Raw genomic sequence first — 72,089 nt, forward strand, 5'->3', positions numbered from 1 at the left:
CAGGTCAAGTGATGAAGACTGTAGCATCTCTGATAGAAATGTTGCTTCTCCAAAAACGTTATGCAGTGGAACAAGGAACACAATGAATTGTAAATCTATCTGTGCAAGCAGACCTCGTGCCTCAACAGATCTGTCACCGTTGTGTTCTTGGACTATGTCTTTCAGGACTCGCTTAACGGCAGGCAATCTATCCATAATAGTATGTAGAGCCATATATCGACATGCCCAGCGAGTGTCACTTAGTCTCTGAAGCTCTCTAGGTGCACCTGGGTACATCTCTCTTTGTACGCTAAGCCATTTTTGATGTTCATATGACCCAGATGTGAAGACATACAGTCTTTCTAGTAAGGAGAAGAACTGTATCCACTAAAACTAAGTTTAGACAGTGTGCACTGCAGTGGACGTAAAAGGCTTTGCTTGTTCTTTAATGCGTTGCCTGGACGCCTGAATGCTTGCCACTCATAACTGAAGCACCGTCATATGCTTGGCCTACTAGGTTGTTTTAGTATTGAAGACCATGACTTTCTAATATGTGTATGATTTAGTCAGTAAGCCCTGCTGCATCTAGTGGATCAGCCGATTCAAAGTGGAGACAGCTCTCATGGACAGCTCCACTGAAATAGTACCTGAGTACTGGAGATATCTGATCCTTTTTTGTTTTTACATCTTTTGTTTTCCGTCTGCCATTATGCTGAAGACCTCACTGTCTTTCACTTCTTCTATCATCTCTGTTGGAACCATGTCTGCCAAACAACTCAGAACCTCATTCTGAATCCCTTTGCTTGTGTATTTTGCATTATGAATGGAAGTCAACCTTTTTTCCACAGTTGTGTCATGCTTAGCTATTGTTTCTAGGATTGCCATGAAGTTCCCTTTATTATCAGACTCTGCAGACTCATCGTGTCCTCTTTGTGCAATGTTTTGTGTGGCTGTAAGTAGTAGTACTTCTCCTATTGTTTTAATATAGTCCCCATTTTCTTGAACCTGTTTGTTTTGTTCCTTGTTTAGGGCATTTACCAGTGTTGCATTACTTTTTACAGCTTTCTGATAGACTCTCCACGTAATCATTGCTTGTTTGTGCCGCTCAGCACTTACATGAATTGCAAATCCCCCCGTCTTTGTAAGTTGCCTTCTTCCAGTTGTTAAAACCCAATTTTGAATCCAATCCAGTCTCTGAGACAGGCGTAACAAACCACAGAGTCTGATTTGTTTGAATATTGAAGCCAGGGGTGGATGTGGTACCAGGCCGCCTTGAAGCTCCTCCTCCTGTCCCCCATCAGAGTTCTTGGGTCCATGTTCATCACTGGCTGCACCGGTGGCTCCTCCCGGGATTGGCTGACATCACTCTCAGTCTCTCCAATGGTCTTCCTGCTGTCTCTCTCTCTGCTCTCTCTTGCTCTCTCCACACCTGAACCCTCTGGCTCTGTCTGACTTTCTGCCTTGTCTTTTCTTTGGAAGAAATATGAAGTCCTTTTTTCTCTTCATGTTGGTGACAACTATAGAGCAAAAGCAATGGGGACCAAGCTTATTCATTCATTTACTGAAAATAACTGACTCGCTAGGTAGCTAGCTTTCATGTCTAACCTTTTAACGTTACAATGCGTTTACTGAGTGTGGTTTAAGTAAAAGCACTCAGCAACATGCGTTTTTGATCAAATATTATACCCTTTTTCATATTGCCATACATTTTCGATGCCTGACTGTTAGAATTAGCTACAAAACTATACCAAAAACAATGCAAACGAATACATAGCCCAGGATTCAAGCCAATTCCTTCATTAATTCACAAAGAAAGTAACAAACGGACAGGTTAACATTAGCTGATCTAACGTTCCACTTCTGTAATGCATTTAATAGTTAACGATGTTACAAATACAACATATTCAACATGTTGCTCACCTCTCTTTATTTCCTTCTTCTTGCTTGAACGACATTATTATTATTATATTATTAATGCATTTAGAGGGGCCACAAGGGAGTCCAAGCTTGTTGTCACAGGGGCACTGCCCCCCCCCCCCCCCCCCAGAATGATCTTCATTCACTTCACTCACTGACGTTTTCTCCTAATTTCGCTCATTTAGCAGTTTTAAATAAAAGGTTTGTCTTCAGAGTTGAATAAATGTGCTTTCCTTTAATCACTGTATATTCCTCCCTTTTAATCATTTTGTTTTCCCGCTCCGACGGCCGTCTCCAGTCCTTTTCTGCCGTCCATGACGATGTTAACTCTCTTTCTTAGCTAGCTAGACTATGCACCTGCCTCTGCTATCAATACACTGTGCTAACATTAGCCTTTTCTGGACCACAGAAAATAACAGTTTTAAACAGTTGTAAAACCCCACTACTTCCAGACAGAATAGTTCCTGTAGATTCAGATTTACTCATCACCAATCTTTTGTTATGTCTCGTGGGTTTCATAACCACGTCTGTATAACAATTCAATAATGATGAGACAGGAGACAGGAATCAGTTCAACCATTTATCTGGAACGTGATCATCTCAACACTTACAAACCCCCATGATGCTCTGCGGCACAACCCCAATATACAACAAATACATAGATAAGTAAATGGACATGAAACAAAACTCAGAGGAATTAAAATGTTCAGTTGTAGAATATAGGGCCATGGGATAGGGTCAGAAAGGTCAGTATGTTTGATAACTGGTTACAGAGGTGACATAACAAGCATAAGGTCCATTATAACACAGTGAAGTAGAGGTGGGAGCTAAAAGCAGACATGGACAGTGAGACGGTGTGAGGAGGTCAGGGGTGAAACACTAGATCAGGACAGGTAGAAATGGCAGGGCTGGAAATAGACACAGAGACACATTCTGATCATGGCTCAGACCTGACCTGAGAAACCCAATGTGTGTGTATGTCAGGTGTGTGTGTGTGTGTGTGTCAGGTGTGTCCAGTGTGTATGTGTGTGTGTCGTGTGTGTGTGTGTGTCCAGTGTGTATGTGTGTGCGTCCAGTGTGAGTGTGTGTGTCTCCAGCGTATGTGTGTGTGTCCAGTGTGTGCGTCCAGTGTGTGTGTGTGTCCAGTGTGTGTTTGTGTGTGTGTGTGTGTGTGTGTGTTCAATGTGTGTGTGTCCAGTATGTGTGTATGTTCAGTGTCAGTGTGTGTGTGTGTGTTCAGTGTGTGAGTGTGTGTGTTTCCAGTGTGTGAGTGTGTGTGTTTCCAGTGTGTGTGTGTCTAGTGTGTGTCTGTCCAGTGTGTGTGTGTGTGTGTGTGTGTGTGTGAGTCCTGTGTGTGTTTGTCCAGTGTGTGTGTGTGTCCAGTGTGTGTGTGTGTCCAGTGTGTGTGTGTCCAATGTGTATGGATGTGTGTGTCCAGTGTGTGTGTGTGTGTGTGTGTGAATCCAGTGTGTGTATGTGTGTGTGTGTCCAGTGTGTGTGTGTGGATGCGTGTCCAGTGTGTGTGTGTGTGTCCAGTGTCTGTGTGTCCAGTGTGTGTGTGTTTCCAGTGTGTGTGTGTCCAGTGTGTGTGTGTGTGTTCAGTGTGTGTGTGTGTGTGTTCAGCGTGTGTGTGTTCAGTGTGTGTGTGTGTATCCAGCGTGTATGTTTAGTGTGTGTGTGTGTGTTCAGCGTGTGTGTGTTCAGTGTGTGTGTGTGATCAGTGTGTGTGTGTTCATTGTGTTTGTGTATCCAGTGTGTGTGTCCAGTGTGTGTGTGTGTGTGTGTGTTCAGTGTGTGTGTGTGTGTTTCCAGTGTGTGTGTGTCCAGTGTGTGTGTGTCCAGTGTGTGTGTGTCCAGTGTGTGTGTCCAGTGTGTGTGTGTGTGTCCAGTGTGTGTGTCCAGTGTGTATGTGTGTGTGTGTCCAGTGTGTGTGAGTGTGTGTGTCCAGTGTGTGTGTGTGTGTCCAGTTTGTGTGAGTGTGGGTGTGTGTGTGTGTTTGTGTATGTCCTGTGTGTGTGTGTGTGTCAGGTGTGTGTGTGTCAGGTGTGTGTGTGTTTGTGTGTCCTGTGTGTGTGTGTGTTTGTTTGTGTCCAGTGTGTGTGTGTCCAGTGTGTATGTGTGTGTTTGTGTGTGTCCAGTGTGTGTGTGTGTGTGTGTGTGTGTGTGTGTGTGTCCAGTGTGTTTGTGTGTGTCCAGTGTGTGTGTGTGTGTGTGTGTGTGTGTGTGTGTGTGTGTCCAGTGTGTTTGTGTGTTCAGTGTGTGTGTGTCCAGTGTGTGTGTGTGTGTCCAGTGTGTGTGCGTGTTCAGCGTGTGTTCAGTGTGTGTGTGTATCCAGCGTGTATGTTTAGTGTGTGTGTGTGTGTGTGTGTTCAGCGTGTGTGTGTTCAGTGTGTGTGTGTGATCAGTGTGTGTGTGTCCATTGTGTTTGTGTATCCAGTGTGTGTGTCCAGTGTGTGTGTGTGTGTGTGTTCAGTGTGTGTGTGTGTGTGTGTCCAGTGTGTGTGTGTCCAGTGTGTGTGTGTGTGTGTGTCCAGTGTGTGTTTGTGTGTGTCCTGTGTGTGTGTGTGTCAGGTGTGTGTTCAGTGTGTATGTGTGTGTGTGTCCAGTGTGTGTTTGTGTGTCCAGTGTGTGTGTGTGTAACCTGTGTGTGTGTGTGTGTCCTGTGTGAGTGTGTGTGTCCAGTGTGTGCGTCCACTGTGTGTTTGTGTTTGTGTGTGTCCAGTGTGTGTGTGTCCAGTGTGTGTGTGTGTGTCCAGTGTGTGTGTGTGTGTGTGTGTGTCAGTGTTACCATGGTTATTATTTACAGGGACACTGAGGAGTCAACATCATAAACCCTAAACCCTGGATAGAGGGGCTCAGTGAATGTGGAGTGGAATGTGTTCAGGTGGGTCAGTGTGTCAGAGGAGACTCTGTAGAAGGACAGAGTGCCGGCTGGCCAGTCCAGATACACTCCTACTCTGTGGGAGCTGGAGGGGGGGACGTCTATGGGAGTGGACTTATTATTGTGCCAGGCAGAGTAACTGTTGTCAGAGCAGAGCAGACTCCAGGACTTGTCATTCCATCCAATCCCACAGTCATCACCCCCTCCTTTCCTGCTGATTCCTTTATATGCCACTCCTATACCAGCCCCTCCCCCACTCCACTCTACCTCCCAGTAACAGCGCCCAGTCAGACCCTCTCTACACAGCACCTGTCTCCAGTCCTCAAATCTCTCTGGGTGATCAGGATACGGCTGCTCCTCTCTCCTACATATCACCTTTCTGTTCTCCTCAGACAGAGAGAGGAATCTGTTTACTGTGTTTGGGTCCAGTGTGAGATCACAGACATCTGATGGATGAAACCAGACACAATATTAGAAATCATCATAATTCACATTAGAATGTTAACTCACTTTTCACTAATTAATTTAATGTAGATGTTTCTAAGTATCAAAAGGAGAAGTTAAGGTAACTTGAGACTTGTTGAATGATCATATGTTATACTGTATGGTAATATAAAACACACTTATTCCCATTAATTACACACACACACACACACACACACACACACACACACACACACACACACACACACACACACACACACACACACACACACACACACACACACACACACACACACACACACACACACACACACACACACACATACTGAACACACACACACATCCTGAACACACACAAACACACTGAACACACACACACATCCTGAACACACACACACACACTGGACACACACACACATCCTGAACACACACACACACACACACACACACACACACACACACACACACACACACACACACACACACACACACTGAACACACACACAACCTGAACAAACACACAAACACACACACATCCTGAACACACACACACACACACACACACATTTCTAACGTAACACGAACACGTCACACACAGACACACACATTGTCAAAGCAACTCTTTGTAAACTTTGGTGTCCCTGATTTGTGCTTCTGTAGAACTACAGCTGATATTTAATATGACCAAGTAAGTAATGATGGTGGTCTTTGACTTTGACTTCACTTGAATTAAGACTTATTCTTAGTCATATTCTTCACAGCAGTCAACACTCACATTTTCTAAGTCCAGGTTTCATTGTGTTCTCTCCACCATGTTCCACACTGTAGCGGTAAGCAGAAGAACAGACAGTCATTGAGGGATACACCTGAACTCTCTCACACACACACACACACACACACACACACACACACACACACACACACACACACACACACACACACACACACACACACACACACACACACACACACACACACACACACACACACACAGTCAGCATATAACTTTGTCCAAGTGTGTGTGTACAGTGTGAGTGTGTGTGTGTGGGGCCAGTGTGTGTGGTAGCTTAGTGCTACCACACGGGGGCGGCAGGTAGCTTAGTGGGTAAGAGCGTTGTGCCAGTAACCGAAAGGTCGCTGGTTCTAATCCCCGAGCCGACTAGGTGAAAAATCTGTCGATGTGCCCTTAAGCAAGGCACTTAACCCTAATTGCTCCTGTAAGTCGCTCTGGATAAGAGCGTCTGCTAAATGACGTAAATGTAAATGTAAATGTAATGTAAATGTGTGTGTCCAGTGTGTTTGTGTCCAGTGTGTGTGTGATCGTGTGTCCAGAGTGCGTGTGTGTCCAGTGTGTGTCCTTTTTGTGTATGTGTCCAGTGTGTGTGTGTGTGTACAGTGTGACTGTTTCCAGTGTGTGTGTGTGTGTGTGTGTGTGTGTCCAGAGTGCGTGTGTGTCAAGTGTGTGTATGTGTCCAGTGTGTGTGTGTGTGTGTGTGTGTCCAGTGTGTGTGTGCGTGTGTCCAGTGTATGTGTGTGTGTGTCCAGTGTGTGTGTGTGTGTGTGTCCAGTGTGTGTGTGTGTGTGTGTGTGTCCAGTGTATGTGTGTGTGTGTCCAGTGTGTGTGTGTGTGTGTCCAGTGTGAGTGTGTGTGTGTGTCCAGTGTGTGTGTGTCCAGTGTATGTGTGTGTGTGTCCAGTGTGTGTGTGCGTGTGTCCAGTGTATGTGTGTGTGTGTGTGTGTGTGTGTCCAGCGTGTGTGTGTTTGTCCAGTATGTGTGTGTGTGTGTCTAGTGTGTGTATGTATGGATCCAGTGTGTGTGTGTGTGTGTGTGTGTGTGTCCTGTGTGAGTGTGTTTGTTTCCTTTTTGTGTGTGTGTGTGTCCAGTCTGTGTCTGTGTGTGTCCAGTGTGTGTGTGTTTGTCCAGTGTGTTTGTTTGTGTGTGTATGTGTGTCTAGTGTGTGTATGTATGGATCCAGTGGGTGAGTGTATGTGAGTGTGTGTGTGTGTCCAGTGTGTTTGTGTGTGTGTGTCCAGTGCGTGTGTGTGTGTGTCCAGTATGTTTGTGTGTGTCCAGTGTGTGTGTGTGTGTGTGTGTGTGTCCAGTGTGTGTCAAGGATGTGTGTGTGTATGTATGGATCCAGTGTGTGTGTGTGTGTGTGTGTGTGTGTCCTGTGTGAGTGTGTTTGTTTCCTTTTTGTGTGTGTGTGTGTCCAGTCTGTGTCTGTGTGTGTCCAGTGTGTGTGTGTTTGTCCAGTGTGTTTGTTTGTGTGTGTATGTGTGTCTAGTGTGTGTATGTATGGATCCAGTGGGTGAGTGTATGTGAGTGTGTGTGTGTGTCCAGTGTGTTTGTGTGTGTGTGTCCAGTGCGTGTGTGTGTGTGTCCAGTATGTTTGTGTGTGTCCAGTGTGTGTGTGTGTGTGTGTGTGTCCAGTGTGTGTCAAGGATGTGTGTGTGTGTGTGTGTCCAGTGTGTGTGTGTGTGTCAAATGTGTGTGTATGTGTGTGTGTCCAGTTTGAGTGTGTGTGTGTGTGTCCAGTGTGAGTGTGTGTGTGTGTGTGTGTCCATTGTGTGTGTATGTGTGTGTGTCCAGTTTGAGTGTGTGTGTGTGTCCAGTGTTAGTGTGTGTGTGTGTTTGTCCAGTGTGTGTGTGTCTGTGTCCTTTGTTTGTATGTGTCCAGTGTGTGTGTGTCCAGTTTGTGTCCAGTGTGTGTGTTCAGTGTGTGTGTCCAGTGTGTGTGTGTGTGTGTGTGTGCCCAGTGTGTGTGTCCAGTGTGTGTGTTTCCAGTATGTGTGTGTGTGTGTCCAGTGTGAGTGTGTTTGTGTGTCTCCAGTGTGAGTGTGTGTGTGTTTGTCCAGTGTGTGTGTGTGTGTGTCCAGTGTTTGTGTGTGTGTGTGTGTGTCCAGTTTGTGTGTGTGGGTCCAGCGTGTGTGTGTGTGTCTAGTGTGTTTTATCCAATGTGTGTGTGTGTGTGTGTGTGTGTGTGTCCAGTGTGTTTTTTTCCCCAATTTTGTGTGTGTCCAGTGTGAATGAGTGAGTGTGTGTGTGGGTGGATCCAGTGTGTTAGTGTGTGTTGGTTCAGTTTGTGTGTGTGTGTGTGTGTCCAGTGTGTGTGTGTGTCTCCAGTGTGAGTGTGTGTGTGTGTGTGTGATCCAGTGTGTGTGTGTGTGTTTTTGTCCAGTGTGTGTGTTTCCAGTGTGTGTGTGTCCAGTGTGTGTGTGTGTGTGTGTCCAGTGTGTGTTTGTGCGTGTGTGTGTGTGTGTGCGCGCGTGTGTGTGCCCAGTGTGTTTGTGTGTCAAGGATGTGTGCGTGTGTGACCAGTGTGTGTGTGTGTGTGTGTGTGTGTCCATTGTGTGTGAGTGTGTGTGTGTCCAGTGTGTGTGTGTGGGTCCAGTGTGTGTGTGTGTGTGTGTGTGTGTGTGTGTGTGTGTATTTGTGTGTGTGTGTTTCCTTTTTGTGTGTCTGGGACCAGTGTGTGTGTGTGTGTGTGTGTTTGTCCAGTTTGTGTGTGTATGTGTGTCAAGTGTGTGTGTGTCCAGTGTGTGTGTGTGTGTGTGTGTGTCCAGTGTGTGTGTGTGAGTCCAGTGTGTGTCCAGTGTGTTTGTGTGTGTGTCCAGTGTGTGTGTGTCCTGTGTGTTTGTGTAGGTGTGTGTGTGTTTGATCAGTGTGCGTGTGTGTCCAGTGTGTGTGTGTGTGTGTGTGTGAGTGTGTCTGTGTATCCATTGTGTGTGAGTGTGTGTGTGTGTGTCCATTGTGTGTGAGTGTGTGTGTGTGTGTCCAGTGTGTGTGTGTCCAGTGTGTGTGTGTGTGTGTGTGTGTCTGTGTGTGTGTGTGGGTCCAGTGTGTGAGTGTGTGTGTGTGTCCAGTGTGTGTGTGTGTGTGTGTGTCCACTGTCTGTGTGTGTGTGTATTTGTGTGTGTGTGTGTCCAGTTTGTGTGTGTGTGTCCAGTGTGTGTGTGTGTGTGTGTGTGTGTGTCCTTTGTGTGTATGTGTCCAGTGTGTGTGTGCGTGTCCAGTTTGTGTGTGTGTGTCCAGTGTGTGTGTGAGTCCAGTGTGTGTCCAGTGTGTTTGTGTGTGTGTCCTGTGTGTGTGTGTTCGTCCAGTGTGCGTGTGTGTCCAGTGTGTGTATGTGTGTGTCCTGTGTGTGTGTGTCCATTGTGTGTGTGTGTGTGTCCACTCTGTGTGTGTGTCCAGTGTGTGTGTGTGTGTGTATGTCCACTCTGTGTGTGTGTGTCCAGTGTGTGTGTGCGTGTGTGTGTGTGCCCAGTGTGTGTGTGTGTCCAGTGTGTGTATGTGTGTGTCCTGTGTGTGTGTGTCCACTCTGTGTGTGTGTGTCCAGTGTGTGTGTGCGTGTGTGTGTGTGCCCAGTGTGTGTGTGTGTCCAGTGTGTGTATGTGTGTGTCCTGTGTGTGTGTGTCCATTGTGTGTGTGTGTGTGTCCACTCTGTGTGTGTGTCCAGTGTGTGTGTGTGTGTGTGTGTCCACTCTGTGTGTGTGTGTCCAGTGTGTGAATGTGTGTGTGTCCAGTGTGTGTCCAGTGTGTTTGTGTGTCCATTTTGTGTGTGTGTGTGTGTGTGTGTGTGTGTCCAGTTTGTGTGTTTGTCCAGTGTGGGTGTGTGTGTGTGAGTGTGTGTGTCCAGTGTGTTTGTGTGTGTGTGTGTGTCCGGTGTCTGTCCAGTGTGTGTGTGTATGTCAAGTGTGTGTGTTTGTTTGTCCAGTATGTGTGTGTGTGTGTGTGTATGTGTGTGTCCAGTGCGTGAGTGTGTGTGTGTATTTGTGGGTCCAGTGTGTGTGTGTGTTCAGTGTGTTTGTCCAGTGTGTGTGTGTGTATCAGGACACACACTGGACACACACACACACACACACACTGGACCCACAAATACACACACACACTCACGCACTGGACACACACATACACACACACACACACACACACTCACACTAACACTAACACACACACACACTGGACACACACACACGCACTGGACACACACACACACACGCACACACACACAGTCTTTATATAACTTAGTCCAAGTGGTGGTCAGAATGTTTGTCTTAACTAGCCTGATAACTCCAACATGTCTGATATGAACATTGACATAAACCCTCTACATACTTGAGTTTCTCCAGTCTGCAGTGTGGATCCTCCAGTCCAGCAGAGAGCAGTCTGACTCCTGAGTCTCCTGGGTGATTGTAGCTCAGGTCCAGCTCTCTCAGGTGTGAGGGGTTTGACTTCAGAGCTGAGACCAGAGAAGCACAGCCTTCCTCTGTGACTAGACAGCCTGACAGCCTGCAAAGAGTCAAATCATATTAAAACCACACTGCTATTCTTTGGTGGTGAAAATAGTGGCAGTATATTTTTTTCACCGTTTAGAAATGAAAGCACTTTATGTATCTATTCCCCCTATTTGAAAAAGTCATAAGTATTCTGACCATTTGACTTATAGTGTATTAAAGTTGTCAAAAGTTGAGTATTTGGTTGTGAACTCATTGGTTGCATTTGCAGTTTGTTTTGGTTGTGTTTTGGGTTATGTTTTGCCCAATAGTAACTGAATGGTGGATGATGACTGGAGTAATTTTCTGTCTAAGTGAGTAGATAATATGTTTCTAAACACTACTAAATGAATCCTGATGATGACATGATTAAGAAAAATCATGAATGAATCATTAATTATAATGAGTGACAAAGTTACAGAGGCTACAACAAAACATGCTAACCTCTCACCATTACCAATAACAGAGGGGGTATGATCCTTGTTCCTCTGTAACTTTCTCATTCATCATCATTCATGATTCATTCATGATTATTCATAATCATGGTAGCATCCACATGAATGTAGAAGTGTTCAGAAACATCTTCTATTCTTACTGACAATACAAGTGAAGTGACTCCAAAATGACAGGACATTATTCACCATTCAGTTTCTATTGGGAAAAACATAATCCAAAACACAACCAAGACAAACTGCAAATGTATTCAACAAGTTTGTAGAATCACAAGCTTGATGTAATCACTGCAGGTAAGGAATATGGGACCAAATACTAAACGTATGACTACTTCAATACAATATAAGTGAATATGTCCAAATTATTAAGACCTTTTCAAATGGGAGAACTAGATACATAAAGTGCTTTCATTTCTAAACAGTAACACATATATGTATGAAAAACCTCAAATAAAAGGTGCCATTATATACTGTCACCTAATATCAAACATTCTATCTCAAATCCAAAATGCTGGAGCATAGCACCAAATTTAAAACTGTAAGCTTCACTGTCCAAACACATATGGTGTGGACTATGTGTGCCTGGTAAACACATGTGGATCTGGTGAACAGTTATCACTTGTTGACCAACTACAGGAATACTGACCTCAGAGTCTCCAGTTTACAGTGGGGATTCCCCAGGACAGCAGAGAGCAGCTTCACTCCTGAATCCTTCAGGTCATTGTTACTCAGATCCAGCTCTCTCAGGTGTGAGGGGTTTGACTTCAGAGCTGAGACCAGAGAAGCACAGCCTTTCTTTGTGACTAGACAGCCTGACAGCCTGCAAATATTCAAATCATATTAAAACCACACTGCTATTCTTTGGTGGTTAAAATAGTGGCAGTATATTTTTTTCAACATATTCAGATATATCAGTGTCCTGAAACCTGCCATATCTATTCATAAATGAATGTTTCATTATTAGAAATGACAAATTATCAAAGTATTGCTTGTAGATAGAAAAATGCATATGACAAATATTTGAGTAGACTGACCAGAGCAGTTTAAAAAGCAGTATCAGTCAAAAGACAGACAGTGAGGTATCAGATTTAGATTGTATTGAGTATACAGTCCACAGTATATCTATTTTGACAGTGAAACTGACATTTTAAATGTGACTCTATACTCCACCATTTTGGATTTGAGATCAAATGTTTCATATGAGGTGACAGTATATAATGTCACCTTTTATTTGAGGGTATTTTAATACATACAGTGGGGAAAAAAAGTATTTAGTCAGCCACCAATTGTACAAGTTCTCCCACTTAAAAAGATGAGAGAAGCCTGTAATTTTCATCATATTTTTTATTTTTATTTTTAGTCATTTAGCAGACGCTCTTATCCAGAGCGACTTACAGGAGCAATTAGGGTTAAGTGCCTTGCTCAATCATAGGTACACGTCAACTATGACAGACAAAATGAGAATATTTTCTCCAGAAAATCACATTGTAGGATTTTTTATGAATTTATTTGCAAAATATGGTGGAAAAAAAGTATTTGGTCAATAACAAAAGTTTCTCAATACTTTGTTATATACCCTTTGTTGGCAATGACACAGGTCAAACGTTTTCTGTAAGTCTTCACAAGGTTTTCACACATTGTTGCTGGTATTTTGGCCCATTCCTCCATGCAGATCTCCTCTAGAGCAGTGATGTTTTGGGGCTGTCGCTGGGCAACACAGACTTTCAACTCCCTCCAAAGATTTTCTATGGGGTTGAGATCTGGAGACTGGCTAGGCCACTCCAGGACCTTGAAATGCTTCTTACGAAGCCACTCCTTCGTTGCCCGGGCGGTGTGTTTGGGATCATTGTCATGCTGATAGACCCAGCCACGTTTCATCTTCAATGCCCTTGCTGATGGAAGGAGGTTTTCACTCAAAATCTCATGATACATGACCCCATTCATTCTTTCCTTTACACGGATCAGTCGTCCTGGTCCCTTTGCAGAAAAACAGCCCCAAAGCATGATGTTTCCACCCCCATGCTTCACAGTAGGTATGGTGTTCTTTGGATGCAACTCAGCATTCTTTGTCCTCCAAACACGACGAGTTTAGTTTTTACTAAAAAGTTATATTTTGGTTTCATCTGACCATATGACATTCTCCCAATCCTCTTCTGGATCATCCAAATGCACTCTAGCAAACTTCAGACGGGCCTGGAAATGTACTGGCTTAAGCAGGGGGACACGTCTGGCACTGCAGGATTTGAGTCCCTGGCGGCGTAGTGTGTTACTGATGGTAGGCTTTGTTACTTTGGTCCCAGCTCTCTGCAGGTCATTCACTAGGTCCCCCCGTGTGGTTCTGGGATTTTTGCTCACCGTTCTTGTGATCATTTTGACCCCACGGGTGAGATCTTGCGTGGAGCCCCAGATCGAGGGAGATTATCAGTGGTCTTGTAGGTCTTCCATTTCCTAATAATTGCTCCCACAGTTGATTTCTTCAAACCAAGCTGCTTACCTATTGCAGATTCAGTCTTCCCAGCCTGGTGCAGGTCTACAATTTTGTTTCTGGTCTCCTTTGACAGCTCTTTGGTCTTGGCCATAGTGGAGTTTGGAGTGTGACTGTTTGAGGTTGTGGACAGGTGTCTTTTATACTGATAACAAGTTCAAACAGGTGCCATTAATACAGGTAACGAGTGGAGGACAGAGGAGCCTCTTAAAGAAGAAGTTACAGGTCTGTGAGAGCTAGAATTCTTGCTTCTTTGAAGGTGACCAAATACTTATTTTCCACCATAATTTGCAAATAAATTCATTAAAAATCCTACAATGTGATTTTCTGGAAAAAAAATTCTCAATTTGTCTGTCATAGTTAACGTGTACCTATGATGAAAATTACAGGCCTCTCTCATCTTTTTAAGTGGGAGAACTTGCACAATTGGTGGCTGACTAAATACTTTTTTCCCCCACTGTATCTGTTTCACCATTTAGAAATGAAAGCACTTTATGTATCTAGTCCCCCCATTTGACGAAGTCAAACGTATTCTGACCATTTTACTTATAGTGTATTAAAGTAGTCAAAAGTTGAGTATTTGGTTGTGAACTCATTGGTTGTATTTGCAGTTTGTTTTGGATGTGTTTTGGGTTATGTTTTGTCCAATAGTAACTGAATGGTGGATGATGACTGGAGTAATCTTCTGTCTAAGTGAGTAGATAACATGTTTCTAAACACTACTAAATTAATCCTGATGATGCCATGATTAAGAAAAAGTATGAATGAATCATGAATAATAATGAGTGAGAAAGTTACAGAGGCTACAACAAAACATGCTAACCTCTCACCATTACCAATAACAGAGGGGGTATGATCCTTGTTCCTCTGTAATTTTCTCATTCATCATCATTCACGATTCATTCATGATTATTCATAATCATGGTAGCATCCACATGAATGTAGAAGTGTTCAGAAACATCTTCTATTCTTACTGACAATACAAGTGAAGTGACTCCAAAATGACAGGACATTATTCACCATTCAGTTTCTATTGGGAAAAACACAACCAAGACAAACTGCAAATGCATTCAAAAGTTTGTAGATTCACAAGCTTGATGTAATCACTGCAGGCAAATAATATTCAAAGACCAAACACTAAAACACTAAACATTGGACTAAATTAATTTGTCCAAATACTTATGACTTTTTCAAATGGGAGAACTAGAGAACTACATACATAAAGTACTTTCATTTATAAACAGTAAAACAGGTATGTATGAATACCTTCAAATAAAAAGTGACATTCTGTACTGTTGCCTAATATGAAACAATTTCAAAATCCAAAATGATGGAGCATAGCGCCAAATTTAAAACTGTAAACTTCACTGTCCAAACACATATGGTGTGGACTATGTGTGCCTGGTAAACACATGTGGATCTGGTGAACAGTTATCACTTGTTGACCAACTACAGGAATACTGACCTCAGAGTCTCCAGTTTACATTGGGGATTCCCCAGGACAGCAGAGAGCAGCTTCACTCCTGAATCCTTCAGGTCATTGTTACTCAGATCCAGCTCTCTCAGGTGTGAGGGGTTTGACTTCAGAGCTGAGATCAGAGAAGCACAGCCTTCCTCTGTGACTAGACAGCCTGACAGCCTGCAAAGAGTCAAATCATATTAAAATGACACTGCTATTCTTTGGTGGTCAAAATAGTGGCAGTATATTTTTTTCAACATATTCAGATATATCAGTGTCCTGAAACCTGCCATATCTATTCATAAATGAATGTTTCATTATTAGAAATGACAAATTATCAAAGTATTGCATGTAGATAGAAAAATGTATAGTACAAATATTTGAGTAGACTGACCAGAGCAGTTTAAAAAGCAGTATCAGTCAAAAGACAGACAGTGAGGTATCAGATTTAGATTGACTTTATGTATCTAGTCCCCCATTTGAAGAAGTCAAAAGTATTCTGACCAATTCAGTTATAGTGTATTAAAGTAGTCAAAAGTTGAGTATTTGGTTGTAAACTCGTTGGTTGCATTTGCAGTTTGTTTTGGTTGTGTTTTGAGTTATGTTTTGCCCAATAGTAACTGAATGGTGGATGATGACTGGAGTAATTTTCTGTCTAAGTGAGTAGATAACATGTTTCTAAACACTACTAAATTAATCCTGATGATGCCATGTTTAAGAAAAATCATGAATGAATCATGAATAATAATGAGTGAGAGAGTTACAGAGGCTACAACAAAACATGCTAACCTCTCACCATTACCAATAACAGAGGGGGTATGATCCTTGTTCCTCTGTAACTTTCTCATTCATCATCATTCACGATTCATTCATGATTATTCATAATCATAGTAGCATCCACATGAATGTAGAAGTGTTCAGAAACATCTTCTATTCTTACTGACAATACAAGTGAAGTGACTCCAAAATGACAGGACATTATTCACCATTCAGTTTCTATTAGGAAAAACATCATCCAAAACACAACCAAGAGAAACTGCAAATGCATTCAACAAGTTTGTAGAATCACAAGCTTGATGTAATCACTGCAGGTAAGGAATATGGGACCAAATACTAAACTTTGGACTAAATTAATTTGTCCAAATACTTATTACTTTTTCAAATGGGAGAACTACATACATAAAGTGCTTTCATTTCTAAACAGTAAAACAGGTATGTATGAATACCCTCAAATAAAAGGTGACATTCTGTACTGTCGCCTAATATGAAACATTATATCTCAAATCCAAAATGCTGGAGCATAGCACCAAATGTAAAACTGTAAGCTTCACTGTCCAAACACATATGGTGTGGACTATGTGTTCCTGGTAAACACATGTGGATCTGGTGAACAGTTATCACTTGTTGACCAACTACAGGAATACTGACCTCAGAGTCTCCAGTTTACAGTGGGGATTCCCCAGTCCAGCAGAGAGCAGCTTCACTCCTGAATCCTTCAGGTCATTGTTACTCAGATCCAGCTCTCTCAGGTGTGAGGGGTTTGACTTCAGAGCTGAGTCCAGAGAAGCACAGCCTTCCTCTGTGACTAGACAGCCTGACAGCCTGCAAAGAGTCAAATCATATTAAAACCACACTGCTATTCTTTGGTGGTCAAAATAGTGGCAGTATATTTTTTACAACACTTCACAGGATGTGTCTGTGAGTTTACAGCCAGTGAGTCTGTCAACAGAGTAAATACCATGAGGGACAGGTTGTATTAAAATGTTACATTTAGCTTTTCCTGCTTACAGTTACCCCTGCACTAATAATGTGAACACTGTGTATAGATGTCTCAATGCTACAACTTTTCTGATCCGTTTGTATTACAGTTTGTTTAAGACTTTTCAGCTGATAGAAAGTTTAGTCAGCCAATGAAAATATTGTTGTTCTTACATACAGTAAAATTTGGTCTGAGGGATAGTCACATGAGTACTTACAGAGCCAGTCAGCCAATAAAAATGCTGCTGTAACTACAATGTATTTTGGTGTGGGATATTTCCATGAATACTTACAGAGCTTTCCTGCAGCCTCTCACAGCTGGGAGCAGTCTCCTACGACCCTCCTCTGATGTCTTGTATACCTTCAGGTCAAACACATCCAGAACCTCCTCTGATATCTGTAGCATGTAGGCCAGTGCTGAACACTGAGAAAGTGTGAGGTTTTTGGATCTCTTCTCTGACCTCAAGTACGCTTGGATTTCCTCCTGTACTGAATGGTCTTTCATCTCTATCAGACAGTGGAAGAGATTGATGCACCTCTCAGGGGAAATGTTCTTCCTCTGCATCACCTTAAGGGATCGGATTGTTTTCTGGACGCTGTCTGGACTGCTTTCTGTCTGTGTCACCAGACCTCGTAGGAGTTTCTGATTGGACTCCAGTGACATGCCATGAAGGAAGCGGACAAAGAGGTCCAGGTGTCCGTTCTTGCTCTCCAAGGCTTTATCCACGGTACTCTTCAGCAGCTCATGTAAGGTTAGCTCTTCAGATGCAGCTCTAGACTTTCTCTTGAGGAAGGGCTTCAGTGCATCCATGTTCTTGGTTGTGTAACAATGGTACATGTAGACAGCTGAGAGAAACTCCTGAATGCTCAGATGAACAAAGCAGTACACCACTCTCTGAAATAACACAGACTCTTCTTTAAAGATTTGTGTGCACACTCCTGAGTACACTGAGGCTTCTTTGACATCAATGCCACACTCTTTCAGGTCTTCTTCATAGAACATGAGATTACCCTTCTCCAGATTTTCAAACGCCAGCTTCCCCAGCTTCAGAAGAATGTCCTTATCTGACTCCATGAGCTCCTCTTGATCCATCTCATCTCTTCCATGATATTTCTGGTTCTTCAGGCTGGTCTGAATGAGCAGGAAGTGTATTGCCATCTCAGTCAGAGTCGTGGGCATCTCTCTCCTCTTGTCTGTACTCAACATGTGCTCAAGGACTATTGCAGAAATCCAACAGAACACTGGCATGTGGCACATGATGTGGAGGCTCCTTGATGTCTTTATGTGTGAGATGATTCTGCTGGCCAGGTCCTCATCACTGAATCTCTTCCTGAAGTACTCCTCCTTCTGTGGGTCATTGAACCCTCGTACCTCTGTCACCTGGTCAACACACTTAGGGGGGATCTGATTGGTTGCTGCTGGTCGGGAGGTTATCCATAGGAGAGCAGAGGGAAGCAGATTCCCTTTGATGAGGTTTGTCAGCAGAACATCGACAGACGATGTCTGGGTGACATCAGACACCTTTTCATTGTGCTGGAAATCCAATGGAAGTCTGCTTTCATCCAAACCATCAAAGATGAACATAGCTTTACAGGCAGTGAGTTTCTTTGCATTGCCTATGTCTAGTTCTGTGTGGAAGCCATTTAAAAGTCTGAGAAGACTGTACTGGAGATCTTTAATCAAGTTCAGCTCCCGGAAAGGAAGCACAAATATGATATCCACATCTTGGTTCGCCTTCTCTTCAGCCCAGTCTAGGATGAACTTCTGCACAGAGACTGTTTTTCCGATGCCAGCGATGCCCTTCGTCAGCACAGTTCTGATGCTTCTCTCTTGGCCTGGTAAGGGTTTAAAGATGTCATTGCAGTGGATTGCTGTGTCATGTGAGGTTGGTGTCCTGGATGCTGTCTCTAGCTGCCACACCTCATGTTCATTGTTAACCCCTTCACTCTCTCCTTCTGTGATGTAGAGCTCTGTGTAAATCCTGTTGAGGGGAGTTTGGTTACCTGCTTTTTCCATGCCTTCTATCACACATTCATACCTCCTTTTCAGACTGTCTTTATGGTTTACTATAGCTCTCTGCAGGCTGTCATCCACTACAAGGGAAGAGGAAAAATGATGTGTATCAGAAACATTCATTGACAGGATGAAAAGTGGGCCTTCCACAACTACAGTAACTTCTATTATCTCATAATATTGTAGTTAACTACTGTAAATCATATTAAGGTATTGACTTGGCCCACGTGTGCAAGTGGTCTTCCTGTTTTCAGAGCCTCTTGTTTTATTGGGTTGACTCAGCTGCTGTAGTACAGGCCATGTTCTGGATCTCTTTCTACACTGAGGACAGTCATAGTCTCCTGAAGGAGCAGGTTTCTCCCAGTATCTGGTGATGCACTGTCTGCAGAACCTGTGTCCACAGGTGATAGAGACTGGATCCCTCAGCACCTGCTGACACACTGCACACCTGGACTGATCCTCTGGCAGAGTAGACCTTCCACTACAGAGATAAAGGAGAGAGAGATTGTAGATGTTAATACTGATCCTCTAACAGAGTAGACCTTCCACTACAGAGATAAAGGAGAGAGGGATTGTAGATGTTAATACTGATCATAGACAGACAGCTGGGAACAGAATACTCTGCTCTCTGAGTGTGGTAGTAGCCTCTGGAATGGATAACATGTCCACAGTGGTATTACTAAACTATACGAACTCAGAAGGTTGTAGAAACATGTCCACAGTGGTATTACTAAACTATATGAACTCAGAAGGTTGTAGAAACATGTCCACAGTGGTATTACTAAACAATATGAACTCAGAAGGTTGTAGAAACATGTCCACAGTGGTATTACTAAACTATATGAACTCAGAAGGTTGTAGAAACATGTCCACAGTGGTATTACTAAACAATATGAACTCAGAAGGATGTAGAAACATGTCCACAGTGGTATTACTAAACTATATGAACTCAGAAGGTTGTAGAAACATGTCCACAGTGGTATTATTAAACTATATGAACTCAGAAGGTTGTAGAAACATGTCCACAGTGGTATTACTAAACTATATGAACTCAGAAGGTTGTAGAAACATGTCCACAGTGGTATTACTAAACTATATGAACTCAGAAGGTTGTAGAAACATGTCCACAGTGGTATTACTAAACTATATGAACTCAGGTTGTAGAAACATATCCACAGTGATATTACTAAACTATATGAACTCAGAAGGTTGTAGAAACATGTCCACAGTGGTATTACTAAACTATATGAACTCAGAAGGTTGTAGAAACATGTCCACAGTGGTATTACTAAACTATATGATCTCAGGTTGTAGAAACATGTCCACAGTGGTATTACTAAACTATATGAACTCAGAAGGATGTAGAAACATGTCCACAGTGGTATTACTAAACTATATGAACTCAGAAGGTTGTAGAAACATGTCCACAGTGGTATTACTAAACTATATGAACTCAGAAGGTTGTAGAAACATGTCCACAGTGGTATTACTAAACTATATGAACTCAGAAGGTTGTAGAAACATGTCCACAGTGGTATTACTAAACTATATGAACTCAGGTTGTAGAAACATGTCCACAGTGGTATTACTAAACTATATGAACTCAGAAGGTTGTAGAAACATGTCCACAGTGGTATTACTAAACTATATGAACTCAGGTTGTAGAAACATGTCCACAGTGGTATTACTAAACTATATGAACTCAGAAGGTTGTAGAAACATGTCCACAGTGGTATTACTAAACTATATGAACTCAGGTTGTAGAAACATGTCCACAGTGGTATTACTAAACTATATGAACTCAGAAGGTTGTAGAAACATGTCCACAGTGGTATTACTAAACTATATGAACTCTGAAGGTTGTAGAAACATGTCCACAGTGGTATTACTAAACTATATGAACTCAGGTTGTAGAAACATGTCCACAGTGGTATTACTAAACTATATGAACTCAGATGGTTGTAGAAACATGTCCACAGTGGTATTACTAAACTATATGAACTCAGGTTGTAGAAACATGTCCACAGTGGTATTACTAAACTATATGAACTCAGAAGGTTGTAGAAACATGTCCACAGTGGTATTACTAAACTATATGAACTCAGGTTGTAGAAACATGTCCACAGTGGTATTACTAAACTATATGAACTCAGAAGGTTGTAGAAACATGTCCACAGTGGTATTACTAAACTATATCAACTCAGAAGTTGATGATACGCCTGTTGCGTAGCAGCCACTGAACTGCTCTCGGACTTACTTATTGCTGTTCACTGGACCTTATGATCACACAGCTGATGCCTGCTGGACTGTTCCTTTACACAGTGCCCCATCCTGTTGATCTGTTTAGCCTCAGCCCAAACTTTCATCGCCATTACCAGCTGTTGTCTTAGCTCTCTCGAATAACACCTGTGATTGCGTTATGCCTCTCTCCTATGTCAATATGCCTTGCTTATTGCTGTTTCGGTTATTTCTTATTTTACTATTTCACTGTAGATCCCCCAGTCCAGCTCAACCTGCCTTAGATAGCTCCTTTGTCCCACCCCCCATACATATAGACCGGCTCAATCGGTGCCTCCAGGATGCTATCTCTTTCATTGTTACCCAACGCTTAGGTTTACCTCCACTGTACTCATATCCTTCCATATCCTTGTCTGTACATAATGCCCTGAATCTATTCTACAACGCCCAGAAATCTGCCCCTTTTCTCTGTACTCAACGTACTAGAAGACCAGTTCTTAAAGCCTTTAGCCGTATCCTTATTCTATTCCTCCTCTGTTCCTCTGGTGATGTAGAGGCTAACCCAGGCCCTGCAGCCCTCAGTATCACTCCTACTCCCCGGGCACTATCATTTGTTGACTTCTGTAACCGTAAAAGCCTTGGTTTCTTGCATGTTAACATAAGAAGCCTCCTCCCTAAGTTTGAGTTATTCACTGCGTTAGCACACTCCGCCAACCCTGATGTTCTAGCAGTGTCTGAATCCTGGCTTAGGAAGGCCACCAAAGATTCAGAAATGTCCATTCCCAACTACAACATTTTCCGTCTAGATAGAACTGCCAAAGGGGGCGGAGTTGCAATCTACTGTAGAGATAGCCTGCAGAGCTCTATCATACTATCCAGGTCTGTGCCCAAACAGTTTGAGCTTCTACTTCTAAAAATCCACCTTTCCAGAAATAAGTCTCTCACTGTTGCCGCTTGCTACAGACCCCCCTCAGCCCCCTGCTGTGCCCTGGACACCATATGTGAATTGATTGCCCCCCATTTATCCTCAGAGTTTGTATTGCTTGGCAGCGATCACTGCCTCATTGCCTGTGTCCGTAATGGGTCCGCGGTCAAACGACCACCCCACATCACTGTCAAACGCTCCCTAAAACACTTCAGCGAGCAGGCCTTTCTAATTGACCTGGCCTGGGTATCTTGGATGGATATTGACCTCGTTCTGTCAGTAGAGGATGCCTGGTTGTTCTTTAAAAGTGCTTTCCTCTCCATCTTAAATAAGCATGCCCCATTCAAAAAAATTCAGAACTAAGAACAGATATAGCCCCTGGTTCACCCCAGACTTGACTGCCCTTGACCAGCACAAAAACATCATGTGGTGTACTGCATTAGCATCGAACAGCCCCCGCGATATGCAACTTTTCAGGGAAGTCAGGAACCAATATACACAATCAGTTAGGAAAGCAAAGGCTAGCTTTTTCAAACAGAAATTTGCATCCTGTAGCACTAACTCCAAAAAGTTTTGGGACACTGTAAAGTCCATGGAGAATAAGAGCACCTCCTCCCAGCTGCCCACTGCACTGAGGCTAGGAAACACTGTCACTACCGCTAAATCTACGATAATCGAAACGTTCAACAAGCATTTTGCCATGGCTGGCCATGCTTTCCACCTGGCTACCCCTACCCCGGCCACCAGCTCTGCACCCTCCACTGCAACTTGCCCACTCCACTGCAACTTTCTTTCTAAAATTAGCCGCCGAAATTGTCGCAACCCCTATTACTAGCCTGTTCAAACTCTCTTTCGTATCGTCTGAGATCCCCAGAGATTGGAAACCTGCCGCGGTCATCCCCCTCTTCAAAGGGGGTGACACTCTAGATCCAAACTGTTACAGACCTATATCCATCCTGCCCTGCCTTTCGAAAGTATTCGAAAGCCAAGTTAACAAACAGATCACCGACCATTTCGAATCCCACCGTACCTTCTCCGCTATGCAATCTGGTTTCCGAGCTGGTCATGGGTGCACCTCAGCCACGCTCAAGGTCCTAAACGATATTATAACCGCGATCGATAAAAGACAGTACTGCGCAGCCGTCTTCATAGACCTGGCCAAGGCTTTCGACTTTGTCAACCACCGCATTCTTATTGGCAGACTAAATAGCCTTGGTTTCTCAAATGACTGCCTCGACTGGTTCACCAACTACTTCTCAGATAGAGTTCAATGTGTCAAATCGGAGGGCCTGTTGTCTGGACCTCTGGCAGTCTCTATGGGGGTTCCAAAGGGTTAAATTCTCGGTCCGACTCTATTCTCTGTGTATATCAATGATGTAGTCATAAGTTTAGTATTTGGTCCCATATTCCTTACCTGCAGTGATTACATCAAGCTTGTGATTCTACAAACTTGTTGAATACATTTGCAGTTTGTTTTGGTTGTGTTTTAGATGATGTTTTTCCCAATAGAAACTGAATGGTGAATAATGTCCTGTCATTTTGGAGTCACTTCACTTGTATTGTCAGTAAGAATAGAAGATGTTTCTGAACACTTCTACATTCATGTGGATGCTACCATGATTATGAATAATCATGAATGAATCGTGAATGATGATGAATGAGAAAGTTACAGAGGAACAAGGATCATACCCCCTCTGTTATTGGTAATGGTGAGAGGTTAGCATGTTTTGTTGTAGCCTCTGTAACTTTCTCACTCATTATTATTCATGATTCATTCATGATTCTTCTTAATCATTGCATCATTAGGATTAATTTAGTAGTGTTTAGAAACATGTTATCTACTCACTTAGACAGAAATGTACTCTAGTCATCATCCATCATTTTAATATTGGGCAAAACATAACCCAAAACACAACCAAAACAAACTGCAAATGCAACCGACGAGTTTGGGACCAAATACTAAACTTGGACTATTTTAAGTACATTTGTCAGAATACTTATGACTTCTTCAAATGGGGGACTAGATACATAAAGTGCTTTCATTTCTAAACGGTGAAACAGATATGTATTAAAATACCCTCAAATAAAATGTTACATTATATACTGTCACCTCATATGAAACATTTGATCTCAAATCCAAAATGCTGGAGTACAGAGACACATTTAAAATGTTAGCTTCACTGTCAAAATAGATATGGTGTGGACTGTATACTCAATACAATCTAAATCTGATACCTCACTGTCTGTCTTTTGACTGATACTGCCTTTTAAACTGGTCTGGTCAGTCAACTCAAATATTTGTAATATGTATTTTTCTATCTACAAGCAATAGTATGATAATTTCTAATAATTATACATTATTTTATGAATAGATATGGCAGGTTTCAGGACACTGATGTATCTGAATATGTTGAAAAAATATACTGCCACTATTTTCACCACCAAAGAATAGCAGTGTGGTTTTAATATGATTTGACTCTTTGCAGGCTGTCAGGCTGTCTAGTCACAGAGGAAGGCTGTGCGTCTCTGGTCTCAGCTCTGAAGTCAAACCCCTCACACCTGAGAGAGCTGGATCTGAGTAACAATGACCTGAAGGATTCAGGAGTGAAGCTGCTCTCTGCTGGACTGGGGAATCCCCACTGTAAACTGGAGACTCTGAGGTCAGTATTCCTGTAGTTGGTCAACAACTGATAACTTGTTCACCAGATCCACATGTGTTTGCCAGGCACACATAGTCCACACCATATGTGTTTGGACAGTGAAACTTACAGTTTTACATTTGGTGCTATGCTCCAGCATTTTGGATTTGAGATAGAATGTTTCATATTAGGCAACAGTACAGAATGTCACCTTTCACACTCACACTGTACACACACACACACACTGGACACATACACAAAAAGGACACATACTGGACACACACGCACTCTGGACACATGATCACACACACACTGGACACAAACACACTGGACACACACACACACTGGCCCCACACACACACTGGACAAATACACACACAAAAAGGACACATACACAAAAAGGGCACACACAGGACACAAACACTGGACACACACACACACACACACACACACTTGGACAAAGTTATATGCTGACTGTGTGTGTGTGTGTGTGTGTGTGTGTGTGTGTGTGTGTGTGTGTGTGTGTGTGTGTGTGTGTGTGTGTGTGTGTGTGTGTGTGTGTGTGTGTGTGTGTGTGTGTGTGTGTGTGTGTGTGTGTGTGTACTCGTTTTGGTGACATATGAAGACAATTTTATGACAATTCACCTTCAATGTCAGGACGCTCGGAAATATGAGGACATTTTTGGAGTCCTCATTTCTCCGAGCTCACTACAGTGTTCTAGACGACCATAGAATGCCCCTGAACCAAAAATCTGAAAAGTCTTTAAATGTCACAATCTCATGATTTGAAGTGTGTGTGTGTGTTTACGCTTTTTGCTCACCTGTGAATACGCCACCTAGTGGTCAGTTTTGGAACATTAACACACTTTAAACACACTTTAGTCACGTGACACACTTTAGTCATGTGACACACTTTAGTTACGTGACATATCCTGATTTAGTTTGAGCACACTTTACAACTATTCAAGATAGATTTACTTGAATACACATAATACATGTCATCATAGTCAACTATAACTAAGCTTTGGATAAAAGCGTTTGCTAAATGGCATATTATTTATTTATTATCATAAAATCCCCCTAAATCCCTCAAATAAAAACATAATTTAGCATCAATTAGCCAGATAAGCTAATGTTAGCAAATTAGCTGAAAGGAATGAAAAGGACTTTTGCCACATGGAAAATTCAGAACTGGAAGAAGTGCAAGAGAAATGAAGGTAATACATTTATTTTTCTTCATTTACAACTAAAGAGATAGTTATTATCTAAGCTGTTCTTACATTTAAGTGTTCTTGACCACAAATGTTACTTAGCACTATCATGTTTTTCCATTTAAAGCCAAAGTGATGATATTGGTTGTTCAGTTCAGATAATGTTATTTGTAGAGTTTACAGTACTATACTTTTATAACAGTATTTATCTTTGAAGGTGTTAAGATTGCTTACTGTGCTTACTGTGAAAAGATTGCTATTGTGATTGCAGTTGCATAAGGTTTGCACTGAATGGTTAGCCTAATAAGCTAACCAGATACTGCATTAGTAAGAACATGAGCACGATATGACTAAAGGCAGACTAATACCATTTGATATATCCTTATTCGATTCAAATCAAGTATTAGTCTTTTCTGTATTTGTCTCGCTGACTTTTTGTCATCTTCCAATGTAGATGTTTTCTAGTTGAGGAGCACATGGGCAATTGAAGAGCATATCAAAACGAAGAGCCAGACTTAGTCCTGAGGCTGAGGCTATTCATTTTATTATTTCTGGAAGTGACAAGCCTTGTATAAAGTGAAATGGATCAATGACTATAAAGGTATGTTATACACACACGCTACACTTATTGGGTCTTACCATATTGGGATGTCATTTGAAACACATTCAAGTCTTACACAAGTGAAAAAATCACTGCGTACCGCTGCATTAGACACATACGGCTTTAACATCCAATTTCAGAAGTTATGTTGTGATTCTTTTGCAAGCAGTTGGGGATGGGGAAAAATATTCAAGATTTATGAACTACACCTCCCAACTTCTATTAGAATGTGTGATATTGGTGGTAATTTCCTTGGCCAGTCGGCAGACCGTTCGTGCTATGTGTGAAAGCCGGTAATGTGATTTAAATTCAAAAAAAAAAAATAACATTTGATCATAACAACCCCATCAATAAACGGAATGTAGAAGCATTTAAATGATAAAAATGTACAATACATGTGAATGATGCGTATCAGCGCGTAGAACAAATACGGCACCATTCAAGTTAACAGCGAAAATGCACCGCCGAGTAGGCCTACCGACAGAGAATCATGTTCACAACACGAGTGGGTGCGTAATCCCTGCCTGTGTGATTTGGGACTTTTTTGTGTACGCTAATGTCCTTAAATACAAAGTCTGCAATAAAGCGGTCTAAAGCGGGGAGTCAAAGGCAGACTCAGCGGTGCAAGTCACTGCAGGTCTAGCGGTGATAACTGCTGGAACCTTACCTGGGATCACATCTCTTTTTGCTTTAACGCCATTGTTTCGGCTTTTCCGTTTTTAGCTGTAGATCTGTCATTAAATCCAACATAAAATACGTCTCCTCGTGATTTCATAGTTTTCAGACAAAATGTATTTTGAATGTTGACACCTTTTTGGGTCCTTACCAGTTTGCACCCCTGCAATGGATATTTCCCCTAAATATTAAATCATACACATTGATAAGCAGGCTAAATGGGTCTGATAAACTGCAATTCATTAACCTAATTTGAACTGTATTACTTGATACTAAGTTCTTAACTTTGTTACATCAGGACGTGGTGTATTTGCCTCAGCACCAATTGAAAAGGGATCATTTGTCCTCGAGTACCGTGGGGAGTTTATATCGCAATATGAACGGGACAAGAGGCAGGGGAAGTATACGGAAAAGCAAAATGCTTTCTTGTTTGATTTTGAATGGAACAATGGCTCATGGTGGTAAGTAAAACCCTATAAGACATCAGTTAATCTCTATATGTTTATATGTTTTGTGGAGAAAACGTAAATCTGTTTCCTTCTTCAATTTTAGCATAGATGCATCCTGCGAAGATGGTTCACTGGGGAGGCTGGTAAATGATGCCCACAGGTCCCCAAATTGCTAAATGAAAAAGATGATAGTCCAATGTAAACCTCATCTTTGCTTGTTTGCTATTGAAAACATCCAAGCACAGAGTGAAATAACCTATGATTATGGATAATCTCAGTGGCCATGACGTGCTCTGGTAAGTAAATCTGCTTTGATATATTATAATGTATAGGATCTGTCAAAGAATTATAAAATATATAAATACATGTCCCTTCTTGCATGTATGTTGTCACCGCTTTATATATATATATACAGTTGAAGTCGGAAGTTTACATACACCTTAGCCAAATACATTTAAACTCAGTTTTTCACAATTCCTGACATTTAATCCAAGTAAAAATTCCCTGTTTTAGGTCAGTTAGGATCACCACTTTATTTTAAGAATGTGAAATGTCAGAATAATAATAGAGAGAATTATTTATTTCAGCTTTTATTTATTTCATCACATTCCCAGTGGGTCAGAAGTTTACATACACTCAATTAGTATTTGGTAGCATTGCCTTTAAATTGTTTAACTTGGGTCAAACGTTTCGGGTAGCCTTCCACAAGCTTCCCACAATAAGTTGGGTGAATTTTGGCCGATTCCTCCTGACAGAGCTGGTGTAACTGAGTCAGGTTTGTAGGCCTCCTTGCTCGCACACGCTTTTTCAGTTCTGCCCACACATTTTCTATAGGATTGAGGTCAGGGCTTTTTGATGGCCACTCCAAAACCTTGACTTTGTTGTCCTTAAGCCATTTTGCCACAACTTTGGAAGTATGCTTGGGGTCATTGTCCATTTGGAAGACCCATTTTCAACCAAGCTTTAACTTCCTGACTGATGTCTTGAGATGTTGCTTCAATATATCCACATAATTTTCCTTCCTCATGATGCCATCTATTTTGTTAAGCGCACCAGTCCCTCCTGCAGCAAAACAACCCCACAGCATGATGCTGCCACCCCCGTGCTTCACGGTTGGGATGGTGTTCTTCGGCTTGCAAGCCTACCCCCTTTTTCCTCCAAACATATTGATGATCATTAAGGCCAAACAGTTCTATTTTTGTTTCATCAGACCAGAGGACATTTCTCCAAAAAGTACGATCTTTGTCCCCATGTGCAGTTGCAAACCACAGTCTGGCTTTTTTATGGCGGTTTTGAAGCAGTGGCTTCTTCCTTGCTGAGCGGCCTTTCAGGTTATGTCGATATAGGACTTGTTTTACTGTGGATATAGATACTTTTGTACCTGTTTCCTCCAGCATCATCACAAGGTCCTTTGCTGTTGTTCTGGGATTGATTTGCACCTTTCGCACCAAAGTACATTCATCTCTAGGAGACAGAACGCGTCTCCTTCCTGAGCGGTATGACGGCTTCGTGGTCCCATGGTGTTTATACTTGCGTACTATTGTTTGTAGAGATGAACGTGGTACCTTCAGGCGTTTGGAAATTGCTCCCAAGGATGAACCAGACCATAACAATGGTCATTAAGGCCAAACAGTTCTATTTTTGTTTCATCAGACCAGAGGACATTTCTCCAAAAAGTACGATCTTTGTCCCCATGTGCAGTTGCAAACCACAGTCTGGCTTTTTTTATGGCGGTTTTGAAGCAGTGGCTTCTTCCTTGCTGAGCGGCCTTTCAGGTTATGTCGATATAGGACTTGTTTTACTGTGGATATAGATACTTTTGTACCTGTTTCCTCCAGCATCATCACAAGGTCCTTTGCTGTTGTTCTGGGATTGATTTGCACCTTTCGCACCAAAGTACATTCATCTCTAGGAGACAGAACGCGTCTCCTTCCTGAGCGGTATGATGGCTTCGTGGTCCCATGGTGTTTATACTTGCGTACTATTGTTTGTAGAGATGAACGTGGTACATTCAGGCGTTTGGAAATTGCTCCCAAGGATGAACCAGACTTGTGGAGGTCTACACATTTTTTTCTGAGGTCTTGGCTGATTTCTTTTGATTTTCCCATGATGTCAAGCAAAGAGGCACTGAGTTTGAAGGTAGGCCTTGAAATAGATCCACAGGTACACCTCTCCAATTGACTCAAATGATGTCAATTAACCTATCAGAAGCTTCTAAAGCCATGACATCATTTTCTGGAATTTTCCAAGCTGTTTAAATGCACAGTCAACTTAGTGTATGTAAACTTCTGACCCACTGGAATTGTGATACAGTGAATTATAAGTGAAAAAATCTGTCTGTAAACAATTGTTGAAAAAATTACTTGTATCATGCACAAAGTAGATGTCCTAACCAACTTGGCAAAACTATAGTTTGTTAACAAGAAATTTGTGGAGTGGTTGAAAAACAAGTTATAATGACTCCAACCTAAGTGTATGTAAACTACCAACTTCAACTGTATACACTGATTAAATAGAGTATAATACAGAATATTTCTTGTTGTGTTTCGTTGCAGACACCAAGTGACAAGATCCCAGCTCAACCTTCAGCAGACCCAGAAGTGAGACAGAGATCCACTTCATCCTTCCAACAGGTTATTACACATTTATTGTAGATCTTTTCTATTTAAATTAAATTGTTGTCTCAGTTCATTCCAATATATGAATTACATGGCTTTTTACTGTATTACAACCAACCTTTTGTGTAAAATGTTCACAATATCAAAATTCCCATAACTTGTTTCGATATCATAGCGTAAACAAAATTAGCCCGACCATTTGACAGAACTAACCGCCCCTCAAAACATAAAATTAATCTTTATTCTCTCTAATGCCTACGTTTTTGTATTTTTGGGGCAATGCTTTTGTCCATTTAACATATTTCTTATCAATTTGCGTGATTTAATTGATATGGCAGTTGATCCATTTACGTTGCTTTTAAGGTGGTGAGCTTTCTTTTACAACAAAAGGATAACTCAAAGTCAGGAACCTTGATTCCAGATGTGTTCAGTCGTCAAGTCCTCGTTTGGTAATTAGGCTGTTCAAGACGTAAATGTGTTTCAGATTACGTCCCGATATGGTATGACCCAACCAGAGTAGAGTATGTGTGTTACACGGTCATCATATTGTTGGTTAGCAGATATTGTACAGTTTTAACCATTTTTATAGAGTCTTTCATAAAAAGCCCAGATTCATATATTAATTATCTTTCCTAACATCTTTGGTCAATGCAGCCCTTGACCTCAGCAATGAGTCTCACCCCAAAGGCGATTATGATAGACAGGTGGTAGGAATATATTGTGACTGAACTGAGTATGATCATTAGTTTACGAAATAGATATGATCTATATTATAAAACACAATATTTCTGACATGTTATTGTTGTATTTCGTTGCAGACACCAAGTGACAAGATCCCAGCTCAACCTTCAGCAGACCCAGAAGTAAGACAGAGATCCACTTTATCCTTCCAACAGGTTATTACACATTTATTGTAGATCTTTTCTATTTAAATTAAATTGTTGTGTCAGTTCATTCCAATATATAAATGACATGGCTTTTTACTGTATTACAACCAACCTTTTGTGTAAAATGTTCACAAAATCAACATTCCCATAACTTGTTTCGATATCATAGTGTAAACAAAATTAGCCCGACCATTTGACAGAACTAACCGCCCTCAAAATATACAATTAATCTTTATTCTCTCTAATGCCTATGTTTTGTATTTTTGGGGCAATGTTTTTGCCCATTTAACATATTTCTTATCAATTTGCGTGATTTAATTTATATGGCAGTTGATCCATTTACATTACTTTTAAGGTTGTGAGCTTTCGTTGACAACAACATGATAACTCAAAGTCAGGAACGTGGACTCTAGATGTGTTCAGTCGTCAAGTCCTCATTTGGTAATTAGGCTGTTCAAGACGTAATTGCCTTTCAGATTACGTCCCGATATGGTATGACCCAACCAGAGTAGAGTGTGTGTGTTACACGGTCCTCATATTGTTGGTTGGCAGATATTGTACAGTTTTAACAATTTTTATAGAGTTTTACATAAAAAGCCCAGATCCATATATGAATTATCTTTCCTAACATCTGTGGTCAATGCAGCCCTTGACCTCAGCAATGAGTCTCACCCCAAAGGCGATTATGATAGACAGGTGGTAGGAATATATTGTGACCGAACTGAGTATGATCATTAGTTTACGAAATAGATATGATCTATATTATAAAACACAATATTTCTGACATGTTATTGTTGTATTTCGTTGCAGATACCAAGTGACAAGATCCCAGCTCAACCTTCAGCAGACCCAGAAGTGAGACAGAGATCCACTTCATCCTTCCAACAGGTTATTACATATTTATTGTAGATCTTTTCTATTTAAATTAAATTGTTGTCTCAGTTCATTCCAAAATATGAATTAAATGGCTTTTTACTGTATTATAACCAACCTTTTGTGTAAAATGTTCACAAAATCAACATTCCCATAACTTGTTTCGATATCATAGTGTAAACAAAATTAGCCCGACCATTTGACAGAACTAATCGCCCCTCAAAATATAAAAATAATCTTTATTCTCTCTAATGCCTATGTTTTTGTATTTTTGGGGCAATGTTTTTGCCCATTTAACATATTTCTTATCAATTTGCGTGATTTAATTTATATGGCAGTTGATCCATTTACATTACTTTTAAGGTTGTGAGCTTTCTTTGACAACAAAAGGATAACTCAAAGTCAGGAACCTTGACTCTAGATGTGTTCAGTCGTCATGTCCTCATTTGGTACTAAGGCTGTTCAAGACGTAAATGTGTTTCAGATGACGTCCCGATATGGTATGACCCAACCAGAGTAGAGTGTGTGTGTTACACGGTCCTCATATTGTTGGTTGGCAGATATTGTACAGTTTTAACAATTTTTATAGAGTTTTACATAAAAAGCCCAGATCCACATATGAATTATCTTTCCTAACATCTGTGGTCAATGCAGCCCTTGACCTCAGCAATGAGTCTCACCCCAAAGGCGATTATGATAGACAGGTGGTAGGAATATATTGTGACTGAACTGAGTATGATCATTAGTTTACTAAATAGATATGATCTATATTATAAAACACAATATTTCTGACATGTTATTGTTGTATTTCGTTGCAGACACCAAGTGACAAGATCCCAGCTCAACCTTCAGCTGACCCAGAAGTGAGACAGAGATCCACTTCATCCTTCCAACAGGTTATTACATATTTATTGTAGATCTTTTCTATTTAAACTAAATTGTTGTGTCAGTTCATTCCAATATATAAATGACATGGCTTTTTACTGTATTACAACCAACCTTTTGTGTAAAATGTTCACAAAATCAACATTCCCATAACTTGTTTCGATATCATAGTGTAAACAAAATTAGCCCGACCATTTGACAGAACTAACCGCCCTCAAAATATACAATTAATCTTTATTCTCTCTAATGCCTATGTTTTGTATTTTTGGGGCAATGTTTTTGCCCATTTAACATATTTCTTATCAATTTGCGTGATTTAATTTATATGGCAGTTGATCCATTTACATTACTTTTAAGGTTGTGAGCTTTCGTTGACAACAACATGATAACTCAAAGTCAGGAACGTGGACTCTAGATGTGTTCAGTCGTCAAGTCCTCATTTGGTAATTAGGCTGTTCAAGACGTAATTGCCTTTCAGATTACGTCCCGATATGGTATGACCCAACCAGAGTAGAGTGTGTGTGTTACACGGTCCTCATATTGTTGGTTGGCAGATATTGTACAGTTTTAACAATTTTTATAGAGTTTTACATAAAAAGCCCAGATCCATATATGAATTATCTTTCCTAACATCTGTGGTCAATGCAGCCCTTGACCTCAGCAATGAGTCTCACCCCAAAGGCGATTATGATAGACAGGTGGTAGGAATATATTGTGACCGAACTGAGTATGATCATTAGTTTACGAAATAGATATGATCTATATTATAAAACACAATATTTCTGACATGTTATTGTTGTATTTCGTTGCAGACACCAAGTGACAAGATCCCAGCTCAACCTTCAGCAGACCCAGAAGTGAGACAGAGATCCACTTCATCCTTCCAACAGGTTATTACATATTTATTGTAGATCTTTTCTATTTAAATTAAATTGTTGTCTCAGTTCATTCCAAAATATGAATTAAATGGCTTTTTACTGTATTATAACCAACCTTTTGTGTAAAATGTTCACAAAATCAACATTCCCATAACTTGTTTCGATATCATAGTGTAAACAAAATTAGCCCGACCATTTGACAGAACTAACCGCCCCTCAAAATATAAAAATAATCTTTATTCTCTCTAATGCCTATGTTTTTGTATTTTTGGGGCAATGTTTTTGCCCATTTAACATATTTCTTATCAATTTGCGTGATTTAATTTATATGGCAGTTGATCCATTTACATTACTTTTAAGGTTGTGAGCTTTCTTTGACAACAAAAGGATAACTCAAAGTCAGGAACCTTGACTCTAGATGTGTTCAGTCGTCATGTCCTCATTTGGTACTAAGGCTGTTCAAGACGTAAATGTGTTTCAGATGACGTCCCGATATGGTATGACCCAACCAGAGTAGAGTGTGTGTGTTACACGGTCCTCATATTGTTGGTTGGCAGATATTGTACAGTTTTAACAATTTTTATAGAGTTTTACATAAAAAGCCCAGATCCACATATGAATTATCTTTCCTAACATCTGTGGTCAATGCAGCCCTTGACCTCAGCAATGAGTCTCACCCCAAAGGCGATTATGATAGACAGGTGGTAGGAATATATTGTGACTGAACTGAGTATGATCATTAGTTTACTAAATAGATATGATCTATATTATAAAACACAATATTTCTGACATGTTATTGTTGTATTTCATTGCAGACACCAAGTGACAAGATCCCAGCTCAACCTTCAGCTGACCCAGAAGTGAGACAGAGATCCACTTCATCCTTCCAACAGGTTATTACATATTTATTGTAGATCTTTTCTATTTAAATTAAATTGTTGTCTCAGTTCATTCCAAAATATGAATTAAATGGCTTTTTACTGTATTACAACCAACCTTTTGTGTAAAATGTTCACAAAATCAACATTCCCATAACTTATTTCGATATCATAGTGTAAACAAAATTAGCCCGACCATTTGACAGAACTAACCGCCCCTTAAAAAAACATAAAAATAATCTTTATTCTCTCTAATGCCTATGTTTTTGTATTTTTGGGGCAATGTTTTTGCACATTTAACATATTTCTTATCAATTTGCGTGATTTAATTGATATGGCAGTTGATCCATTTACATTACTTTTAAGGTTGTGAGCTTTCTTTGACAACAAAAGGATAACTCAAAGTCAGGAACCTTGACTCTAGATGTGTTCAGTCGTCAAGTCCTCATTTGGTACTAAGGCTGTTCAAGACGTAAATGTGTTTCAGATGACGTCCCGATATGGTATGACCAAACCAGAGTAGAGTGTGTGTTACACGGTCCTCATATTGTTGGTTGGCAGATATTGTACAGTTTTAACAATTTTTATAGAGTTTTACATAAAAAGCCCAGATCCATTTATGAATTATCTTTCCTAACATCTGTGGTCAATGAAGCCCTTGACTTCAACAATGAGTCTCACCCCAAAGGCGATTATGATAGACAGGTGGTAGGAATATATTGTGACTGAACTGAGTATGATCATTAGTTTACGAAATAGATATGATCTATATTATAAAACACAATATTTCTGACATGTTATTGTTGTATTTTGTTGCAGACACCAAGTGACAAGATCCCAGCTCAACCTTCAGCAGACCCAGAAATGAGACAGAGATCCACTTCATCCTTCCAACAGGTTATTACATATTTATTGTAGATCTTTTCTATTTAAATTAAATTGTTGTCTCAGTTCATTCCAAAATATGAATTAAATGGCTTTTCACTGTATTACAACCAACCTTTTGTGTAAAATGTTCACAAAATCAACATTCCCATAACTTGTTTCGATATCATAGTGTAAACAAAATTAGCCCGACCATTTGACAGAACTAACCGCCCCTTAAAAAAACATAAAAATGATCTTTATTCTCTCTAATGCCTATGTTTTTGTATTTTTGGGGCAATGTTTTTGCACATTTAACATATTTCTTATCAATTTGCGTGATTTAATTGATATGGCAGTTGATCCATTTACATTACTTTTAAGGTTGTGAGCTTTCTTTGACAACAAAAGGATAACTCAAAGTCAGGAACCTTGACTCTAGATGTGTTCAGTCGTCAAGTCCTCATTTGGTACTAAGGCTGTTCAAGACGTAAATGTGTTTCAGATGACGTCCCGATATGGTATGACCAAACCAGAGTAGAGTGTGTGTTACACGGTCCTCATATTGTTGGTTGGCAGATATTGTACAGTTTTAACAATTTTTATAGAGTTTTACATAAAAAGCCCAGATCCATTTATGAATTATCTTTCCTAACATCTGTGGTCAATGAAGCCCTTGACTTCAACAATGAGTCTCACCCCAAAGGCGATTATGATAGACAGGTGGTAGGAATATATTGTGACTGAACTGAGTATGATCATTAGTTTACGAAATAGATATGATCTATATTATAAAACACAATATTTCTGACATGTTATTGTTGTATTTTGTTGCAGACACCAAGTGACAAGATCCCAGCTCAACCTTCAGCAGACCCAGAAATGAGACAGAGATCCACTTCATCCTTCCAACAGGTTATTACATATTTATTGTAGATCTTTTCTATTTAAATTAAATTGTTGTCTCAGTTCATTCCAAAATATGAATTACATGGCTTTTCACTGTATTACAACCAACCTTTTGTGTAAAATGTTCACAAAATCAACATTCCCATAACTTGTTTCGATATCATAGTGTAAACAAAATTAGCCCGACCATTTGACAGAATTACTCGCCCCTCAAAACATAAAATTAATCTTTATTCTCTCTAATGCCAATGTTTTTGTATTTTTGGGGCAATGTTTTTGCCCATTTAACATATTTCTTATCAATTTGCGTGATTTAATTTATATGGCAGTTGATACATTAACATTACTTTTAAGGTGGTGAGCTTTCTTTGACAACAAAAGGATAACTCAAAGTCAGGAACATTGATTCCAGATGTGTTCAGTCGTCAAGTCCTCATTTGGTAATTAGGCTGTTCAAGACGTAAATGTGTTTCAGATTACGTCCCGATATGGTATGACCCAACCAGAGTAGAGTGTGTGTGTTACACGGTCCTCATATTGTTGGTTAGCAGATATTGTACAGCTTTAACCATTTTTATAGAGTCTTGGATAAAAAGCCCAGATCCATATATGAATTATCTTTCCTAACATCTGTGGTCAATGCAGCCCTTGACCTCAGCAATGATTCTCACCCCAAAGGCGATTATGATAGACAGGTGGTAGGAATATATTGTGACTGAACTGAGTATGATCATTAGTTTACGAAATAGATATGATCTATATTATAAAACACAATATTTCTGACATGTTATTGTTGTATTTCGTTGCAGACACCAAGTGACAAGATCCCAGCTCAACCTTCAGCAGACCCAGAAGTGAGACAGAGATCCACTTCATCCTTCCAACAGGTTATTACACATTTATTGTAGATCTTTTCTATTTAAATTAAATTGTTGTCTCAGTTCATTCCAAAATATGAATTAAATGGCTTTTTACTGTATTACAACCAACCTTTTGTGTAAAATGTTCACAATATCAAAATTCCCATAACTTCTTTCGATATCATAGCATAAACAAAATTAGCCCGACCATTTGACAGAACTAACCGTCCCTCAAAACATAAAATTAATCTTTATTCTCTCTAATGCCAATGTTTTTGTATTTTTGGGGCAATGTTTTTGCCCATTTAACATATTTCTTATCAATTTGCGTGATTTAATTTATATGGCAGTTGATACATTAACATTACTTTTAAGGTGGTGAGCTTTCTTTGACAACAAAAGGATAACTCAAAGTCAGGAACATTGATTCCAGATGTGTTCAGTCGTCAAGTCCTCATTTGGTAATTAGGCTGTTCAAGACGTAAATGTGTTTCAGATTACGTCCCGATATGGTATGACCCAACCAGAGTAGAGTGTGTGTGTTACACGGTCCTCATATTGTTGGTTAGCAGATATTGTACAGCTTTAACCATTTTTATAGAGTCTTGGATAAAAAGCCCAGATCCATATATGAATTATCTTTCCTAACATCTGTGGTCAATGCAGCCCTTGACCTCAGCAATGATTCTCACCCCAAAGGCGATTATGATAGACAGGTGGTAGGAATATATTGTGACTGAACTGAGTATGATCATTAGTTTACGAAATAGATATGATCTATATTATAAAACACAATATTTCTGACATGTTATTGTTGTATTTCGTTGCAGACACCAAGTGACAAGATCCCAGCTCAACCTTCAGCAGACCCAGAAGTGAGACAGAGATCCACTTCATCCTTCCAACAGGTTATTACACATTTATTGTAGATCTTTTCTATTTAAATTAAATTGTTGTCTCAGTTCATTCCAAAATATGAATTAAATGGCTTTTTACTGTATTACAACCAACCTTTTGTGTAAAATGTTCACAATATCAAAATTCCCATAACTTCTTTCGATATCATAGCATAAACAAAATTAGCCCGACCATTTGACAGAACTAACCGTCCCTCAAAACATAAAATTAATCTTTATTCTCTCTAATGCCTATGTTTTTGTATTTTTGGGGCAATGTTTTTGCCCATTTAACATATTTCTTATCAATTTGCGTGATTTAATTAATATGGCAGTTGATCCATTTACATTACTTTTAAGGTTGTGAGCTTTCTTTGACAACAAAAGGATAACTCAAAGTCAGGAACCTTCATTCCAGATGTGTTCAGTCGTCAAGTCCTCATTTGGTAATTAGGCTGTTCAAGACGTAAATGTGTTTCAGATTACGTCCCGATATGGTATGACCCAACCAGAGTAGAGTGTGTGTGTTACACGGTCCTCATATTGTTGGTTAGCAGATATTGTACAGTTTTAACCATTTTTATAGAGTCTTGCATAAAAAGCCCAGATCCATATATGAATTATCTTTCCTAACATCTGTGGTCAATGCAGCCCTTGACCTCAGCAATGAGTCTCACCCCAAAGGCGATTATGATAGACAGGTGGTAGGAATATATTGTGACTGAACTGAATATGATCATTAGTTTACTAAATAGATATGATCTATATTATAAAACACAATATTTCTGACATGTTATTGTTGTATTTCGTTGCAGACACCAAGTGACAAGATCCCAGCTCAACCTTCAGCAGAACCAGAAGTGAGACAGAGATCCACTTCATCCTTCCAACAGGTTATTACATATTTATTGTAGATCTTTTCTATTTAAATTAAATTGTTGTCTCAGTTCATTCCAAAATATGAATTAAATGGCTTTTTACTGTATTATAACCAACCTTTTGTGTAAAATGTTCACAAAATCAACATTCCCATAACTTGTTTCGATATCATAGTGTAAACAAAATTAGCCCGACCATTTGACAGAACTAATCGCCCCTCAAAATATAAAAATAATCTTTATTCTCTCTAATGCCTATGTTTTTGTATTTTTGGGGCAATGTTTTTGCCCATTTAACATATTTCTTATCAATTTGCGTGATTTAATTTATATGGCAGTTGATCCATTTACATTACTTTTAAGGTTGTGAGCTTTCTTTGACAACAAAAGGATAACTCAAAGTCAGGAACCTTGACTCTAGATGTGTTCAGTCGTCATGTCCTCATTTGGTACTAAGGCTGTTCAAGACGTAAATGTGTTTCAGATGACGTCCCGATATGGTATGACCCAACCAGAGTAGAGTGTGTGTGTTACACGGTCCTCATATTGTTGGTTGGCAGATATTGTACAGTTTTAACAATTTTTATAGAGTTTTACATAAAAAGCCCAGATCCACATATGAATTATCTTTCCTAACATCTGTGGTCAATGCAGCCCTTGACCTCAGCAATGAGTCTCACCCCAAAGGCGATTATGATAGACAGGTGGTAGGAATATATTGTGACTGAACTGAGTATGATCATTAGTTTACTAAATAGATATGATCTATATTATAAAACACAATATTTCTGACATGTTATTGTTGTATTTCGTTGCAGACACCAAGTGACAAGATCCCAGCTCAACCTTCAGCTGACCCAGAAGTGAGACAGAGATCCACTTCATCCTTCCAACAGGTTATTACATATTTATTGTAGATCTTTTCTATTTAAACTAAATTGTTGTGTCAGTTCATTCCAATATATAAATGACATGGCTTTTTACTGTATTACAACCAACCTTTTGTGTAAAATGTTCACAAAATCAACATTCCCATAACTTGTTTCGATATCATAGTGTAAACAAAATTAGCCCGACCATTTGACAGAACTAACCGCCCTCAAAATATACAATTAATCTTTATTCTCTCTAATGCCTATGTTTTGTATTTTTGGGGCAATGTTTTTGCCCATTTAACATATTTCTTATCAATTTGCGTGATTTAATTTATATGGCAGTTGATCCATTTACATTACTTTTAAGGTTGTGAGCTTTCGTTGACAACAACATGATAACTCAAAGTCAGGAACGTGGACTCTAGATGTGTTCAGTCGTCAAGTCCTCATTTGGTAATTAGGCTGTTCAAGACGTAATTGCCTTTCAGATTACGTCCCGATATGGTATGACCCAACCAGAGTAGAGTGTGTGTGTTACACGGTCCTCATATTGTTGGTTGGCAGATATTGTACAGTTTTAACAATTTTTATAGAGTTTTACATAAAAAGCCCAGATCCATATATGAATTATCTTTCCTAACATCTGTGGTCAATGCAGCCCTTGACCTCAGCAATGAGTCTCACCCCAAAGGCGATTATGATAGACAGGTGGTAGGAATATATTGTGACCGAACTGAGTATGATCATTAGTTTACGAAATAGATATGATCTATATTATAAAACACAATATTTCTGACATGTTATTGTTGTATTTCGTTGCAGACACCAAGTGACAAGATCCCAGCTCAACCTTCAGCAGACCCAGAAGTGAGACAGAGATCCACTTCATCCTTCCAACAGGTTATTACATATTTATTGTAGATCTTTTCTATTTAAATTAAATTGTTGTCTCAGTTCATTCCAAAATATGAATTAAATGGCTTTTTACTGTATTATAACCAACCTTTTGTGTAAAATGTTCACAAAATCAACATTCCCATAACTTGTTTCGATATCATAGTGTAAACAAAATTAGCCCGACCATTTGACAGAACTAACCGCCCCTCAAAATATAAAAATAATCTTTATTCTCTCTAATGCCTATGTTTTTGTATTTTTGGGGCAATGTTTTTGCCCATTTAACATATTTCTTATCAATTTGCGTGATTTAATTTATATGGCAGTTGATCCATTTACATTACTTTTAAGGTTGTGAGCTTTCTTTGACAACAAAAGGATAACTCAAAGTCAGGAACCTTGACTCTAGATGTGTTCAGTCGTCATGTCCTCATTTGGTACTAAGGCTGTTCAAGACGTAAATGTGTTTCAGATGACGTCCCGATATGGTATGACCCAACCAGAGTAGAGTGTGTGTGTTACACGGTCCTCATATTGTTGGTTGGCAGATATTGTACAGTTTTAACAATTTTTATAGAGTTTTACATAAAAAGCCCAGATCCACATATGAATTATCTTTCCTAACATCTGTGGTCAATGCAGCCCTTGACCTCAGCAATGAGTCTCACCCCAAAGGCGATTATGATAGACAGGTGGTAGGAATATATTGTGACTGAACTGAGTATGATCATTAGTTTACTAAATAGATATGATCTATATTATAAAACACAATATTTCTGACATGTTATTGTTGTATTTCATTGCAGACACCAAGTGACAAGATCCCAGCTCAACCTTCAGCTGACCCAGAAGTGAGACAGAGATCCACTTCATCCTTCCAACAGGTTATTACATATTTATTGTAGATCTTTTCTATTTAAATTAAATTGTTGTCTCAGTTCATTCCAAAATATGAATTAAATGGCTTTTTACTGTATTACAACCAACCTTTTGTGTAAAATGTTCACAAAATCAACATTCCCATAACTTATTTCGATATCATAGTGTAAACAAAATTAGCCCGACCATTTGACAGAACTAACCGCCCCTTAAAAAAACATAAAAATAATCTTTATTCTCTCTAATGCCTATGTTTTTGTATTTTTGGGGCAATGTTTTTGCACATTTAACATATTTCTTATCAATTTGCGTGATTTAATTGATATGGCAGTTGATCCATTTACATTACTTTTAAGGTTGTGAGCTTTCTTTGACAACAAAAGGATAACTCAAAGTCAGGAACCTTGACTCTAGATGTGTTCAGTCGTCAAGTCCTCATTTGGTACTAAGGCTGTTCAAGACGTAAATGTGTTTCAGATGACGTCCCGATATGGTATGACCAAACCAGAGTAGAGTGTGTGTTACACGGTCCTCATATTGTTGGTTGGCAGATATTGTACAGTTTTAACAATTTTTATAGAGTTTTACATAAAAAGCCCAGATCCATTTATGAATTATCTTTCCTAACATCTGTGGTCAATGAAGCCCTTGACTTCAACAATGAGTCTCACCCCAAAGGCGATTATGATAGACAGGTGGTAGGAATATATTGTGACTGAACTGAGTATGATCATTAGTTTACGAAATAGATATGATCTATATTATAAAACACAATATTTCTGACATGTTATTGTTGTATTTTGTTGCAGACACCAAGTGACAAGATCCCAGCTCAACCTTCAGCAGACCCAGAAATGAGACAGAGATCCACTTCATCCTTCCAACAGGTTATTACATATTTATTGTAGATCTTTTCTATTTAAATTAAATTGTTGTCTCAGTTCATTCCAAAATATGAATTAAATGGCTTTTCACTGTATTACAACCAACCTTTTGTGTAAAATGTTCACAAAATCAACATTCCCATAACTTGTTTCGATATCATAGTGTAAACAAAATTAGCCCGACCATTTGACAGAACTAACCGCCCCTTAAAAAAACATAAAAATGATCTTTATTCTCTCTAATGCCTATGTTTTTGTATTTTTGGGGCAATGTTTTTGCACATTTAACATATTTCTTATCAATTTGCGTGATTTAATTGATATGGCAGTTGATCCATTTACATTACTTTTAAGGTTGTGAGCTTTCTTTGACAACAAAAGGATAACTCAAAGTCAGGAACCTTGACTCTAGATGTGTTCAGTCGTCAAGTCCTCATTTGGTACTAAGGCTGTTCAAGACGTAAATGTGTTTCAGATGACGTCCCGATATGGTATGACCAAACCAGAGTAGAGTGTGTGTTACACGGTCCTCATATTGTTGGTTGGCAGATATTGTACAGTTTTAACAATTTTTATAGAGTTTTACATAAAAAGCCCAGATCCATTTATGAATTATCTTTCCTAACATCTGTGGTCAATGAAGCCCTTGACTTCAACAATGAGTCTCACCCCAAAGGCGATTATGATAGACAGGTGGTAGGAATATATTGTGACTGAACTGAGTATGATCATTAGTTTACGAAATAGATATGATCTATATTATAAAACACAATATTTCTGACATGTTATTGTTGTATTTTGTTGCAGACACCAAGTGACAAGATCCCAGCTCAACCTTCAGCAGACCCAGAAATGAGACAGAGATCCACTTCATCCTTCCAACAGGTTATTACATATTTATTGTAGATCTTTTCTATTTAAATTAAATTGTTGTCTCAGTTCATTCCAAAATATGAATTACATGGCTTTTCACTGTATTACAACCAACCTTTTGTGTAAAATGTTCACAAAATCAACATTCCCATAACTTGTTTCGATATCATAGTGTAAACAAAATTTGCCCGACCATTTGACAGAATTACTCGCCCCTCAAAACATAAAATTAATCTTTATTCTCTCTAATGCCAATGTTTTTGTATTTTTGGGGCAATGTTTTTGCCCATTTAACATATTTCTTATCAATTTGCGTGATTTAATTGATATGGCAGTTGATACATTAACATTACTTTTAAGGTGGTGAGCTTTCTTTGACAACAAAAGGATAACTCAAAGTCAGGAACATTGATTCCAGATGTGTTCAGTCGTCAAGTCCTCATTTGGTAATTAGGCTGTTCAAGACGTAAATGTGTTTCAGATTACGTCCCGATATGGTATGACCCAACCAGAGTAGAGTGTGTGTGTTACACGGTCCTCATATTGTTGGTTAGCAGATATTGTACAGCTTTAACCATTTTTATAGAGTCTTGGATAAAAAGCCCAGATCCATATATGAATTATCTTTCCTAACATCTGTGGTCAATGCAGCCCTTGACCTCAGCAATGATTCTCACCCCAAAGGCGATTATGATAGACAGGTGGTAGGAATATATTGTGACTGAACTGAGTATGATCATTAGTTTACGAAATAGATATGATCTATATTATAAAACACAATATTTCTGACATGTTATTGTTGTATTTCGTTGCAGACACCAAGTGACAAGATCCCAGCTCAACCTTCAGCAGACCCAGAAGTGAGACAGAGATCCACTTCATCCTTCCAACAGGTTATTACACATTTATTGTAGATCTTTTCTATTTAAATTAAATTGTTGTCTCAGTTCATTCCAAAATATGAATTAAATGGCTTTTTACTGTATTACAACCAACCTTTTGTGTAAAATGTTCACAATATCAAAATTCCCATAACTTCTTTCGATATCATAGCATAAACAAAATTAGCCCGACCATTTGACAGAACTAACCGCCCCTCAAAACATAAAATTAATCTTTATTCTCTCTAATGCCTATGTTTTTGTATTTTTGGGGCAATGTTTTTGCCCATTTAACATATTTCTTATCAATTTGCGTGATTTAATTAATATGGCAGTTGATCCATTTACATTACTTTTAAGGTTGTGAGCTTTCTTTGACAACAAAAGGATAACTCAAAGTCAGGAACCTTCATTCCAGATGTGTTCAGTCGTCAAGTCCTCATTTGGTAATTAGGCTGTTCAAGACGTAAATGTGTTTCAGATTACGTCCCGATATGGTATGACCCAACCAGAGTAGAGTGTGTGTGTTACACGGTCCTCATATTGTTGGTTAGCAGATATTGTACAGTTTTAACCATTTTTATAGAGTCTTGCATAAAAAGCCCAGATCCATATATGAATTATCTTTCCTAACATCTGTGGTCAATGCAGCCCTTGACCTCAGCAATGAGTCTCACCCCAAAGGCGATTATGATAGACAGGTGGTAGGAATATATTGTGACTGAACTGAATATGATCATTAGTTTACTAAATAGATATGATCTATATTATAAAACACAATATTTCTGACATGTTATTGTTGTATTTCGTTGCAGACACCAAGTGACAAGATCCCAGCTCAACCTTCAGCAGAACCAGAAGTGAGACAGAGATCCACTTCATCCTTCCAACAGGTTATTACACATTTATTGTAAATCTTTTCTATTTAAATTAAATTGATGTCTCAGTTCATTCCAAAATATGAATTAAATGGCTTTTTACTGTATTACAACCAACCTTTTGTGAAAAATGTTCACAAAATCAACATTCCCATAACTTGTTTCGATATCATAACGTAAACAAAATTAGCCTGACCATTTGACAGAACTAACCGCCCCTCAAAACATAAAATTAATCTTTATTCTCTCTAATGCCTATGTTTTTGTATTTTTGGGGCAATGTTTTTGCCCATTTAACATATTTCTTATCAATTTGCGTGATTTAATTTATATGGCAGTTGATCCATTTACATTACTTTTGAGGTTGTGAGCTTTCTTTGACAACAAAAGGATAACTCAAAGTCAGGAACCTTGACTCTAGATGTGTTCAGTCGTCAAGTCCTCATTTGGTACTAAGGCTGTTCAAGACGTAAATGTGTTTCAGATGACGTCCCGATATGGTATGTCCCAACCAGAGTAGAGTGTGTGTGTTACACGGTCCTCATATTGTTGGTTGGCAGATATTGTACAGTTTTAACAATTTTTATAGAGTTTTACATAAAAAGCCCAGATCCACATATGAATTATCTTTCCTAACATCTGTGGTCAATGCAGCCCTTGACCTCAGCAATGAGTCTCACCCCAAAGGCGATTATGATAGACAGGTGGTAGGAATATATTGTGACTGAACTGAGTATGATCATTAGTTTACTAAATAGATATGATCTATATTATAAAACACAATATTTCTGACATGTTAATGTTGTATTTCGTTGCAGACACCAAGTGACAAGATCCCAGCTCAACCTTCAGCAGACCCAGAAGTGAGAAAGAGATCCACGTCATCCTTCCAACAGGTTATTACACATTTATTGTAGATCTTTTCTATTTAAATTAAATTGTTGTCTCAGTTCATTCCAAAATATGAATTAAATGGCTTTTTACTGTATTACAACCAACCTTTTGTGTAAAATGTTCACAATATCAAAGTTCCCATAACTTATTTCGATATCATAGCATAAACAAAATTAGCCCGACCATTTGACAGAACTAACCGTCCCTCAAAACATAAAATTAATCTTTATTCTCTCTAATGCCTATGTTTTTGTATTTTTGGGGCAATGTTTTTGCCCATTTAACATATTTCTTATCAATTTGCGTGATTTAATTAATATGGCAGTTGATCCATTTACATTACTTTTAAGGTTGTGAGCTTTCTTTGACAACAAAAGGATAACTCAAAGTCAGGAACCTTGACTCTAGATGTGTTCAGTCGTCAAGTCCTCATTTGGTACTAAGGCTGTTCAAGACGTAAATGTGTTTCAGATGACGTCCCGATATGGTATGACCCAACCAGAGTAGAGTGTGTGTGTTACACGGTCCTCATATTGTTGGTTAGCAGATATTGTACAGTTTTAACCATTTCTATAGAGTCTTGCTTAAAAACCCCAGATCCACATATTCATTTTTTCATTTATATGTCATCTATAAAACGGTATTGTCAATTTCTTAACCCAAATTATTTTCACATACAGTATAATGTATAATATCCTAATTTACTGTTACGGTACTGTGTTCTTCATAATTTCATTCAAGGCAAGCAAGTCCAGTGGAATTGTACCCTTCCAGTGTCCTATTGCAAAGCAGGTAAGAAAGCTGCATTCTTGTCATTAGATAAAATAGTTCATGTCTTTGTTAACACATTGTGGTATTTTTGATGTGAGGAAACATTGTAGAAATTTGTACAGCTTAGAAAAAAACGCCATCTGCAAAATCTGAGGCGCCGTCATGATCGTTGTGAGGATCGTTATAAGAAGAGATAGCTGAGAGACAGAGGTCTTTCAATCAGTTTACTAGAATACATTTTTCTGTGAGTATGTAGGTGTTATGCACAATGTGATGGTACTGTAGGGAGTATGATACCCTAGGTATTAATACATGTATAAAGTTATTGACAGAATTAGATGCTTTTTTTTCTCCATTTTCCTTCAGACCTTGATGAATCTTCGGATGCTGCCGACTATCTTCCAGTCTCATGTGGCAATTCCTCGGATGCTTCTATTATAAGTACTACAAGAATATAAAACCACAGAAAAGAATCTCCACCACAAATTGTCAGAGAACACACCATTAGGGAATGTTACAGCACACAGTGGGGATAGTACCACCAGTTCAGAGAAGCCAAGAACATTAAGTTATTCAAAGATGCGCAGCAATCCTTGTACTTCAGTAATAAGCTGCAGTGCCAATTCATCAGAAAAAACATCACACCAGAAAAGCTCCATAAATGTCACACCTTTGTCAATAACAGCAAAAGGAAGCAAGTACAACAAGAAGCAATTTTGTCTTTATTGTAAAAAGGCCAATTATAAATTGGCAAGACACCTCGAATCCATCCACAGTGAAAAGCCTGATGTTGCAATGGCTTTCAGTTTTAATAAAGGATCCCGCAAAAGAAGAGAGTTGTTACGCTCTCTTAAGAAGAGATGAAACTTTGACCATAATACTGAAGTGGCAAGCTGTGGCACTGGAGAGATGGTTGCCTGTAAAAGACCTAGTAATGCAAAACCATCTGATGACTACCGTCACTGCAAATTTTGCGAAGGACTGTATGCAAGAAATTCGCTATGGAGACATGTGAGAAACTGCCCGAAAAAGTCTGTTGAGGGAGAGCCTCAAGTTGGGCGAAAACGGATTCAACTGCACTTACCAAGACCTGACTCAGTTAAGGAAACTGTTTGGAAGATTGCTTGTGAAATGAACCAGGATGACGTTTCCTCGGTTGTAAGGAGTGAAACTGAATTCCTTTGTATCGGCGAGTCACTGTTGAATTCCAGGAAACCATATGAGAGAAGGAATGACTACATACGGCAAAAAATTAGAGAGATGGCAAGACTATTGATAACGGCAAGGGCTATAACACCTTTGAAGAGCACCGAAGTCCTTGTTATGCCCTGTAACTTTCCCCATGTGATACAGGCAGTAAGATATGTTGCTGGTTATGATGTCGAAAGCAACTCGTATAAAATCCCATCATTGGCTTTGAAATTGGGACACAGTTTAGCCAAAGTTGCAGGCATTATTCAATGCAATGCCATCATTGCAAATCGCCCTGCTGTTGCAGAGTCTGCAAAGCAATTTGCCACTTTACATCAGAAAAAGTGGACAGAGTCCATTTCAGCTGCCGCATTGGGTACACTTCAACAAGCCAAATGGAATAAACCACAGGTTTTACCCTTTACAGAGGATGTGTCGGTGCTGCACACGTTTCTTGCTACTGAGCGTGCTAAGTGTATGAAGGACCTTGAGGAAGAACCCAACAGCAAAAGCTTTGGAAATCTTGCTAAAGTGACTTTGACGCAGGTAGTACTATTTAACAGAAGGAGGGAAGGGGAAGTTTCAAAAATGGAGCTTCAGTCTTTCACATCCAGGGATCTTACGGAGCTGAATCCAGACATTGTGAGGGGCCTTACTGACTTCGAGAGGAAGCTTGCAGAGCACTTTGAGAGAGTTGAGATTCGAGGTAAAAGGTCAAGAAAGGTTCCAGTGCTTCTAACCCCTGACATGATCACTGCTATGGACCTCCTCTTGATAAGCAGAAAAGAGTGTCAAGTCCACAAAGAAAATGTGTACATGTTTGCACGGCCATGTGTCCTTTCCCATTACAGAGGCTCCGACTGCTTTCGCAAGTATGCAAACAATGTGGTGCAAAGAACCCAGAGGCACTCACCTCAACAAGATTGCGGAAACAAGTCGCCACTTTGTCCACACTACTAAACCTCAAAGAAAATGAAATGGATCAACTTGCCACCTTTCTAGGACATGACATCCGTGTCCATAGAGAATTCTATCGGCTTCCAGAGAGTACCCTGCAGCTCGCAAAAGTCAGCAAACTGTTGATAGCAATCGAAAAAGGAAGACTGCCTTACCTGCAGGGGAAAGGGCTGGGTGACATTGAGGTCAATCCTGAAGGTAACATTTTGTTTGAAATATAGTTTTTAGCCACTTCAAATATAACTATTATAAGTGTTGTTAGTCCTTAATTTAAATAATTGGCCGTAAATGTTTTTTACCCAACCAGATGAAGTAGAAATGAGTGATGATGATTCCAGTGAAGAAACCATTGCTGACCTACATCAATGCAAAGGTATCCTGACTTGCATATATGTGGTAATATCTTTAAGTTATGTCACATAAATGCACATTTCTGTGGGGATTATCAAAATGATCCTCTATCTGTTTTTAAACAATCACATTGGTGGTGATAAATAATTCCACATTTATGGATTTGCAATCAGTTTATGTTTATATCTCAAATATCAGTTAATATCTAATGTAGAATTGCATATTGCCTGACATTGAGGTTGTTTACAGTGAATAATACAAGCAAGCAAACGTATTGTCATGAAGCTCATAGAACATAATTACATTCATTATTACTTTGCAAAGTCTCAACAACAGAGACTTCTAGGGACCAGACACTTCTGAGACAAACACCAGAGTCAACCACCCTGGACAACATGGAGGGCACTTCTGAGTCAACCACCCTGGACAACATGGAGGGCACTTCTGAGTCAACCACCCTGGACAACATGGAGGGCACTTCTGAGTCAACCACCCTGGACAACATGAAGGGCACTCCTGAGTCAACCACCTTGGATAACGTACACATGAGCAACACACAACCAAGACATGGTAAAATAGTCACATCCCAAGCATCCTCAAAGTGCTCCAAAGGAAAGCAAGGTTAGTAAGCATTTTGTATTCACATGTATTGATAACATCATATAACTACTAACTAGAATCCTTTGTATCATATCCTCCATTTGTCACTTTAGCAGAGCTCATTGTTAATCAGTTGTATTTTGTTTCCATTTATGAAAGCTGTGAAGGTGAGAAGCAAGTGGACAGGTGATGAAGTGAAAGCTGTTGAGTGGCATTTGCTTAATTTCATAACAAGCTGCAGAATACCAGGTGAAAAGGACTGTGACTCCTGCCTCCAAGCAGAGCCAGTAGCTCTGAAAGACAGAGACTGGGGTTGCTATCAAATACTACATCCACAACAGAAATGTAGCATTAAAAAGGAAGATGAATAGATAGAACTAGAGCATGCCAACTGTAGCTCAGGTACCATTCAATTCCAATTTCAATCAGCTTCTCCTCAGATAGTGTTAATATCTGTGGGTTTCATGTTCATATTATTTTATTTTCCTTAAATGATTTATATTGTTGGTTCTTGTACAAACATGCCACATAGGCTCGACTGTAGATCCCACATGTTTGTATGTTTATGTATAATTGAGGGCTATTAATGAGCATATGTTTGCCACTAATGGTCAAATTTTTTTGGGATAACAGTTGATGATATAGGTTAATACTCTGCTCTCATTGACAGGGAAAAGAGATAAACAGTACTTAAAGGGATTGTTATTGTTCCCAAGTTTTCAGAAGCACTTTGTTCTTAACCACAAGTTGTTGAATGTGGCAAGGTGTTTAAATTACTGTTAAACTATTACCATTTCAATGGGTGCTTGTAACAGGCCTTGTGTATGGTAACTTGCACTATGTAACTATGATGTAAATCCCTATGTTATTTAGACAGGTTAGCTGAATGTACACTGTCATGTTTCATAGAAGCTGGATGCTTTAATAGAGAGTTTCTCATTCATTTCAAACATGCCATTTCTACTGCCTTGTGCATAGCAGGGAAGGAGGCAAAGTGTAGGTGGTCTATTCTGGGTGTTCAATTGATTTGTTAATTTGTATATTTTCGCTGGCACTCAATAAAAATAAGGCATAAAGTGTTCCCTCTTTTTTTACATGAATATTGACTGCAAATGTATTGTTATAAATAACAATAATACGACATAAACAGTAGACTGAGAATATATTATATTTATGAGCTATGTGAACATGGATAGGTATTTCTGTTGAAGGTTACCTATCTGGTGAGCATGATTATTATAATAATTTTTTTAAAGCTTTAGTTAAGTATTGTACACCTATGATTCTTATGCAGACATTTCAACATGTAACCGGAACCACGTTCAAATACAGACCCTATTTACAGGTTCTTCATAAGTCACATAAACCTGAAAATCAGTGTGTATCTATGGGCTGCTGTTGCTATGGGCCTTATATGTCACATGAACCTGAAAAAGTCCTCATATATACTATTAAAATCAGGTCTGAACAAAATATAGCCCTAGACAAAATCTCAACAGATGGATGTATACCTAGAATCATGGGACCAAACTATTCTGATTCCCAGGTCTCTTGGACCTTGGGAAAGGCATGTCCCAATATGTCACATTTTTGTCATAAGTCCTGATATTGTCTATAAACACGTATGTGTGTGTGTGTGTGTGTGTGTGTGTGAGTTCAGGTGTATCCCTCAATGACTGTCTGTTCTTCTGCTTACCGCTACAGTGTGGAACATGGTGGAGAGAACACAATGAAACCTGGACTTAGAACATGTGAGTGTTGACTGCTGTGAAGAATATGACTAAGAATAAGTCTTAATTCAAGTGAAGTCAAAGTCAAAGACCACCATAATTACTTACTTGTTAATATTAAATATCAGCTGTAGTTCTACAGAAGCACAAATCAGGGACACCAAAGTTTACAAAGAGTTGCTTTGACAATGTGTGTGTGTGTGTGACGTGTTTGTGTTACTTTAGAAATGTGTGTGTGTGTTAAGGGTGTGTGTGTGTGTGTGTGTGTTTGTGTGTGTGTGTGTGTGTGTGTTCAGTTTGTGTGTGTGTGTGTGTGTGTGTGTGTGTGTGTTTGTTCAGGATTTGTGTGTGTGTGTGTGTGTGTTCAGTGTGTGTGTTTGTGTGTGTGTGTTCAGGATGTGTGTGTGTGTGTGTGTTTGTGTGTGTGTGTGTATGTGTGTGTGTGTAATTAATGGGAATAAGTGTGTTTTATATTACCATACAGTATAACATATGATCATTCAACAAGTCTCAACCTTAACTTCTCCTTTTGATACCTAGAAACATCTACATTAAATGAATTAGTGAAAAGTGAGTTAACATTCTAATGTGAATGATGATGATTTCTAATATTGTGTCTGGTTTCATCCATCAGATGTCTGTGATCTCACACTGGACCTAAACACAGTAAACAGATTCCTCTCTCTGTCTGAGGAGAACAGAAAGGTGACTGGGGGGAAAGAGGATCAGATGTATCCTGATCACCCAGAGAGATTTGAGGACAGGAGACAGGTGCTGTGTAGAGAGGGTCTGACTGGGCGCTGTTACTGGGAGGTAGAGTGGAGTGGGAGAGGGGCTGTTATAGGAGTGGCATATAAAGGAATCAGCAGGAGAGGAAGGGGTTATGACTGTATGATCGGATGTAATGACAAGTCCTGGAGTCTGTTCTGCTCTGACAACAGTTACTCTGCCTGTCACAATAATAACCCCACTACCATAGACGTCCCCTCCTCCAGCTCCCACAGAGTAGGAGTGTATCTGGACTGGCCAGCCGGCACTCTGTCCTTCTACAGAGTCTCCTCTGACACACTGACCCACCTGAACACATTCCACTCCACATTCACTGAGCCCCTCTATCCAGGGTTTAGGGTTTATGGTGTTGACTCCTCAGTGTCCCTGTAAATAATAACCATGGTAACACTGACACACACACACACACACACACACACACACACTGGACACACACACACTGACATACTGGACACACACATAAAATCTGGACACACACACACACTAGATACACTGGACACACACACTGTACACACACACTGACACAAACTGGACACACAAACACACTTGATACACACACACTGTACACACACACACACACACACACACACACACACACACACACTGGACAAACACACTGGACAGAAACACACACACTGGACACAAACACTGGATACACACACACTGGAAACACACACATACACACACAAACACACACACACACACACACACACTGGAAACACACACATACACACACACACACACACACACACACACACACTGGACAAACACAAACACTGGACAAACTCACACTGGACATACACACACACACACACACACTGGACACACACACACTGTACACACACACACACACACACACACTGAACACACACACTGGACACACACACACACACACACTGGACACACACACACACACACTGGACACACATACACACACTGGACACACACACACACACTGGACACACACACACACTGGACACACACACACACACTGGACACACACACACACACACTGGACAAACACACACACACACACACTGGACACACACACTGGACACACTCACACTGGACCCACACACACACACACTGGACACACACACAAAGACACACACACACACACACACACACACACACACACACACACACACACACACATACACTGGACACACACACACACACACACACACACACATACACACACTAGACACACACACACACACACACACACACACTGAACACACACACTGGACACACACACACACTGGACACACACACACACTGGACACACACAAACACACACACACACACACACACTGGACACACACAAACACACACACACACGCACTGGACAAACACACACACTGGACACACACAAACACACACACACACACAATGGACACACACAAACACACACACACACACTGGACACACACAAACACACACATACACACACACACACACACACACTGGACAAACACACACACTGGACATACACACACACACTGGACACACACACACACACACACACTAGACACACACACAACAATGTACACACACACACACACACACTGAACACACACACTGGACACAGACACACGCTGGACACACACACACTGGACACACACACACACAGACTGGACATACACAAACACACACACACACACACACACACACACACACACACACACTGGACACACACACACACACAGACTGGACACACACAAACACACACACACACACACACACACAAACACACTGGACAAACACACACACACACACACACTGGACACACTCACACTGGACACACACACACACACTGGACACACACACGCAGGACAAACACACACATACACACACACACACACACACACACACACACACACACACACACACACACACACACACACCGGACACACACACACACATACACTGGACCCACACACACACAAACACACTTGGGACACACATACACACACTAGACACACACACACACACACACACTGGACACACACACACACACACACACTGGACACACACACACTTAACACACACACACACACACACACACTGGACACACACACATTGGACACACACACACACACTGGACACACACACACACACACACTGGACACACACTGGACACACACACACACTGGACATACACAAACACACACTGGACACACACACACACACACTGGACACACACACACTGGACACACACACACACTGGACACACACACACACACTGGATACACACACACACACACTGGATACACACACACACTGGACACACACACACAAATACAATTGATACACACACACTGGACAAACACACACACACATACTGGACACACACACACACTGGACACACACACACACACACACTGGACACATTTCCATGTGTTGGATGTTGATGAAAGGAAATCCCATATAGCCTACTGGACAGGACTTTGCTATGGCATCTTCTGTTTGGGTGTCTCAGGTCAGGTCTGAGCCATGATCAGAATGTGTCTCTGTGTCTATTTCCAGCCCTGCCATTTCTACCTGTCCTGATCTAGTGTTTCACCCCTGACCTCCTCACACCGTCTCACTGTCCATGTCTGCTTTTAGCTCCCACCTCTACTTCACTGTGTTATAATGGACCTTATGCTTGTTATGTCACCTCTGGAACCAGTTATCAAACATACTGACCTTTCTGACCCTATCCTATGGCCCTACTTTCTACAGCTTAACATTAAAATTCCTCTATGAGTTTTGTTTAGTGTCCATTTACTTATCTATGTATTTGTTGTATATTGGGGTTGTGCTGCAGAGCATCATGGGGGTTTGTATGTGTTGAGATGATCACATTCCAGATAAATGGTTGAACTGATTCCTGTCTCCCGTCTCATCATTATTGAATTGTTATACAGACGTGGTTATGAAACCCACGAGACATAACAAAAGATTGGTGATGAGTAAGTCTGAATCTACAGGAACTATTCTGTCTGGAAGAAGTGGGTTTTTACAACTGTTTAAAACTGTTATTTTCTGTGGTACAGAATAGGCTAATGTTAGCACAGTGTATTGCTAGCAGAGGCAAGTGCATAGTCGAGCTAGCTAAGAAAGAGAGTTAACCAGTGGTTTAAAGTACTCAAGTAAAAATACTTTAAAGTACTACTTAAGTAGTTTTTTGGGGGGTATCTGTACTTGACTTTACTATTCATATGTTTGACTACTTTTACTTTCACTTCACTACATTCCTAAAGAAAATAATGTACTTTTTACTCCATACATTTTCCCTGACACCCAAAAGTACTCGTTACATTTTGAATGCTTAGCAGGACAGAAAATGGTCCAATTCACACACTTATCAAGAGAACATCCCTACTGCCTCTGATCTGGGGGACTCAGTAAACACAAATGCTTTGTTTGTAAATTGTCTGAGTGTTGGAGTGTGCCTCTGGCTGAACGTAAATTTTAAAAACAAGAAAATCGTCTGGTTTGCTTTATGTAAGGAATTTGAAATGATTTATACTTGTACTTTTGATACTTTAGTATATTTTAGCAATTACATTTACTTTTGATACTTAAGTATATTTAAAACCAAATACTTTTAGATTTTTACATTTTAGTCATTTAGCAGACGCTCTTATCCAGAGCGACTTACAGTTAGTGAATACATATTTATTTTTACACTGGCCCCCCGTGGGAATCGAACCCACAACCCTGGCGTTGCAAACGCCATGCTCTATCAACTGAGCTACATCCCTGCCGGCCATTCCCTCCCCTACCCTGGACCAATTGTGCGCCACCCATGAGTCTCCCGGTCGCGGCCGGCTGCGACAGAGCCTGGATTCGAACCAGGATCTCTAGTGGCACAGTTAGCACTGCGATGCGGCGCCTTAGACCACTGCGCCACTCAGGAGGCCTTTTACTCAAGTAGTATTTTACTGGGTGACTTTCACTTTTAGTTGAGTCATTTTCTATTAAGGTATCTTTACTTTTACTCAAGTATGACAATTGGGTACTTTTTCCACCACTGGAGTTAACATCGTCATGGACGGCAGAAAAGGACTGGAGACGGACATCGCATAACTTAGTCCAAGTGGTGGTCAGAATGTTTGTCTTAACTAGCCTGATAACTCCAACATGTCTGATATGAACATTGACATAAACCCTCTACATACTTGAGTTTCTCCAGTCTGCAGTGTGGATCCTCCAGTCCAGCAGAGAGCAGTCTGACTCCTGAGTCTCCTGGGTGATTGTAGCTCAGGTCCAGCTCTCTCAGGTGTGAGGGGTTTGACTTCAGAGCTGAGACCAGAGAAGCACAGCCTTCCTCTGTGACTAGACAGCCTGACAGCCTGCAAAGAGTCAAATCATATTAAAACCACACTGCTATTCTTTGGTGGTGAAAATAGTGGCAGTATAGTTTTTCTACATTTTCAGTTAAATCAGTGTCCTGAAACCTGCTCTATCTATTCATAAATGGATGTATCATTATTAGAAATGACAAATTATCAAAGTATTGCTTGTAGAGATAAAAATGTATAGTCCAAATATTTGAGTAGACTGACCAGAGCAGTTTAAAAAGCAGTATCAGTCCAAGACAGACAGTGAGGTATCAGATTTAGATTGTATTGAGTATACAGTCCACACCATATCTACAGTGCATTCAAAAAGTATTCAGACCCCTTGACTTTTTCCACATTTTGTTAAGTTACAGCCTTATTCTAAAATAGATTAAATTAGTTATTTTTCCTCATCAATTTACACACAATACCCCATAATGACAAAGTGAAAACAGGTTTTTAGACATGTTTGCAAATATATAGAAATACCTTATTTACAGAAGTTTTCAGACCCTTTGCTATGAGATTCGAAATTGAGCTCATGTGCATCCTGTTTCCGTTGATCATCCCTGAGATGTTTCTACAACTTGATTGGAGTCCACCTGTGGTAAATTCAATTGATTGGACATGATTTGGAAAGGCACACACCTGTCTACATAAGGTCCCACAGTTGACAGTGCATGTCAGAGCAAAAACCAAGCCATGAGGTCGAGGGAATTGTCCGTAGAGCTCCGAGACAGGATTGTGTCGAGGCACAGATCTGGGGAAGGGTACCAAAAAATGTCTGCAGCATTGAAGGTCCCCAAGAACACAGTCGCCTCCATCATTCTTAAATGGAAGAAGTTTGGAACCACCTAGATTCTTCCTAGAGATGGCCGCCCGGCCAAACTGAGCAATCGGGGGAGAAGGGCCTTGGTCAGAGAGGTGACCAAGAACCCGCAAAGAACCCGATGGTCACTCTGACAGAGCCCCAGAGATCCTCTGTGGATATGGGAGAACCTTCCAGAAGGACATCTCTGCAGCACTCCACCAATCAGGCCTTTATGGTAGAGTGGCCAGACGGAAGCCACTCCTCAGTAAAAGGCACATGACAGCCCGCTTGGAGTTTGCCAAACGGCACCTAAAGACTCTCAGACCATGAGAAACAAGATTCTCTGGTCTGGTGAAACCAAGATTGAACTCTTTGGCTTGAATGCCAAGCGTCACGTCTGGAGGAAACCTGGCACCATCCCTACGGTGAAACATGGTGGTGGCAGCATGCTGTGGGGATGTTTTTCAGTGGCAGAGACTGGGAGACTAGACAGAATCGAGGGAAAGATGAACAGAGCAAAGTACAGAGAGTTCCTTGATGAAAACCTGCTCCAGAGCGCTCTGGACCTCAGACTGGGGTGAAGGTTCACCTTCCAACAGGACAATGAGCCTAAGCACACAACCAAGACAATGCAGGAGTTCTAAAAACCCATAACTTTGTCATTATGGGATGTTGTGTGTAGATTGATGAGTAAAAAAATTGATTTAATCAATTTTAGAATAAGCCTGAAAATGTGGAAAAAGTCAAGGGGTCTGAATACTTTCCGAAAGCACTGTGTAACTATGTGTGCTCGATTGTATACACCTGTCAGCAACGGGTGTGGCTGAAATAGCAGAATCCACTCATTTGAAGAGTGTCCACATACTTGTGTATATTATGTTAATTATTTATGCATAGTCACTTTAACTCTAAACACATGTACATATTACTTCAACTACCTCAACTAGCCGGTGCCCCCGCACATTGACACCGGTACCCCCCTGCCTCTCTACTGTTATTTTATTTTACTTCTGCTCTTTTTTTCTCAACACTTTGTTGTTGATGTTTTATTTTACTTTTTTTATGAAAAAATAAATGCACTGTTGGTTAAGGGCTGTAATTAAGCATTTCACTGTAATGTCTGCACCTGTTGTATTCGGCGCATGTGGCCAATACAATTTGATTTGATTTGATTTGATATATAGTGTATTTCCCTGGGATATTACATACGTCCCACCAGTCCAGTTATGCTGCTCTGGCGCCATCCTGTGGACTGCTGGGAACACAACTTCAACTCCATTACATTCAATGTATCCCACAAAGTGCCACTTGGCTGGACAAAGCAGTCTGAATGGAAATCAGGTCCATATATAAATACAAGCAGACACACAGCCTTACATGTCATATCACTGAGTCTCAGTTTAAATCACGGTTTAAACATAACAAGTCATTGCAAGTGAAACCATTTCTCAATTAGGTTTTAGGTTGTATTTATTCACACCAAAGAAAATAAGTGAAAGACAAAACACTGCAGATAAATAAACAGGTAAAAACTGTGTTCAGGTGAGGCTGGAAGCCCAAAAGGGCTGATATGAAAATAAACAGGTAAAAACGGTGTTCAGGTGAGGCTGGAAGAAAAAACATGTTTGATTATGTATGTGTGGGTGAGAGAGATAGGCTACATGGAGGATTATTGGGTAGTTTGGTTCATCAGGCTGACCCCCAGTCTTCATGGAGGGGATTATTGGGTAGTTTGGTTCATCAGGCTGACCCCCAGTCTTCATGGAGGGGATTATTGGGTAGTTTGGTTCATCAGGCTGACCCCCAGTCTTCATGGAGTGGATTATTGGGTAGTTTGGTTCATCAGGCTGACCCACAGTCTTCGTGGAGGGGATTATTGGGTAGTTTGGTTCATCAGGCTGACCCCCAGTCTTCATGGAGGGGATTATTGGGTAGTTTGGTTCATCAGGCTGACCCCCAGTCTTCATGGAGGGGATTATTGGGTAGTTTGGTTCATCAGGCTGACCCCCAGTCTTCGTGGAGGGGATTATTGGGTAGTTTGGTTCATCAGGCTGACCCACAGTCTTCGTGGAGGGGATTATTGGGTAGTTTGGTTCATCAGGCTGACCCCCAGTCTTCATGGAGGGGATTATTGGGTAGTTTGGTTCATCAGGCTGACCCCCAGTCTTCATGGAGGGGATTATTGGGTAGTTTGGTTCATCAGGCTGACCCCCAGTCTTCATGGAGGGGATTATTGGGTAGTTTGGTTCATCAGGCTGACCCCCAGTCTTCATGGAGGGGATTACTGAGTAGTTTGGTTCATCAGGCTGACCCCCAGTCTTCATGGAGGGGATTATTGGGTAGTTTGGTTCATCAGGCTGACCCCCAGTCTTCATGGAGGGGATTATTGGGTAGTTTGGTTCATCAGGCTGACCCCCAGTCTTCATGGAGGGGATTATTGGGTAGTTTGGTTCATCAGGCTGACCCCCAGTCTTCATGGAGGGGATTACTGGGTAGTTTGGTTCATCAGGCTGACCCCCAGTCTTCATGTAGGGGATTACTGGGTAGTTTGGTTAATCAGGCTGACCCCCAGTCTTCATGGAGGGGATTATTGGGTAGTTTGGTTCATCAGGCTGACCCCCAGTCTTCATGGAGGGGATTATTGGGTATTTTGGTTCATCAGGCTGACCCCCAGTCTTCATGGAGGGGATTATTGGGTAGTTAGGTTCATCAGGCTGACCCCCAGTCTTCATGGAGGGGATTATTGGGTAGTTTGGTTCATCAGGCTGACCCCCAGTCTTCATGGAGGGGATTATTGGGTAGTTTGGTTCATCAGGCTGACCCCCAGTCTTCATGGAGGGGATTATTGGGTAGTTTGGTTCATCAGGCTGACCCCCAGTCTTCATGGAGGGGATTATTGGGTAGTTTGGTTCATCAGGCTGACCCCCAGTCTTCATGGAGGAGATTATTGGGTAGTTTGGTTCATCAGGCTGACCCCCAGTCTTCATGGAGGGGATTATTGGGTATTTTGGTTCATCAGGCTGACCCCCAGTCTTCATGGAGGGGATTATTGGGTAGTTTGGTTCATCAGGCTGACCCCCAGTCTTCATGGAGGGGATTATTGGGTATTTTGGTTCATCAGGCTGACCCCCAGTCTTCATGGAGGGGATTATTGGGTAGTTTGGTTCATCAGGCTGACCCCCAGTCTTCATGGAGGGGATTATTGGGTAGTTTGGTTCATCAGGCTGACCCCCAGTCTTCATGGAGGGGGATTATTGGGTAGTTTGGTTCATCAGGCTGACCCCCAGTCTTCATGGAGGGGATTATTGGGTAGTTAGGTTCATCAGACTGACCCCCAGTCTTCATGTAGGGGATTTTTGGGTAGTTTGGTTCATCAGGCTGACCCCCAGTCTTCGTGGAGGGGATTATTGGGTAGTTTGGTTCATCAGGCTGACCCCCAGTCTTCATGGAGGGGATTATTGGGTAGTTTGGTTCATCAGGCTGACCCCAAGTCTTCATGTAGGGGATTTTTGGGTAGTTTGGTTCATCAGGCTGACCCCAAGTCTTCATGGAGGGGATTATTGGGTATTTTGGTTCATCAGGCTGACCCCCAGTCTTCATGGAGGGGATTATTGGGTAGTTTGGTTCATCAGGCTGACCCCCAGTCTTCATGGAGGGGATTATTGGGTAGTTTGGTTCATCAGGCTGACCCCCAGTCTTCATGGAGGGGATTATTGGGTAGTTTGGTTCATCAGGCTGACCCCCAGTCTTCATGGAGGGGATTATTGGGTAGTTAGGTTCATCAGGCTGACCCCCAGTCTTCATGGAGGGGATTATTGGGTAGTTTGGTTCATCAGGCTGACCCCCAGTCTTCATGGAGGGGATTATTGGGTAGTTTGGTTCATCAGGCTGACCCCCAGTCTTCATGGAGGGTATTATTGGGTAGTTTGGTTCATCAGCCTGACCCCCAGTCTTCATGGAGGGGATTATTGGGTAGTTTGGTTCATCAGGCTGACCCCCAGTCTTCATGGAGGGGATTATTGGGTAGTTTGGTTCATCAGGCTGACCCCCAGTCTTCATGGAGGGTATTATTGGGTAGTTTGGTTCATCAGGCTGACCCCCAGTCTTCATGGAGGGGATTATTGGGTAGTTTGGTTCATCAGGCTGACCCCTAGTCTTCATGGAGGGGATTATTGGGTAGTTTGGTTCATCAGGCTGACCCCCAGTCTTCATGGAGGGGATTATTGGGTAGTTTGGTTCATCAGGCTGACCCCCAGTCTTCATGGAGGGGATTATTGAGAGTCCAGCATGTCAGGGGATGGGGTGAGGGGTGGAGGGTGAGAGCAGCAGTGGGGGATGGGTAGCTAGTCCTTGATTGGCTGTAGTCCTGGGAGCCACAACTGCCAAGAGAAATTCAATCTACCCTTTTTATCAGCCAAGCCAACATACTGTTTTACACACCCTTTGTGTTTACTGTTAATATTTATATTTAAAATCAACATAGTTGTCACCATATTTGCTAAAGTAACGTCATAGTCGGCATAGCTAATAGAACTAACGCATTAGTAAACCCGCTACAATCATGCAGTAACGTTACAGTGTACAGTCAGTAAGCAGTTACACCGGCGGGCCCCAGTGGCAATACATTTGTAAAACCAAAAGCTTACCTTGACTTGGAAGAGTTCCAGTGTTGTGTTGGATAATCATTACCATCCAGCTAACATAGCATCCCTCTGTTTGAGCAGAGTGTTTCAGTAGGCTAAACTAGCTAGCTGCATTTGCTAGCTAAGTAAGTGAAACTGAAAAAAAAATGACAATCTTTCTCTCTCTCTCTCTACTCACCACATGTTATGCACTGTAGTGCTAGCTAGCTGTAGCTTATGCTTTCAGTACTAGATTCATTCTCTGGTCCTTTGATTGGGTGGACAACATGTTTGTTCATGCTGCAAGAGCTCTGATAGGTTGGAGGACGTCCTCCTGTCATAGTTACTGTGTAAGTCTATGGAAGGGGGTGAGGACCATGAGCCTCCTAGGTTTTGTATTGAAGTCAATGTACCCAGAGGAGGACGGAAGCTAGCTGTCCTCCGGCTACACCATGGTGCTACCCTACAGAGTGCTGTTGAGGCTAATGCAGACCTTCTTTGCAAAATAATGTGTTTTAAATCATTATTTGGTGATATGTGATTATATTTAGTATAGTTTTATCTAAAAATGATTTTATTTTTATGAAATTCAGTGAGGAGGATGGTCCTCCCCTTTCTCCTCTGAGGAGCCTCCAGATCACTGACTTCCTGAAATGTGCGAGGGACCTCGTTGGGTACCTCCCCTCTTTCCCAAAGAGGAGGAAGAAGGGAGAGTACCCAGTTGTCATCTGCTTCTTGGTCCTCAGCCCAAACATTATGGACATTAATGTATTCGAAAATGTACATTATGGACAATTGCTGGACATCTGACAGACATGGTAGAGGCCAGATTGTACACCTCAATACTTAGAATGTATAGCAGGTTGTCACTGTATCCAGTCTTAGTACCTACCTTTGAACGGTTCCATTCATCCACCTGGTGAAGTAGTCCCCCATTGTGCAGATGTAGGTGTAGTTACCCCTGTTGGGTCCAAGTGGCCCCACCAGGTCCATTCCCACCAACTCCCAGGGTTCTGAGCTCTGAAAAATAATTCCATACTTTGCCTTAATAACTGACGGCTAGTGTTGAGATTTATCGCTTTTAAATAATTGACATTGGGATGATTCATAGACATCTCCATCATTATAATTGGACCTTCACAGATTTATAATTCACTTCCTGAATGGCACAGCCAGAATACCACCTCTGTCTTCTGTTTAACAATAGGTCTTTCCTCTGGCAGTTAGGACACTGGGACACCTCTCCCTTCTGTTTAACAATAGGTCTTTCCCCTGGCAGTTAGGACATTGGGACACCTCTCCCTTCTGTTTAAGAATAGGTCTTTCCCCTGGCAGTTAGGACATTGGGACACCTCTCCCTTCTGTTTAACAATAGGTCTTCCCCCTGGCAGTTAGGACATTGGGACACCTCTCCCTTCTGTTTAACAATAGGTCTTTCCCCTGGCAGTTAGGACATTGGGACACCTCTCCCTTCTGTTTAAGAATAGGTCTTTCCCCTGGCAGTTAGGACATTGGGACACCTCTCCCTTCTGTTTAACAATAGGTCTTTCCTCTGGCAGTTAGGACATTGGGACACCTCTGTCTTCTGTTTAACAATAGGTCTTTCCCCTGGCAGTTAGGACATTGGGACACCTCTCCCTTCTGTTTAACAATAGGTCTTTTCTCTGGCAGTTAGGACATTGGGACACCTCTCCCTTCTGTTTAACAATAGGTCTTTCCCCTGGCAGTTAGGACATTGGGACACCTCTCCCTTCTGTTTAACAATAGGTCTTTCCTCTGGCACCTTAAGAGAAGATACATACAAGACGTGTGGCATTGTTGAAGCCTCCTCATTTTCTCTAAGGACACCAAATCAACTAAATGCACTTCATCTCCATGAATAACAATGAACAAGCAGAGTTTGACTCAAAGGTGTGTGACCATTAACATTGGCTACATATCCATTGTCCTTCTACCAAAGTGTGGACTTGCACATTTCTTCTGGTCTCATGTATTTACCAATGGTGTAAAGTAGCTCAAACCAATTTCAGGTGGCTTCATCAACATTTTGGCCAGGGCCCACAGGGTTCCATAGGGTTCCATAGGGTTCCACAGGGTTCCATAGGGTTCCATAGGGTTCCACAGGGTTCCAAGGGGGGCCATAGGGTTCCATAGGGTTCCACAGGGTTCGACAGGGTTCCATAGGGTTCCACAGGGTTCCACAGGGTTCCACAGGGTTCCATAGGGTTCCATTGGGTTCCACAGAGTTCCATAGGGTTCTATAGGGTTCTATAGGGTTCCATAGGGTTCCATAGGGTTCCATATGGTTCCATATGGTCCCACAGGGTTCCATAAGGTCCCACAGGGTTCCACAGGGTCCCACAGGGTTCTGGTCAAATGTAGTGCATTATACAGGGCAAAGTTATAGGGAATAGGGTGCCCTTTGGGACGCATTCCTCCAGTTGAGCCCCACCCTGCCTATTGTAAATCATTTCTCCATCCCATTCCTCCCGTTGAGCCCCACCCAGCCTATTGTAAATCATTTCTCCATCCCATTCCTCCCGTTGAGCCCCACCCTGCCTATTGTAAATCATTTCTCCATCCCATTCCTCCCGTTGAGCCCCACCCTGCCTATTGTAAATCATTTCTCCATCCCATTCCTCCAGCTGAGCCCCACCCTGCCTATTGTAAATCATTTCTCCATCCCATTCCTCCCGTTGAGCCCCACCCTGCCTATTGTAAATAATTTCTCCATCCCATTCCTCCCGTTGAGCCCCACCCTGCCTATTGTAAATCATTTCTCCATCCCATTCCTCCAGGAGCCCCACCCTGCCTATTGTAAATCATTTCTCCATCCCATTCCTCCAGGAGCCCCACCCTGCCTATTGTAAATCATTTCTCCATCCCATTCCTCCAGGAGCCCCACCCTGCCTATTGTAAATAATTTCTCCATCCCATTCCTCCAGTTGAGCAAATGAAGAGGAAAGGCTGTGACTATAATTAATGTAGTAAATGAATCTTCCCGTCAATAACTTATTTTGATAAACTTCCTTTATTGTATAGGTGTGTGTCGCTTTGGAAGGTTTAACAAAACATTCATTCAGCCAAGAAATCCATATTTTCATTGATGGAATATTCAATAGACTGAATATTAATGTACTAATGAGATGAATGAGTTGCATTTCAGTCATGTGTGGTGTTGTTGCCATTCAGCCTCCTCTAGCCTTGGTGTGGACCAACTGATAACTGACTAAATACCTCAGCCTTAGGAAATCACTGGGGAAAGAAGTCACACTTCCACTTTTCACTCATCTCTATTTTACTTGCTGTAATACAGAGCTACAGGCCATATTAAATCATACATTACATCTCTAGCCAGAGATGCAGGCCGTATTAAATCATACATTACATCTCTAACCTTTTCTTCATTTTGTCTTCAATGAAAATGAAAGCATTGTCTTCCTTTATTCCCCATTTCAATAAGTAAAGAGCAATACCAGTTTTAATGTCCAGCAGGCTCTGAAAAGATCCAGAAACTATTAACATTTCAAGACCCTATGGTCAGATGGATTTTCATAAAGACCTCACGGTAAATAATATAATCCAAGTATCTGGGTGTGTGTGTGGGGGGGGGGGGTCAGCGACTTGAGGGGGAGACAGATTCAGTGGAGGCAGCGACAGGCAGGTAGCAGTTAGAGGGGTCCAGGTGGGTTTGGACCAGGCACGTCCAGGTGTCAGGCCAGGGTGTCCTCAGTCACGGTCCTGGAGCCTCAGCCCCTCCGGAAGGGAGACAGAGAGAAAAGATGAGGGTTAGTGAGAGGATTTACTAAGACCATAGGACACCACATACACTGGGAGTAGAGACTAGTGAGACTAAGACCATAGGACACAACATACACTGGGGGTAGAGACTGGTGAGACTAAGACCATAGGACACCACATTCACTAAGAGTAGAGACTAGTGAGACTAAGACCATAGGACACCACATACACTGTGAGTAGAGACTAGTGAGACTAAGACCATAGGACACCACATACACTGGGAGTAGAGACTAGTGAGACCATAGGACAACACATACACTGGGAGTAGAGACTAGTGAGACGAAGACCATAGGACACCACATACACTGGGAGTAGAGACTAGTGAGACTAAGACCATAGGACACCACATACACTGGGGGTAGAGACTAGTGAGACTAAGACCATAGGACACCACATACACTGGGAGTAGAGACTAGTGAGACCATAGGACACCACATACACTGGGAGTAGAGACTAGTGAGACTAAGAACATAGGACACCACATACACTGGGAGTAGAGACTAGTGAGACTAAGACCATAGGACACCACATACACTGGGAGTAGAGACTAGTGAGACTAAGACCATAGGACACCACATACACTGGGAGTAGAGACTAGTGAGACCATAGGACACCACATACACTGGGAGTAGAGACTAGTGAGACTAAGACCATAGGACACCACATACACTGGGAGTAGAGACTAGTGAGACTAAGACCATAGGACACCACATACACTGGGAGTAGAGACTAGTGAGACTAAGACCATAGGACACCACATACACTGGGAGTAGAGACTAGTGAGACCATAGGACACCACATACACTGGGAGTAGAGACTAGTGAGACTAAGACCATAGGACACCACATACACTGGGAGTAGAGACTAGTGAGACTAAGACCATAGGACACCACATACACTGGGGGTAGAGACTGGTGAGACTAAGACCATAGGACACCACATACACTGGGAGTAGAGACTAGTGAGACTAAGACCATAGGACACCACATACACTGGGAGTAGAGACTAGTGAGACTAAGATCATAGGACACCACATACACTGGGAGTAGAGACTAGTGAGACTAAGACCATAGGACACCACATACACTGGGAGTAGAGACTAGTGAGACCATAGGACAACACATACACTGGGAGTAGAGACTAGTGAGACTAAGACCATAGGACACCACATACACTGGGAGTAGAGACTAGTGAGACTAAGACCATAGGACACCACATACACTGGGGGTAGAGACTAGTGAGACTAAGACCATAGGACACCACATACACTGGGAGTAGAGACTAGTGAGACCATAGGACACCACATACACTGGGAGTAGAGACTAGTGAGACTAAGACCATAGGACACCACATACACTGGGAGTAGAGACTAGTGAGACTAAGACCATAGGACACCACATACACTGGGAGTAGAGACTAGTGAGACTAAGACCATAGGACACCACATACACTGGGAGTAGAGACTAGTGAGACCATAGGACACCACATACACTGGGAGTAGAGACTAGTGAGACTAAGACCATAGGACACCACATACACTGGGAGTAGGACTAGTGAGACTAAGACCATAGGACACCACATACACTGGGAGTAGATACTAGTGAGACTAAGACCATAGGACACCACATACACTGGGAGTAGAGACTAGTGAGACCATAGGACACCACATACACTGGGAGTAGAGACTAGTGAGACTAAGATCATAGGACACCACATACACTGGGAGTAGAGACTAGTGAGACTAAGACCATAGGACACCACATACACTGGGAGTTGAGACTAGTGAGACTAAGACCATAGGACACCACATACACTGGGAGTAGAGACTAGTGAGACTAAGACCATAGGACACCACATACACTGGGAGTAGAGACTAGTGAGACTAAGACCATAGGACACCACATACACTGGGAGTAGAGACTAGTGAGACTAAGACCATAGGACACCACATACACTGGGAGTAGAGACTAGTGAGACTAAGACCATAGGACACCACATACACTGGGAGTAGAGACTAGTGAGACCATAGAACACCACATACACTGGGAGTAGAGACTAGTGAGACTAAGACCATAGGACACCACATACACTGGGAGTAGAGACTAGTGAGACTAAGACCATAGGACACCACATACACTGGGAGTAGAGACTAGTGAGACTAAGACCATAGGACACCACATACACTGGGAGTAGAGACTAGTGAGACCATAGGACACCACATACACTGGGAGTAGAGACTAGTGAGACTAAGATCATAGGACACCACATACACTGGGAGTAGAGACTAGTGAGACTAAGACCATAGGACACCACATACACTGGGAGTAGACACTAGTGAGACCATAGGACACCACATACACTGGGAGTAGAGACTAGTAAGACTAAGACCATAGGACACCACATACACTGGGAGTAGAGACTAGTGAGACTAAGACCATAGGACACCACATACACTGGGAGTAGAGACTAGTGAGACTAAGACCATAGGACACCACATACACTGGGAGTAGAGACTAGTGAGACTAAGACCATAGGACACCACATACACTGTGAGTAGAGACTAGTGAGACTAAGACCATAGGACACCACATACACTGGGAGTAGAGACTAGTGAGACCATAGGACAACACATACACTGGGAGTAGAGACTAGTGAGACGAAGACCATAGGACACCACATACACTGGGAGTAGAGACTAGTGAGACTAAGACCATAGGACACCACATACACTGGGGGTAGAGACTAGTGAGACTAAGACCATAGGACACCACATACACTGGGAGTAGAGACTAGTGAGACCATAGGACACCACATACACTGGGAGTAGAGACTAGTGAGACTAAGAACATAGGACACCACATACACTGGGAGTAGAGACTAGTGAGACTAAGACCATAGGACACCACATACACTGGGAGTAGAGACTAGTGAGACTAAGACCATAGGACACCACATACACTGGGAGTAGAGACTAGTGAGACCATAGGACACCACATACACTGGGAGTAGAGACTAGTGAGACCATAGGACACCACATACACTGGGAGTAGAGACTAATGAGACTAAGACCATAGGACACCACATACACTGGGAGTAGAGACTAGTGAGACCATAGGACACCACATACACTGGGAGTAGAGACTAGTGAGACCATAGGACACCACATACACTGGGAGTAGAGACTAGTGAGACTAAGACCATAGGACACCACATACACTGGGAGTAGAGACTAGTGAGACTAAGACCATAGGACACCACATACACTGGGAGTAGAGACTAGTGAGACTAAGACCATAGGACACCACATACACTGGGAGTAGAGACTAGTGAGACTAAGACCATAGGACACCACATACACTGGGAGTAGAGACTAGTGAGACCATAGGACACCACATACACTGGGAGTAGAGACTAGTGAGACTAAGACCATAGGACACCACATACACTGGGAGTAGAGACTAGTGAGACTAAGACCATAGGACACCACATACACTGGGGGTAGAGACTGGTGAGACTAAGACCATAGGACACCACATACACTGGGAGTAGAGACTAGTGAGACTAAGATCATAGGACACCACATACACTGGGAGTAGAGACTAGTGAGACTAAGACCATAGGACACCACATACACTGGGAGTAGAGACTAGTGAGACCATAGGACAACACATACACTGGGAGTAGAGACTAGTGAGACTAAGACCATAGGACACCACATACACTGGGAGTAGAGACTAGTGAGACTAAGACCATAGGACACCACATACACTGGGGGTAGAGACTAGTGAGACTAAGACCATAGGACACCACATACACTGGGAGTAGAGACTAGTGAGACCATAGGACACCACATACACTGGGAGTAGAGACTAGTGAGACTAAGACCATAGGACACCACATACACTGGGAGTAGAGACTAGTGAGACTAAGACCATAGGACACCACATACACTGGGAGTAGAGACTAGTGAGACTAAGACCATAGGACACCACATACACTGGGAGTAGAGACTAGTGAGACCATAGGACACCACATACACTGGGAGTAGAGACTAGTGAGACTAAGACCATAGGACACCACATACACTGGGAGTAGGACTAGTGAGACTAAGACCATAGGACACCACATACACTGGGAGTAGATACTAGTGAGACTAAGACCATAGGACACCACATACACTGGGAGTAGAGACTAGTGAGACCATAGGACACCACATACACTGGGAGTAGAGACTAGTGAGACTAAGATCATAGGACACCACATACACTGGGAGTAGAGACTAGTGAGACTAAGACCATAGGACACCACATACACTGGGAGTTGAGACTAGTGAGACTAAGACCATAGGACACCACATACACTGGGAGTAGAGACTAGTGAGACTAAGACCATAGGACACCACATACACTGGGAGTAGAGACTAGTGAGACTAAGACCATAGGACACCACATACACTGGGAGTAGAGACTAGTGAGACTAAGACCATAGGACACCACATACACTGGGAGTAGAGACTAGTGAGACTAAGACCATAGGACACCACATACACTGGGAGTCGAGACTAGTGAGACTAAGACCATAGGACACCACATACACTGGGAGTAGAGACTAGTGAGACTAAGACCATAGGACACCACAAACACTGGGAGTAGAGACTAGTGAGACTAAGACCATAGGACACCACATACACTGGGAGTAGAGACTAGTGAGACTAAGACCATAGGACACCACATACACTGGGAGTAGAGACTAGTGAGACTAAGACCATAGGATACCACATACACTGGGAGTAGAGACTAGTGAGACCATAGGACACCACATACAATGGGAGTAGAGACTAGTGAGACCATAGGACACCACATACACTGGGATTAGAGACTATTGAGACCATAGGACACCACATACACTGGGAGTAGAGAGTAGTGAGACCATAGGACACCAAATACACTGGGAGTAGAGACTAGTGAGACTAAGACCATAGGACACCACATACACTGGGAGTAGAGACTAGTGAGACTAAGACCATAGGACACCACATACACTTGGAGTAGAGACTAGTGAGACTAAGACCATAGGACACCACATACACTGGGAGTAGAGACTAGTGAGACTAAGACCATAGGACACCACATACACTGGGAGTAGAGACTAGTGAGACTAAGACCATAGGACACCACATACACTGGGAGTAGAGACTAGTGAGACTAAGACCATAGGACACCACATACACTGGGAGTAGAGACTAGTGAGACCATAGGACACCACATACTCTGGGAGTAGAGACTAGTGAGACTAAGACCATAGGACAACACATACACTGTGAGTAGAGACTAGTGAGACTAAGACCATAGGACACCACATACACTGGGAGTAGAGACTAGTGAGACTAAGACCATAGGACACCACATACACTGGGGGTAGAGACTGGTGAGACTAAGACCATAGGACACCACATACACTGGGAGTAGAGACTAGTGAGACTAAGACCATAGGACACCACATACACTGGGGGTAGAGACTAGTGAGACCATAGGACACCACATACACTGGGAGTAGAGACTAGTGAGACTAAGACCATAGGACACCACATACACTGGGAGTAGAGACTAGTGAGACTATGACCATAGGACACCACATACACTGGGAGTAGAGACTAGTGAGACTAAGACCATAGGACACCACATACACTGGGAGTAGAGACTAGTGAGACTAAGACCATAGGACACCACATACACTGGGAGTAGAGACTAGTGAGACCATAGGACACCACATACACTGGGAGTAGAGACTAGTGAGACCATAGGACACCACATACACTGGGAGTAGAGACTAGTGAGACTAAGACCATAGGACACCACATACACTGGGAGTTGAGACTGGTGAGACCATAGGACACCACATACACTGGGAGTAGAGACTAGTGAGACTAAGACCATAGGACACCACATACACTGGGAGTAGAGACTAGTGAGACTAAGACCATAGGACACCACATACACTGTGAGTAGAGACTAGTGAGACTAAGACCATAGGACACCACATACACTGGGAGTAGAGACTAGTGAGACCATAGGACAACACATACACTGGGAGTAGAGACTAGTGAGACGAAGACCATAGGACACCACATACACTGGGAGTAGAGACTAGTGAGACTAAGACCATAGGACACCACATACACTGGGGGTAGAGACTAGTGAGACTAAGACCATAGGACACCACATACACTGGGAGTAGAGACTAGTGA

General features: G+C 41.4%; 2 protein-coding genes and 1 long non-coding RNA gene across 3 annotated transcripts; 2 read left to right on the forward strand and 1 right to left on the reverse strand.

Moving 5' to 3' along the window:
• Nucleotides 1–4,573: 4,573 nt before the first annotated feature.
• On the reverse strand, nucleotides 4,574–18,881 carry LOC311142234 (NLR family CARD domain-containing protein 3-like). The gene is made up of 7 exons (XM_084177840.1): nucleotides 16,943–18,881; nucleotides 16,320–16,493; nucleotides 14,898–15,071; nucleotides 11,594–11,767; nucleotides 10,338–10,511; nucleotides 5,997–6,043; nucleotides 4,574–5,223 (listed from the first exon to the last, which is right to left on the reverse strand). Exons 1-7 carry the CDS (start codon nucleotides 18,784–18,786, stop codon nucleotides 4,697–4,699), a joined length of 3,114 nt encoding a protein of 1,037 aa, XP_084033966.1. The 5' UTR covers nucleotides 18,787–18,881; the 3' UTR covers nucleotides 4,574–4,696.
• Nucleotides 18,882–27,665: 8,784 nt separating this feature from the next.
• LOC311140971 (uncharacterized protein) lies at nucleotides 27,666–42,386 on the forward strand (the record flags this gene model as incomplete). The annotated part of the gene is made up of 15 exons (XM_084176233.1): nucleotides 27,666–27,689; nucleotides 29,957–30,034; nucleotides 31,717–31,794; nucleotides 32,598–32,675; nucleotides 33,477–33,554; nucleotides 34,358–34,435; nucleotides 35,240–35,317; nucleotides 36,122–36,199; nucleotides 37,003–37,080; nucleotides 37,884–37,961; nucleotides 38,765–38,842; nucleotides 39,646–39,723; nucleotides 40,525–40,569; nucleotides 41,406–41,483; nucleotides 42,288–42,386. 15 exons carry the CDS (start codon nucleotides 27,666–27,668, stop codon nucleotides 42,384–42,386), a joined length of 1,104 nt encoding a protein of 367 aa, XP_084032359.1.
• A 799-nt stretch (nucleotides 42,387–43,185) lies between these two features.
• LOC311142501 lies at nucleotides 43,186–45,862 on the forward strand. Its single transcript, XR_014614328.1, has 4 exons — nucleotides 43,186–43,247; nucleotides 44,051–44,128; nucleotides 44,932–45,009; nucleotides 45,813–45,862. It is a non-coding gene; the product is annotated as an uncharacterized lncRNA (long non-coding RNA).
• Nucleotides 45,863–72,089: the final 26,227 nt, after the last annotated feature.

This window comes from Coregonus lavaretus (genome assembly GCF_964263955.1).
Source record: "Coregonus lavaretus genome assembly, chromosome: 2".
Taxonomy (NCBI): domain Eukaryota; kingdom Metazoa; phylum Chordata; class Actinopteri; order Salmoniformes; family Salmonidae; genus Coregonus; species Coregonus lavaretus.

What these genes read in the sequence shown, in the direction of transcription:
- LOC311142234 (XM_084177840.1), bottom strand. Translation starts at nt 18,786, where the DNA reads ATGAATGTTTCTGATACACATCATTTTTCCTCTTCCCTTGTAGTGGAT. An exon ending in AGAGGCTGCAGGAAAGCTCT is followed by an intron (nt 16,494 to 16,942) that starts GTAAGTATTCAT and finishes GACTCTTTGCAG; the next exon opens with GCTGTCAGGCTGTCTAGTCA. An exon ending in GAAACCTGGACTTAGAAAAT is followed by an intron (nt 5,224 to 5,996) that starts GTGAGTGTTGAC and finishes TTCATCCATCAG; the next exon opens with ATGTCTGTGATCTCACACTG.